At 40.2% G+C, this 60,948-nt stretch overlaps 7 protein-coding genes and 2 pseudogenes across 7 annotated transcripts; 2 read left to right on the forward strand and 7 right to left on the reverse strand.

The window, feature by feature from the left end:
- Positions 1-7,383: 7,383 nt before the first annotated feature.
- Positions 7,384-10,548, reverse strand: LOC131309637 (cytochrome P450 736A117-like; annotated as a pseudogene).
- Positions 10,549-11,647: 1,099 nt separating this feature from the next.
- LOC131310697 (uncharacterized) lies at positions 11,648-13,567 on the forward strand. Its single transcript, XM_058337861.1, has 5 exons — positions 11,648-12,096; positions 12,175-12,278; positions 12,454-12,625; positions 12,710-12,829; positions 12,932-13,567. The coding sequence occupies exons 1-5, from the start codon at positions 11,911-11,913 to the stop codon at positions 13,397-13,399; spliced, it is 1,050 nt and encodes a 349-aa protein (XP_058193844.1). The 5' UTR covers positions 11,648-11,910; the 3' UTR covers positions 13,400-13,567.
- A 2,225-nt stretch (positions 13,568-15,792) lies between these two features.
- Positions 15,793-18,157, reverse strand: LOC131310685 (cytochrome P450 71AP13-like). The gene is made up of 2 exons (XM_058337848.1): positions 17,084-18,157; positions 15,793-16,739 (listed from the first exon to the last, which is right to left on the reverse strand). Exons 1-2 carry the CDS (start codon positions 18,002-18,004, stop codon positions 16,128-16,130), a joined length of 1,533 nt encoding a protein of 510 aa, XP_058193831.1. The 5' UTR covers positions 18,005-18,157; the 3' UTR covers positions 15,793-16,127.
- Positions 17,890-46,898, forward strand: LOC131310699 (uncharacterized). The gene is made up of 6 exons (XM_058337864.1): positions 17,890-18,009; positions 44,935-45,427; positions 45,506-45,609; positions 45,785-45,956; positions 46,041-46,160; positions 46,263-46,898. Exons 2-6 carry the CDS (start codon positions 45,242-45,244, stop codon positions 46,728-46,730), a joined length of 1,050 nt encoding a protein of 349 aa, XP_058193847.1. The 5' UTR covers positions 17,890-18,009; positions 44,935-45,241; the 3' UTR covers positions 46,731-46,898.
- On the reverse strand, positions 22,389-24,520 carry LOC131310695 (cytochrome P450 736A117-like). Its single transcript, XM_058337859.1, has 2 exons — positions 23,566-24,520; positions 22,389-23,047 (listed from the first exon to the last, which is right to left on the reverse strand). The coding sequence occupies exons 1-2, from the start codon at positions 24,472-24,474 to the stop codon at positions 22,595-22,597; spliced, it is 1,362 nt and encodes a 453-aa protein (XP_058193842.1). The 5' UTR covers positions 24,475-24,520; the 3' UTR covers positions 22,389-22,594.
- Positions 31,860-33,864, reverse strand: LOC131310687 (cytochrome P450 736A117-like). Its single transcript, XM_058337851.1, has 2 exons — positions 32,883-33,864; positions 31,860-32,601 (listed from the first exon to the last, which is right to left on the reverse strand). The coding sequence occupies exons 1-2, from the start codon at positions 33,792-33,794 to the stop codon at positions 31,996-31,998; spliced, it is 1,518 nt and encodes a 505-aa protein (XP_058193834.1). The 5' UTR covers positions 33,795-33,864; the 3' UTR covers positions 31,860-31,995.
- LOC131310702 (psoralen synthase-like) lies at positions 43,323-57,591 on the reverse strand. The gene is made up of 2 exons (XM_058337869.1): positions 57,493-57,591; positions 43,323-43,938 (listed from the first exon to the last, which is right to left on the reverse strand). The coding sequence occupies exon 2, from the start codon at positions 43,858-43,860 to the stop codon at positions 43,486-43,488; it is 375 nt and encodes a 124-aa protein (XP_058193852.1). The 5' UTR covers positions 43,861-43,938; positions 57,493-57,591; the 3' UTR covers positions 43,323-43,485.
- LOC131310683 (cytochrome P450 71AP13-like) lies at positions 50,424-52,763 on the reverse strand. Its single transcript, XM_058337846.1, has 2 exons — positions 51,715-52,763; positions 50,424-51,370 (listed from the first exon to the last, which is right to left on the reverse strand). Exons 1-2 carry the CDS (start codon positions 52,633-52,635, stop codon positions 50,759-50,761), a joined length of 1,533 nt encoding a protein of 510 aa, XP_058193829.1. The 5' UTR covers positions 52,636-52,763; the 3' UTR covers positions 50,424-50,758.
- On the reverse strand, positions 56,967-59,152 carry LOC131310694 (cytochrome P450 736A117-like; annotated as a pseudogene).
- Positions 59,153-60,948: the final 1,796 nt, after the last annotated feature.

Consider the following 60,948-nt stretch of genomic DNA (forward strand, 5'->3'; position numbering starts at 1 on the left):
GGGAAGGAGAAGCAATTTCTTTGCCAAAGGAGTTTAAAAAAAAGAAATCAATAATGGAAATTGGCATATAGGTTTGCTGGAAGATATGGACGAAGGAGAAGAAATAAATAAGGCTAGTGGTGGTTATCCCTCTTTCTCTGCCGAGAATAACAAGGAAGTGGGGTGGATGGTTTTGTAGAGATAAAAGTGGGAGTAGTGGGAGCATAAAGGTGGAGGTGGTGGAGGGAAGTGAGAGAGATAATCGGAGAGAGATGAGGAAGAGAGAAATGCTGAAAAGAAAGGAAGCATGAGTCATGTTTTATGGGTTTTCAAATTTAAAATGTATATGGATGCATGTGTATGTAATTGTGGGAGGGTGCCGAATGGAGAGAGAGAGAGAGAGAGAGAGAGAGAGAGAGAGAGAGAGAGAGAGAGAGAGAGAGAGAGAGAGAGAGAGAGAGAGAGAGAGAGAGAGAGAGATTCGGGAGATGAGAGATGGAGCATAATCCCTCATTTTCAGGAAACAAACTATTGCTATAATTACATATACATATATAATTACAAATATTTAGATGGTTAAAGTTAATTTTAACATGTAATCGATTAAATTTTGTTACATAATAATTATTGAACTAACTAGTTAAAAGAAATTAATAAAGTTTGGGATAACAATAAATCTTTTTATTTGAAAAAAAAAAATTTGGTTCAAAAATCCAGATCGTTACAATATGGCCATCCCCCATTGGATTTTTTAATCAAAGGACTAGAAATCTACAAACAAACCACGACTACCTCTACAAATAAACCATTGAATTAGTTTAAACTCCAAAAAAGCCGTTATCAATCTCTTTGTGAATGTTAGCCGATCGACAAAAAAAAAAAAAAAATTCTTTGTGAATGTTTATAAAAATATGGGACCGGTTTCGTGGACAAAATAAATAACACAACATTTGATACAAGGTGTGGGACCCATTGTGAAGTTTTTCGTGCTGTTCAATTTGTTTAAAACAAGTTTTTAATATGTTTGTTCCTATATTTGACAGAATAAAAATTGAACAAATCGATCAAGTTCTAAGTATTAAAAACATGTTTGAAACAAATTAAATGGCTCCGATTATTAGCGTGTGGCTCCAAACAAGATTTGTTGCAAATTTTATGTTAAAAACTGTGTCTGATTATTCATGTAATTTCCAAATAAGTTTGGTTCATTCCCCCAACGAGAGAAATACTCCTATTTCCCGCACTTTAGGCGGTTAAGGTTATGCGAGCATGAAGCACTGAAGCTGTGAGCATATTTCCTGTTAGAATAATACTAGGATATGTTATCAAGTTTTTTAGGTTTTATTATTATGTTAACTATTTAGTCAGATTGTTATTGGGAAAATTAGTCATAAGAACGGTAAAATAGTTTTCATTTAGAGGAAGGACGCTGGCAAAATAATTTTCAGTGGAGATCCTTCAACTTTTTAAGTTTTTTAGTCATAAGACAAAAACATGTTTAGGCATTTTTATAGTATTTTAGAGTGCACTTTCTTATTATAGGATTTTAGTGGTTTATGCACTTTCATAGAGTACCATAGGGTTTAAGGTACTTTCATATATAAAGCATCCTAGGGTTTTAGACACTTTCATAGACATATTTGTCCTTATGTTTGAATGCAAAAGGTCCTTGTCATTGAGCTCAAAAAATGTAAATATAAGGAATTTTTGGCTAAGTTTCCCATTGTTATTTATGTTTCCTAATTAGTCTGGTTTCCTTGTTATGCGTATTTTCTTTATTTGTTATGATTTGTACACAATCAACAATAATTTTTTTTCGCCTTTTTCTTTCACGTACATTTTCAAAAACGACTTACGGAAATTTCGGGAGTAAAACATTTTGCACTAAAAAAATGTTTTACTTCATGTGTATCCATCCAAATACCTGGGCAAAATATTTTTCTTCGAAACAAACAAAGCCGCCTTGTTAATAATCTGCTGTTCTTCAACCCATTTCCTGCTAAATACCCACTCGTTTCGTGCCAACCATATATGCCTACCAATAACAACCAAACAGACCCAGCAGTTCTTTGCGCTTAGCCCCAGAGGCTGATTCCATTTACCCTAATCCACATTTCTCCCAACCGTGCCTCCACCATCGTCTCCAGTCTGTAGCGAAAACGGGGATAGTAACCACACTCTACACGCCTAAACAGCATGTGTGAGGTGGTTTCTGTTGGGATTTGTCCCACATCGGTTAATTATCTCCTCAAAATTAGTATATGAACCTGAACAGTCTCTCCACTATTTGTCAATTTGTTTGAAGTTGAATGCTTTAACAGTTTCAACCTCCAACCCACAAACAAGACCGATCATCTACGCCGGCACCTTAATTTCTCCGCATTGAAATAGCATATGGTTAACCGGAGCGCATATCATTAAAACTGTGCCGCATAAACATCTTCGTCTTCATGGCGGCCTGTTACGGATATGTCGTCCCACATCTTTAGCAGTCAACCAGTCACATAGGCTGATTTCACGAAGAACTTTCTATTGGACGTACGTGCAGTTCCAAATTTTATCGTCGCACTTACCCGTGGTACTAATTGGCAGGCAAAGAATCCTATCAGCATCTCCGTTATTAAAAACTGACCTCACTAGCTAGTGTCTCCCTCCTCCTTCCAAGTCTTCCCTTCATTATCAATAAGCCGTGTTTCCAACAAGGAAAAGCGGAAAAAACGTAGGCGTTTTTTTTTAAGTCATTAACAAATTTCAACATTTTACCATCTCATTCACACTAACAAAAAAGTTGTTAGCAACTTCTTCAATAATTTTTTGCACTTATATACCTATTACCAACTTATTCACTACGAGAAACAACAAACAGCTTTTCAACAACAACAAAAATTCTCCAAATTTTTCCTTAATGAAAACACCCCAAAAGTCACTCACCATTTTACACTGCTCATGTAACGACTCATTCCATCTTTGTACAATATTGTCCGCTTTGGACGCCCAAAGCCCATAGACTTTTCAGTGAGGTCACCCATCTTTGGATTGCTCCAGGATGAGTACTGGAGGCAGATGAAGAGCATCTGCATCCTCCAACTGCTGAGTAACAAGCGAGTCCAATCCTTTCGCGATGTTAGGGAAGAAGAGACGGTGCTTATGATCGAGAAGATTTTGAATTCTGGTTCTGATGTGGTGAACTTGAGCGAATTGATTGCATGTGGAGTTGACGGGGGACGTGGTGTGTAAGGTGACGTTGGGGTGGAAATATGGCGCCGTTCTTTGGTAATGCTATCCATTTACAAACTTAAGGAGCGTTACTCAGGGGTGATACTGGTCCGGTTTCGACCGGTTTGGGTGTATTTTTCGGTCGAAACCAGTTATCCGGTTTGAGATTTTTAGAAACCGGAACCAGTTGAGATAAATCGGTCCGATTTCGACCGGCTCAACCGGTTTCGGTCCGGTTTTCATTCATAGCCATATTTTTGGCCCAACACATCAAAAAATTCACAATTCAACCCATAAAATATCAACAAAAAATCTATAATTCAACCATTTTTTTGGGGCCAACAAAAAAGGATCAATTTTGAGCCCAATACATAAAAAAAAACCCATAAAAACATAATTAAGCCCATAAAAATAGTTTTTATATAATAAATATATTTATTAGACCAATATACACTACAAAATATCAACCAAAAATCCATAATTCAACCCCTCCACTATGTTATATATATATATATATATATATATATATATATATATATATATATATATATATGTATATATTATACATATATATAACCGGTCCGGTTTCAACCGGTTTTTAAAACACATAAACCGGATCGAAATTATTTTTCCGGGTTATAAAATTTTATAAAACGGAACCGGATCGAATTTATTCAACCGGTTCAAAAAATTCGGTCCGGTCCGATTTTTCCGATTTCGATCGATTTTCCGATTTCGAGTAACAGCCTTAAGTGTTAGGAAAAAACTGCCCGAAACACCACAAATATTTTTCTTTTGTGCAAATAGGGAATAGGCTAAATATTGCAAACCACAATAACCAACAACAAACAAATCTAAGAGTCGAAAAGTAAATAGCAACAAGCAAACCGCAAGACACCAGAATTTATACGTGGTTCCTCCTAAATTAGAGGCACGTACACGGGAGTATAATCGTTACCAAATCTTCCACTATAATGATAATGGGGTTACAAGAGTTCCCCAGCAAGCTACTAGAAGCATATAAACATTACCCAAAGATAGATTTCAACAAAACAACTAGATACAAGTTTTGGTCTCACTAAAAGTGAATATCCCAAACTCCTAGATCCCGAGAAAACCTTGCCAATCTGCTCCGATAATCATGTAGAGCTCGTCGAACTATGGAATGTACTGAAAACCCATCAAAATCAGAATAGCAACAATGGTCTGATCTTGGCTTGAACTAAGTAGCAAAACCCTCACTCTTGTTCGTGGTTTCTGGAAGCTCTCTGTATTTCTCAAAAAAGTGACACAGCAATAGCCACTACAGTAAATAGTCTCTCCTGATTTCATTTGTAATTTCATTGAGAAATTACAAGATTCCCCTTTGCAATTTCAAGAATAGCAAAATTACCCCATAACATTTTGGACCCAATTAAATGAGTCCCTTGTGGAATCCACCAACAAGGAGGGTACTATTATTGAATTGTCAAAATTCTTGCTACAGTACTTGACTGGGTTGGCTGTGGCTTTCTTTTCTGAGCTGTTTACCCAAGGACAAAGACTTGTAAGGAATCTTTAGACAACTTATTATGTTACGTATCTAACCTTAGCCATAAATTCCTTCCTGGCTTTGGCTGTCATTACACATTAACTATTAAGCCAATCATAGAGTTACTTTGCCTGACTTGGTTTTGGAATTCTGTGTTTTGCGCGGAATCCTTCGTCCAGAAAATCTCGTCCTCTTGTAATTCCTTTCCTCTCTCATCCACTCCACACAACGAGAGAATTCCGAGGGGATGGGGATGTGACGTGATGTTTTAGGGATGGGGATGTGATGTTTCCCAAATGCAGATTCTAGCTCATCTGATCTGAGCTTGTAGCATAAAAATTAAAACTACGCACACAAGTCTCAAATTTCAGCATGGGTCCTACTAAAGAGCCGGGCCGAGCCTCGTAGTATTCGAGCTTGGCTCGGCTTGTTTACTCAACAAGCCATAAACTCGAACTCGATCTCGACTCGTTTATAACGAGCCGAGCCAGATCAATTTACTTAACAAGTCTCTTTAGACGAGTCGAGCCCATACAAACGAGCTGAGCTTTTAAGTGTTGAACTCAGCTACTTTACTAAACAAACCAAAAACTCGGGCCCGGCTTGATTACTAAATGAGCCGAGCTTTAACGAACTGAGCCATATATGTGCTGCTCGCGAGCAGCTTGGTTCGTTGCAGCCCTAGGTCCGACTCACATGCGCCACCGTTACTCTTGTCATATCCAATTCGACGGTACTAAGAAAACTAAAACAGTCTATGTAATAATGCTGCATGCTGGTCACAAGACTCACAACTTGCCCCAATTTCCACACAAACCATAGCTTGTGGTTGTCATTTCAATTCTACATTATCATCTTCCTTTGAGAAGAATTATCTTATCCAGTTTAGTCAAATATGAGGTGCAGCATTGTTGAGCTTTCTGTTTGTGATGTGCTTTTGTAACCAATTTTGTCCAGCCATTTCACGACTTGGGTTCTTGTCCTCTTCTCTTCCTGCTCATCTCCCCATTTGGCTGGTAGCAAACGACCGTGACGTAAGAACGGCTGGCTTGTGCAGTTGCTTCTTACCCTCCCCTCCATACAAGAGGCGGAGGTTCGAGCCCCAGCGTGGGCAAATTTGGGGTCAAGACTATGGATAATCCCTGCACCTCCGAGTGCTAACCTAACACATCCCGCTAACGGCTAACCCTCGCTAATTATACAATATTAGCAAAAAGAAGAAGAAAGGGACTGTTGACGTAATTGCCCATGATACTTTATAGTTATTGGTTATTACTTCGACTTTTTCTTTGCATTATGTGTTATGTACATATTTTATTTCCAATTATTTCTATTTAGTTTATTAGATATTAGAAATAAAGTAATGGTACGTAGGAGTTAATAGTTGGTGGGATAGATTCCCTGCACCTCCGAGTACTTAGCTGACACATCCCGCTAATCCTCGCTAATTATACAATATTGGCAAAAAGAAGAAAAAAGGGGCTAATCCTCGCTAATTATACAATATTGGCAAAAAGAAGAAAAAAGGGACTGTTGACGTAATTGCCCATGATACTTTATAGTTATTGGTTATTACTTCTATTTTTCTTTGCATTATGTGTTATGTACATATTTTATTTCCAATTATTTCTATTTAGTTTATTAGATATTAGAAATAAAGTAATGGTACGTACGTAGGAGTTAATAGTTGGTGGGATAGGTTAGTTTTTCTATTTGGGTTAGTTGTAAAGGCAACAAAGCAAAAATAGTTTTCCTATTTTTTAGGATAATGAGTTGGTGGAATCATTCCACCGGAATGTCATCTTTTCTTGTCTTGTATGAATATAAGGTCTGTGAATGAATGAAGGCAAGTGGAAAAAAGTCTTCCCACTTGTGAAAGACATAAGTTCACAGGTAATTGGAAGTCTCCCCTCGAAGTCGGACTCTTCTCATTCTATTTTTACTTCTTTTTCTACGATCGAGAAAGTTCGTATTAGGATGCTACTGGTATGTTCGTTTTGGTTACGCCTATGATGTTACTACAACATGAGACAACACGCCAACAATACCATTGCCTTTCGGCGGAGGTGATTACCTTGTGTTCCGATTGCGCTTCAAGCCCAAACCCCCCCAATCATTTACTTGTGTCTTCTTGAGGAAAAGGAAGTTTACAAGAAATGAGACCATTTGGTGATTAATTAACTTGATTTTGCCTAGTTACAAAATTAGAACACAAGGATTCCAAGTCTACCTATGGTGAAGAATTAATCTAGGCTCGAGAAGAAGATCAGAAGCCCTACTCGATCGGACAAAATACATACGAAAGCACACCATTGAGGATTAGATATAACGATCCTCATATCCGTGATCTAAATGAGCGTCGCGCTTTTCTTTGATCACTTTGGTTGTTGCAGGGGATAGTGTTTGCAAATCTTCAGTGCATGGTGATCAACCTTTGTTGTGTCCTGGGTTGTATTGAGGAATCCTTTGTGACAGTATCTAGGCAAAACTCGATCTTAAAGTGTGTTCCTGATTGTTATGAATAGGTACAGGATATACCAAAAACGAAAAGTCTACACTCACCGCTCACTTTTTATTGCTTTCCCCACCGCTCTTATCTCATTGAGTTTTTTAAAAATCCGTACCATTGATTGTCGAGGCGGATGGTGAGACTGAGATAATGGTGAAACCGTGCGGTGGGCATATATAGCTGTTACGAAAAATAGGTACATGATTCATATTGCACCATTACTGAGGTCCTTTTAACCTAGAAAACTAACAAGTAAGGGGAGTCGCAACAAGAAGTAGAGGATACATTTTACGAACAGAAAAACCAGCAGCTTCACTCATATCGAACTCCACCCCATCAGGCACTGCAAAATCAAACTTATGCACAAGATTTGCCCGGGCACCCCCTCCTCCCCGCTCCAAATGGAATCAACTCGAAATCGTGTCCTCGGAAATCTACTGAGCTGTTCAAAAACCTCTCTGGCCTAAACTCTTCGGGCTCGTCCCACGACGACGGGTCTCGCCCGATAGCCCAGGAGTTGGTTATCACCCGTGTCCCAGCCGCGATGTCGTAACCCATTACTCGGACGTCTTTAGTTGATTCCCGGGGTACTAGAATGGGAATCGGAGGGTGGAGGCGTAGAGTCTCCTTGATCACGGCTTTTAGGTAGGGCATTTGGTCTAGATCGTCCTCGGTTATAGGTTGGTTGGGTTGAGCTATAAGTCGAACTTCAGTTTCGAGTTTTTTCCTGACTTGAGGGTTATTTAAGAGCTCTGCCATTGCCCATTCTAGAGATGTGGATGTAGTGTCAGTTCCACCAGCAAAAACATCCTACGAGGCAAAAAGAAGAAAACTGATGAATTATGATCAAATAGGCCAATCTCAATGTTTTGTACTACTAGAAAAAAATTTTAAGTTTTCCGGTCCCATTTTCTGTTTGATTTTTTTTTGGTTGTTCAAATTGGGCTCACTTTGATGACCAAGAATATTCATTTTTTAACTAGTTGAGAACATCAATCACGTTGTGAATCACGTGCAGTTGATATCAATTTGACGCATGATTGCCCACGTTTCTCTTAAGAAAAATGAGTTTCGGTTCGATGTTCCAAATTAAATTTTGAAGTAAACTTGTTCTGAAATCATAGTGATCGATATCCAAAAATAAATGATCAAACTCTAATTATGAAGGCAGATCCCTTTAGTAAAACTCTTTTCTACCACTCTCAATTCTCGCTCTAAGCTTCTACTCTAAATTATCGCTCTCGAAAATTTTGAGAATTGAATTTTTTTTCGAAATACGTTCATGCTTACGCTCGTGCATATGCAAATTAAGTGAATGAAAGCCTTACCAATATGAGAGCTTTGACACTGTCACCGTGAATAGGAATTCCGGCCATGTTCTCTCTCTGTACTTCAAGTAACACATTCACAAAATCGTGCTCTCTCTCTCCTCCCTTTCTCTCTCTTCCCCTGTGCTCTTCCACCACACTCTCCAAAAAATCATCCAATTCCTTTGCAACTCTCTCCACCCTCCCATACACCCCATTCACTCTATTCACCCACTTCAGCCATGGCACAAAGTCACCAACATCAAAAACCCCCAGTAACTCCGCAAACTCCCCCAAAACCTCCTTAAACCCCCTCCTCCCTCCTCCGCCCCCAACGCCGCCGTATTTCCGCCCCAACGCCGCCCTACACACCACGTCCCCCGTCAACTCCACCATCAGCTCGCTCAAGTTCACCACGTCAGAACCAGAACTCCTAATCTTCTCGATCATAACTGCCGTCTCTTCTTCCCTCACGTCGCGGAACGATTGGACTCGTCTGTTGCTCAGTAAGTGGAGGACGCAAATGCTCCTCATCTGCCTCCAATACTCGCCGTAAGGGCTGGAGGCAAGGTCCTTGGATGCGTACAAGAATTTGGTCGTTATCGTCGACTTGGGTCGGTTCGAGAAGATTAGGTCGTGGGTTTTCATGACTTCTCGGGCTGCAGCGGCGGAGGAGACGACGAGGACGGGGGCGGCGGCGAAGTGGAGGAGCATTAAGGGGCCATGGGCTTGAGAGAGGGAGTGGAGGGAGAGGTGAGGGAAGCGGCCGATTTGGTGGAGGTTTCCGATAATCGGGAGCTTGCTGGTAGCAAACGACTGTTGACGTAATTGCCCATGATACTTTATAATTATTGGCTACTTCTACTTTTACTTTGCATTATGTGTCATGTCCATATTTTATTTCCAAATATTTCTATTTAGTTTATTAAATATATATTAGAAATAAAGTAATGTTAGGAATTAATAGTTGGTGTGATAGGTTAGTTTTTCTATTTGGGTTAGTTGGTGGAAGGTCATCTTCTCCTCTTGTATAAATATATATAAGATCTCTGAAAGATGGAAACTCAACGTCAAGTTATTATAACTTTCGTTTTTTTCTCTATCTCTTTACTAGTATGTTTATTTTAGTTACGCCTATGATGTTACTGCACCATGAGACGACATGCCAACATTACCATTGCCTTTATCCCCAATCATTTACAAAAAAATAAGACCATTTGGTGATTAATTATAACTTGATGTTGCCTAGTTACAAAATTATTAAAACACAAGGATCCTAACGCTACCTATGGTGAAGAATCCAGGCACGAGAAGAGAGAAGCCATACTCGGACAAAACGCTTGCGAAAGCACAGCATTGACATTGAGGATAGCTATAACGATCCTCGTATCTTCCGTGATCTACATCGTTGCGGTTTTGTTAATGTATTGCTTTTGTCTCTTGCTCTTTAATCACTTTGGTTTTTTGCGGGGATAGTGCGTGCATATCTCACCGAGTTTTTTTGAACCATTGATTGCTGAGACGGACGGCGAGATTGAGATAGCGGTGAAAGAGAGCAGTGAAACCATGCGGTAGATGTCGCTGTTATGAAAAACAGGTTGTATATGATTCATACTGCACAGTCTGCACCATTACTGGGGTCCTTTTAACCTAGAGAAATTAACAAGGGGAGTCGCAATAACAAGTAGAGGATGCATTTTACGAACAGAAAAACCAGCAGCTTCACTCATATGGAACTCCACCCCATCAGGCACTGCAAAATCAAACTTATGCACAAGATTTGCCAATGCCAGCTCATTAACCACCGCGGAAAATTGAATGCCCGGGCATCCCCTCTCCCCCGCTCCGAACGAAATCAACTCGAAATAGTGTCCTCTGAAATCTACCAAGCTGTTCAAAAACCTCTCTGGCATAAACTCCTCGGGCTCGTCCCACGACGACGGGTCCCGCCCGATAGTCCAGGCGTTGGTTACCACCCGTGTCCCGGCTGCAATGTTGTAGCCCATTACTTAGATGTCTTTAGTTGATTCCCGGGGCGTGAGAATGGGAATTGGAGGGTGGAGGCGTAGGGTCTCTTTGATCACGGCTTTTTGGTAGGGCATTTGGTCTAGATCGTCCTCGGTTATAGATTTGTTGGGTTGGGCTATAAGTCGAACTTCGGTTTCAAGTTTTTTCATGAACCCAGGCTGAAAATAGTGGTCCGGACGGGGGGGGGGGGGGGGGGGGGGGGGCCTGCTTCAAGGTAATCCCTATTGACTATATTGCCGAGCCCCATCTTCTTCCCTCCAGAAGGAAAGACTTTTTAGGACCATAAGTTGGTGATAGAAGCAGTCTAATTCCTAATGGGTTTGTGCAACCAAATAGAGCTATAGCCAAAGCCAAAAGAGCAGCGGTGGAGCAAGAAATGTCATTTTGAGGAAGCACCTTCGCACAATAATCTATTCTCTAGTTATGAAAGAAAGAAAATAAACGTACGGAATTTGTTTGCTTTGATTTTAAACAATAAACGTAAAAAAATACAACAAAAAAAGAAATAAGAAGGAAAATAATGCTTTTCACTCGTTTAGGCCTATTTGTGTGTGTTAGATTTACCCTTTCACATAAAGTAGGATTTCTTTAAACGTAGCTTTTACCATCTGGAATTCACAACGGCTCCAGCCATGTGCAGCAGACGCCCATCAACCCATAAATTTGATGAGTCTCACAATTACTCTGACAGATCCTTCCAAGATAGCTTTTCGGTCACGCGATCCATAAATTTGATCAGTTTCACAATTTGTCGGACAGATCCTTCGAAGATAGCTTTTCGGCTATGCGACCCATAAATTTGATATCCTTCGAAGATAGATCTTCGGCCACGCGACTTATAAATTTGATCAAGTCAATCCTTCGAAGATAGCTTTTCGGCCATGCGGCCCCCCTGCTCCTACTGATATATTATACTATATTGAGTATATTCTACTGGGTGCTTACGTCCAGGGCCCTGTGCAATTCGAGTTTCTTTAAAATACAATATACGAATTCTTCGCGATCTACTAATTCTACTCCTGTCAATTGTCAGTGGGACATCCAATCCTCTGACATAGTCAATCGGCAGCATTATTCGAGCCCATGACACAGTCAACCAGCCTCTTGCCTTCAGTGTTGGCTGACTCGTGAATAACCCAAGATTGTTTAAATGGTCACAATACAGGACCACGCCTGGAGAAAACGTCAAATCTTTTCTGGATTTTCTTTCTTCTATATATAAAGATCGAAGGCCGACATAATTTGATCAACCTCGTGGGCCAATTCCAGCACACAACCTCTCTCTCTCTCTCACTTCCTCTTTCAAGAGCCGCCACCCAGCAGACAGAAAAGAGGAAAACATGGGCAAGAGACTCTATGCTCTGCTCGGAAGAAACCCGAAGGCTCCCAAGCTGAAGACCCTGGCCAGCCTCGCCATTGCCCGGATCCCCATACTGAAGAACCTGCACAGTGTCCGGTGTTCCCACGCCCGGTCTGACGTAGTCCAGCTACTCAACCTCGGACACCTAGACCGCGCTCTCCTTCGCGTAAGTTCATGCCTCGAATCCTCTCCCAGTTAAACATACGTATGCGTGCGTCTAAACTTGGTTGGATCTTCTTGACAGGTTGAGCTTGTGATCAGGGAGCAGAACATGCTGGATGTGCTTGTTATGGTAGAAAAGTACTGCCATCTCCTGATAGAGGGATTGCTGCTCGTTGAAAACAACAGGTTGGTTCCTTAGTGTTTGTTCGTAGTTCTCATTTTCTAACCGACTCGCGTCATAACGAAGAAATTACACCTAAAGAATGGAACCCAATACTAGTTCTATGTTGAATTTCAGAACACAGTTTATTCTGGTATCTTACGTGTATCGAGTTTTGAATGTGTGAATGTTTTTGTGCAGGGAATGCCCTGAGGAGCTCAATGAGGCCATATCTAGCTTGATCTTTGCAGCTTCGAGATGCAGAGAACTCCCAGAGCTCCAAGAGATTCGAATGATCTTCAGCTCGAGATATGGGAATGAATTCGTTGCTCGTGCTATTGAACTGAGAAACAATTTCAGAGTGAATCTTGAGGTAAGGACAGATTAATGTTCATGGATCACAATAGCGCGCGGAAGGTTTTGTACTCGAAATAATTATCCTGTGTTTTATCTCTAGATGATACAGAAGCTTTCAAAGAGACAAGCAAGCTTGGAAACAAGGAAAAAATTGCTGAAGCAAATTGCTTGTAACGGGATCAATCTCCATCTTGACGACAATGATTATACGACTGCAGTGGTAAGGGAACTATATCCCTGACAATAACGGTGATTGACAACATGCAACAACGATTTGTCAACCGAAAAATGAATATCTAATTCTGTCTTTTTATGATTGCAGGAGAAACAAGACATGAATAAAAATGATGAGCAGCTTAAGCCTAGTGAATCTGCTAAGTTGAATGATACCAAGGCAGGCGTATACGAGAAAGGAGGACTAGAGAGAAGTTTCTCTAGTTCAAGTTCGAACACAGATGCTGAGGATCTGTTTGATGTAACCTGGACTGCATATGATCTAGATCGGACTGCATCTCCGAGCGATGAGGAAATAGATCTTAACCAAAGTGACGAGGAGACTGGGAAGAATCAAAACAGCATGCCATGGTTGGAGCACCATGGCCCGGGTTCAGATAAGAAGTATAATGAAGTTGCAGATGACAGCTTCTCAGATACGAAGGGATATAAACCCCATAGCGAAGCTGATCGCACGACATATTCTGTGGAAGGAAGATCTGGTTTAGGAAATACACATTACTTGAAAGGTGAAAAGCGCGTATATACACGGACCACAGCATTCAAACGCAGATAGGAGGCCAACTTCAATTACTTACAGAATAGAACACAGCTGGGACTAGGACATACGTGAAGCTTGAGACTTCTTCAAAGCTCACAACTTCTTCTCACTTTCCTTCTTTCATTCATTTGTTCAGACATCGAGTGATTGCAGCAGTGCATTTTCTTGTACTTTTGCGGTTTTCTTTCTTTTTTAGTTACAGAAAAGGTGAGTATGAAAATACGACGAGTTAAAAACTGTTTTGGACCCCTCTCGATCTTATTCGTGACCTCTCAATTATCACCGCCCAGCCCCTCTAGCTACTACTGTGCATAGCCCCATTAAAACAACATAGCAAAATCAAAATGGACCTAGTCCTGGCAATTAGAATTGATGTTGGAGTTTTTCAAAATAAATTGAATTTTAGTTTGGAATTTTTGGAAAGGTGCTGAGTGAGATTTTTGTGAAAGGTTGCTACACCTTTTTCACATGAGTTGTGACTTTATGTAATTGGTTATTACACCCATTAAATTTGGGTGTGTTCGTTTGAGAAAGGATGTGAAACATGGGGTGTCACCAAGAGGCACGGCCCTTATAATTAAATGTTTCATGAAAGGGTGCCTACCAAGAGGCATGTTTCCTTCTAATTAAATGTCTTCAATAGACATGACCTTTCCTAACTAGTGTCTTTAAAAGACATGACTATTCTAATGTGTGTTTCTTCTAAAGACACAACCTTTCACATTAGGGTGCCTATAAGTCTATAAATATGCCATTTGTAAAGTCATTCGAAGGATTGAAAAAATTCTATATTGAATTGCTCTCTATCTTTCTACACATTCTCTTCCTAGAAATGACAAACTGATATTCTGTTATATCTCAAAATAGAGGATCAGTTCTTGGTTCTTTTACATTTACTTAGCGGATATTCTGTCTGTCTTCGTTTGTGCAAGCGCAAACAGAAAGAACTTAGAGTTCGGATTCGATTTATCTTGAAGGTGGATTTGCTGTAACCCAGTGCATAACTTATGGTGGGGGCAAATACCGTCTTTAGGAAAGCGTTTTCCTAACATGACTCGAATGCTTTTACTGTTCCAAATTTGAAGAGACAACGCCATCACTTTCATCATTTTGAAGACAGGATTTCCAACAATTGACATTAGCAAAATGTGGCCATAAGGAACCCCTTAGAACTAGAAACGCAGAAAAAAAATAACTGGAGAAAGGCCCTAGAACCTGCAGGAAATGACACAATGATGTTAGCGCCCGATATGAATACCGTCAAGGCTCCTGTTTGGTTGAAAACGTGCTTCTCTGTTTAGTTAAAAGTTGAAACTAGGCTCCCTATGCTGTTAAAATTTTAAAACTGAAAAAGGAAGGACTTGAGCTCCACATACTGGAACATTCACAAGTTTCGTTGTTTGGTTGGATACAGGAATAGGGAAGTTTTCAAATATTCAAGCTTTTGTGGAAACAAATTTTGATCCTATCAATTCTATGCCAAAAATGTGATACTAGGGAGCACTTAAAACCAGAGGTACGATCCTGCAAAATGAAAATGTAACTGCATGATGTGAACTGAAAATAACACAGGCTAATACTCTGATAAGGATATCGCCCGTTCCGCTAAGGTTCTTATTTTTTAAGTACCTATTTCCTGTTTTACGAGACAGGTTATTCTTTCACAATACATCACATTTAATTCAAAAAATAAGTACTTATTTGCACATGGATACAAGGCAACAACAAAAGAGTTTAGAGCTGAAAATTACAAAGCACGTTCTGAAAATATCTTGGATGCAAAGTTAAGCACAATGCATGCATCTACTCCAAGAAGCACGGACATGTCTATGGCCTTGTGTATCTATGTCCGACACACAACACGCTCTGGATGTTTTGTTCACTATTTGCCCAGATTCTTTCATTGATCAAGAACAAGTCCTTTTTCCCTTTCCCTATGAAGAACACGACACGCACTGTATGTTTTCTATTTTCGTAAAATGAATTTCACTTCAATCATCTTCGATTACATATCAATCATTACTCGATTGATATGATCTTTAACATTATTAATCCTCTTGAGTCCTTGACAAGCTCTGCAACTTGAACAGTTCCCATCGTAGAATGAACATCGCGCGAGTTTAAAATTGAGCAGTTAAAACGTTGCAGTTCCCAAAATGGGAGCCTTGAACTGTTGCGACGTCGTTTTGAAAGACCTTGCAAGTTCAACATGCAAAGTCTGAATGAGGCGAGTTTCCCAATGCAACCCCGCTTGATGTTGTTTTGCTGAACCCCGCGTCTGTTAAATGCGGGAGGCCTCACGATATGCTCCATGAGTAGGAAACTTCCTCCTAGTTTAGTAATCTCCAGATGATTACTACTTCGAGAGGCTGTTGTCTTGAGAAATACTTTATTAGCACAGCATACCATTGTTGAAAGTACAAATCTCAAATGCCATGCTCAACATTTAATGGAAACAAAAGGATGTTAAATCCTGTTACTGTGACTTGGGACTACACGTAAGTATTTGGCTGTGTGCCAAGCATAAGGATCACATTTAGTCATTTGTTTGCTATAAGGTTTGACTCAATACTCTATAAGCACATGATTCATACTAATTTTCTCTTTGCCAGAACAGGGTTCTCATTGTTTCTCATCTTTTTGTCGATACGATGAAGTGGTACTTCTTCATGATATTGGATTGAGGATCATTTTGGAGTCGATTCCTCAAGTGTTATTTAATTTCTACCTATGAAGTTCTGGCTCAAACAAAGCGTGGTTTAGCCACCACGACGAGATGAGATACCCTATGCATTGTGATGCCGAAAACTTCAGTCATGTCCAAATCACTGGTCTGAATTCCAGGGGGAAGCTCCCAATCAAAGCTGTGGAGAAGTTGAGCCAGAGCCAACTCAACGGTCGCTGTCCCAAACGTAATCGCGGGGCAGCTTCTTCTGCCAGCACCAAAAGGTATCAACTCAAAATCCTGCCCTTTGAAATCGATAGCGCTACCCATGAATCGATCTGGTTCAAATACTTCTGGATTTTCCCAACTCTCTGGGTCCCTCCCTATAGCCCATGCATTGACAAAGAACCTTGTTTTGGCAGGAATGTTGTACCCATCAATGGTTACTTCTTCCATAGACTCTCTTGGGACTAGCACCGGTGCAGGGGGATGTAACCGAAAGATCTCTTTGACAACGGCTTTCAGGTAGTGCAGCTGCGGCAGGTCGGTTTCTAACAAGGTTTTTCTCTCTCCAACAACACTTCTTACTTCAGCTTGTGCTGTTTTCATGACCTTGGGGTTCATAATTAGCTCTGTCATTCCCCAGTCTAAAGTTATGAAGGTTGTGTCGGTTCCTGCTGCAAACATGTCCTGCAATGGGCAACAGTAAATCCTGTCACTAGCTACTACTAGAGTGACATTGTAAACCTACTTGAAGACACAACTTCAACACAAGTTTAATGAACATGACTTTGTGAAACCATGTGGGTTTGGTCCTTTGGAAAGTTCCTTAGGGACCGATTCACTCTGCGTAGATTGACTGAATGCAGAAAACCTTCCACTGGCAGGTGATCGTGTTTTTCACAGAATTTCTCGTTACTCATGTCAGCATTCGTCGTATGTGGGCTTCTCAAAGCGTTTTATTGTTACTTGAAAACCGTTGTACTTGGAAGTATAAATCTTTAACCATACATGGATTTGGTGAAAAAACTTACCAGAATGATGGCCTTGACGTTGTCCATGGTGAGAGTCATTTCAGAATCCCCTTTTTCCTGAATCTCAAGCAAGACATCCACAAGGTCCTTGTGCTCTTCCTTTTCTCTCTCGGGATTGAGATGCTCCTCTATCACCTCGTCGAAAAACCGGTCGAAACGTCGAAAAGTGTTCTGGAGTCTCGATTTCATGCCAGTCAGAGTATGTATGAACTCCATGGACGGGAAGAAATCTCCCACGCTGAATCCTCCGAGCAGCACCTGGTACTCCTCGAGCATCTTTTGGAACCCGTGGCGATCGTAGTCCCCGCCCTCTGTGAAATCCCTCCCCAACGCAACTCTGCAAAGGACGTCGTTTGCGTACAGTCCGAGGAGCTTGGTTAAGTCCGCGGCGTCGGGACAGGATTCGGCAATCCTATGAACCAAACGAGCAACCTCTTCTTCTCTCACAAACCTGTACGATTGGACCCGCTTCGCGCTTAGCAGCTCAAGTATGCAAATCTTACGTATGTGCCGCCAGTAAGCGCCGTACGGCGAGAATACGACATCGGTGCAGTCGTAGAAAAGGTGTTTGGCCGAGAAGATCTGGGGGCGGCTCGAGAGGGCGAGGTCGTGAGTTTTCATCACTTCCTTGGCCAGTTTAGCCGATGAAACCACGACCGTCGGAATCTCACCCAGTTGCAAGTAAACGATGGGACCGAATTTGTCCGTGAGGCCGCGGAGAGAGAGGTGGGGCATGCCCCCTAGCTGGTGGAGATTCCCAATTATGGGTAGCTTTGGAGGGCTTGGTGGGAGGTTGAGATTTCTTGTCCTTGATTTTTCCTTTGAGAGAAGCTTCAGAATCTGAATCACCACTACTAGCAAAGTTGATGCAAAAATAAAGGAGGGCAGGAGACTATCTCTCAGCCATTGAAGGATGGCCATTGGAGGTGAGTAGTTGGTATGGAAAACTCAAGAAATGAACAAATGAATTACAAGAAGAAGAGAGAGAGAGAAAAGAGAACAAATCTGAAAACTCAATTGTAATCTGTTGTTCGTTGTGTTACAATGCTGAGATGAGTGCTTATGTATTTGCACGACACGATCTCATCAGAATTAGTTACAAGTATAGCTGTCCTGACAGCTGGCCCAACTAAGTACCCACTAAACCATCTTAACCATACTAACAACTCGACTAATTACATTTTAACAAACACCTAACTAATGTGTTCTCTTTACAGTTGGCACCAGTTTCTTTGGTAATGCCATCCATTTACAAACTTAAGGAGTGTTACTCAGGGTGATACCGGTCCGGTTTCGATCGGTTTGGGTGTATTTTTCGGTCGAAACCGGTTATTCGGTTTGAGATTTTTAGAAACCGGAACCGGTTGAGATAAACCGGTCCGGTTTCGACCGGCTCAACCGGTTTCCGTCCGGTTTTCATTCATAGGCAATATTTTTGGCCCAACACATCAAAAAATTCACAATTCAACCCATAAAATATCAACACAAAATCTATAATTCAACCTTTTTTTTTGGGCCCAACAAAAAAAGATCAATTTTGAGCCCAATACATAAAAAAACCCCATAAAAACATAATTAAGCCCATAAAAATAGTTTTTATATAATAAATATATTTATTAGACCAATATACACTACAAAATATCAACCAAAAACCCATAATTCAACCCCTTCATTATGTTTATATATATATATATATATATATATATATATGTATATATATTATACATATATATAACCGGTCCGGTTTCAACCGGTTTTTAAAACACATAAACCGGATTGAAATTATTTTTCCGGTTTATAAAATTTTATAAACCGGAACCGGATCGAAATTATTTAACCGGTTTAAAAAATTCGGTCAGATCCGATTTTTCCAATTTTGATCGATATTTCGGTTTCGAGTAACAGCCCTAAGTGTTAGGAAAAAACTGCCCGAAACACCACAAATATTTTTCCTTTGTGCAAATAGGAAATAGGCTAAATATTGCAAACCACAATAACCAACAACAAACAAATCTAAGAGTCGAAGAGTAAATAACAACAAGCAAACCGCAAGACACCAGAATTTATACATGATTCCTCCTAAATTAGAGGCACGTCCACGGGAGCATAATCACTACCAAATCTTTCACTATAATGATAATGGGGTTACAAGAGTTCCCCAGCAAGCTACTAGAGGCATATAAACATTACCCAAAGATAGATTTCAACAAAACAACTAGATACAAGTTTTGGTCTCACTGAAAGTGAATATCCCAAACTCCTAGATCTCGAGAGAACCTTGCCAATCCGCTCCGATAATCATGTAGAGCTCGTTGAACTATGAAATATACTGAAAACCCATCAAAATCAGAGTAGCAACAATGGTCTGATCTTGGCTTGAACTAAGGAGCAAAACCCTCACTCTTGTTCGTGGTTTCTAGAAGCTCTCTATCTCTCTCGAAAAAGTGACACAGCAATAGCCACTACAGTAAAAAGTCTCTCCTGATTTCATTTGTAATTAGAAAATACAAGATTCCCCTTTGCAATTTCAAGAATAGCAAAATTACCCCCATAACATTTTGGACCCAATTAAATGAGTCCCTTGTGGAATCCACCAACAAGGAGGGTACTATTATTGAATTGTCAAAATTCTTGCTACAGTACTTGACTGGGTTGGCTGTGGCTTTCTTTTCTGAGCTGTTTACCCAAGGACAAAGACTTGTAAGGAATCTTTAGACAGCTTATTATGTTACGTATCTAACCTTAGCCATAAATTCCTTCCTGGCTTTGGCTGTCATTACACATTAACTATTAAGCCAATCATAGAGTTACTTTGCCTGACTTGGTTTTGGAATTCTGTGTTTTGCGCGGAATCCTTCGTCCAGAAAATCTCGTCCTCTTGTAATTCCTTTCCTCTCTCATCCACTCCACACAACGAGAGAATTCCGAGGGGATGGGGATGTGACGTGATGTTTTAGGGATGGGGATGTGATGTTTCCCAAATGCAGATTCTAGCTCATCTGATCTGAGCTTGTAGCATAAAAATTAAAACTACGCACACAAGTCTCAAATTTCAGCATGGGTCCTACTAAAGAGCCGGGCCGAGCCTCATAGTATTCGAGCTTGGCTCGGCTTGTTTACTCAACAAACCATAAATTCGAACTCGATCTCGACTCGTTTATAACGAGCCGAGCCAGATCAATTTACTTAACAAGTCTCTTTAGACGAGTCGAGCCCATACAAACGAGCTGAGCTTTTAAGTGTTGAACTCAGCTAGTTTACTAAACAAACCAAAAACTCGGGCCCGGCTTAATTACTAAACGAGCCGAGCTTTAACGAACTGAGCCATGTGCTGCTCGCGAGCAGCTTGGTTCGTTGCTGTAGAAACTTTATGTCCATCTCAAAACCAATTGGCAATGAGTGGAGAGGTCCCAGATGTTATTAAGTGATCACCCATTCCACTCCCAAGCAATGTGGGATTCTATTTCCTTAACATCCCCCCTCACGTGCAGCCGCATTTGAGGTCTGTCACGTGTGGCCACTTTTTGGGTCCTATCATCGTGCAGCCTTTGTGCTGGTCTGCCATCATCGTAGGGTGTGGATTATTAATTTTTAAAATGTGAGGTGGAACGGGCCCCGCTCTGATAGCCCTAGGTCTGACTCACATGCGCCACCGTTACTCTTGTCATATCCAATTCGGAGACGGTACTAAGAAAACTAAAACAGTCTATGTAATAATGCTGCATGCTTGTCACAAGACTCACAACTTGCCCAATTTCCACACAAACCATAGCTTGTGGTTGTCATTTCAATTCTACATTATCATCTTCCTTTGAGAAGACTTATCTTATCCAGTTTAGTCAAATATGAGGTGCAGCATTGTTGAACTTTCTGTTTGTGATGTGCTTTTGTAACCAATTTTGTCCAGCCATTTCACGACTTGGGTTCTTGTCCTCTTCTCTTCCTGCTCATCTCCCCATTTGGCTGGTAGCAAACGACCGTGACGTAAGAACGGCTGGCTTGTGCAGTTGCTTCTTACCCTCCCCTCCATACAAGAGGCGGAGGTTCGAGCCCCGGCGTGGGCAAATTTGGGGTCAAGACTATGGATAATCCCTGCACCTCCGAGTGCTAACCTAACACATCCCGCTAACCCTCGCTAATTATACAATATTGGCAAAAAAAAGAAGAAAGGAACTGTTGACGTAATTGCCCATGATACTTTATAGTTATTGGTTATTACTTCGACTTTTTCTTTGCATTATATGTTATGTACATATTTTATTTCCAATTATTTCTATTTAGTTTATTAGATATTAGAAATAAAGTAATGGTACGTACGTAGGAGTTAATAGTTGGTGGGATATGTTAGTTTTTCTATTTGGGTTAGTTGTAAAGGCAACAAAGCAAAAATAGTTTTCCTATTTTTTAGGATAATGAGTTGGTGGAATCATTCCACCGGAATGTCATCTTTTCTTGTGTTGTATGAATATAAGGTCTGTGAATGAATGAAGGCAAGTGGAAAAAAGTCTTCCCACTTGTGAAAGACATAAGTTCACAGGTAATTGGAAGTCTCCCCTCGAAGTCGGACTCTTCTCATTCTATTTTTACTTCTTTTTCTACGATCGATAAAGTTCGTATTAGGATGCTACTGGTATGTTTGTTTTGATTACGCCTATGATGTTACTACAGCATGAGGCAACACGCCAACAATACCATTGCCTTTCGGCGGAGGTGATTACCTTGTGTTCCGATTGCGCTTCAAGCCCAAACCCCCCCAATCATTTACTTGTGTCTTCTTGAGGAAAAGGAAGTTTACAAGAAATGAGACCATTTGGTGATTAATTAACTTGATTTTGCCTAGTTACAAAATTAGAACACAAGGATTCCAAGTCTACCTATGGTGAAGAATTAATCTAGGCTCGAGAAGAAGATCAGAAGCCCTACTCGGACAAAACACATACGAAAGCACACCATTGAGGATTAGATATAACGATCCTCATATCCGTGATCTAAATGAGCGTCGCGCTTTTCTTTGATCACTTTGGTTGTTGCAGGGGATAGTGTTTGCAAATCTTCAGTGCAACTGCATGGTGATCAACCTTTGTTGTGTCCTGGGTTGTATTGAGGATCCTTTGTGACAGTATCTAGGCAAAACTCGATTTTAAAGTGTGTTCCTGATTGTTATGAATAGGTACAGGATATACCAAAAACGAAAAGTCTACACTCACCGCTCACTTTTTATTGCTTTCCCCACCGCTCTTATCTCATTGAGTTTTTTAAAAATCCGTACCATTGATTGTCGAGGCGGATGGTGAGACTGAGATAATGGTGAAACCGTGCGGTGGGCATATATAGCTGTTACGAAAAATAGGTACATGATTCATATTGCACCATTACTGAGGTCCTTCTAACCTAGAAAACTAACAAGTAAGGGGAGTCGCAACAAGAAGTAGAGGATACATTTTACGAACAGAAAAACCAGCAGCTTCACTCATATCGAACTCCACCCCATCAGGCACTGCAAAATCAAACTTATGCACAAGATTTGCCCGGGCACCCCCTCCTCCCCGCTCCAAATGGAATCAACTCGAAATCGTGTCCTCGGAAATCTACTGAGCTGTTCAAAAACCTCTCTGGCCTAAACTCTTCGGGCTCGTCCCACGACGACGGGTCTCGTCCGATAGCCCAGGAGTTGGTTATCACCCGTGTCCCAGCCGCGATGTCGTAACCCATTACTCGGACGTCTTTAGTTGACTCCCGGGGTACTAGAATGGGAATCGGAGGGTGGAGGCGTAGAGTCTCCTTGATCACGGCTTTTAGGTAGGGCATTTGGTCTAGATCGTCCTCGGTTATAGGTTGGTTGGGTTGAGCTATAAGTCGAACTTCAGTTTCGAGTTTTTTCCTGACTTGAGGGTTATTTAAGAGCTCTGCCATTGCCCATTCTAGAGATGTGGATGTAGTGTCAGTTCCACCAGCAAAAACATCCTACGAGGCAAAAAGAAGAAAACTGATGAATTATGATCAAATAGGCCAATCTCAATGTTTTGTACTACTAGAAAAAAATTTTAAGTTTTCCGGTCCCATTTTCTGTTTGATTTTTTTTTGGTTGTTCAAATTGGGCTCACTTTGATGACCAAGAATATTCATTTTTTAACTAGTTGAGAACATCAATCACGTTGTGAATCACGTGCAGTTGATATCAATTTGACGCATGATTGCCCACGTTTCTCTTAAGAAAAATGAGTTTCGGTTCGATGTTCCAAATTAAATTTTGAAGTAAACTTGTTCTGAAATCATAGTGATCGATATCCAAAAATAAATGATCAAACTCTAATTATGAAGGCAGATCCCTTTAGTAAAACTCTTTTCTACCACTCTCAATTCTCGCTCTAAGCTTCTACTCTAAATTATCGCTCTCGAAAATTTTGAGAATTGAATTTTTTTTCGAAATACGTTCATGCTTACGCTCGTGCATATGCAAATTAAGTGAATGAAAGCCTTACCAATATGAGAGCTTTGACACTGTCACCGTGAATAGGAATTCCGGCCATGTTCTCTCTCTGTACTTCAAGTAACACATTCACAAAATCGTGCTCTCTCTCTCCTCCCTTTCTCTCTCTTCCCCTGTGCTCTTCCACCACACTCTCCAAAAAATCATCCAATTCCTTTGCAACTCTCTCCACCCTCCCATACACCCCATTCACTCTATTCACCCACTTCAGCCATGGCACAAAGTCACCAACATCAAAAACCCCCAGTAACTCCGCAAACTCCCCCAAAACCTCCTTAAACCCCCTCCTCCCTCCTCCGCCCCCAATGCCGCCGTATTTCCGCCCCAACGCCGCCCTACACACCACGTCCCCCGTCAACTCCACCATCAGCTCGCTCAAGTTCACCACGTCAGAACCAGAACTCCTAATCTTCTCGATCATAACTGCCGTCTCTTCTTCCCTCACGTCGCGGAACGATTGGACTCGTCTGTTGCTCAGTAAGTGGAGGACGCAAATGCTCCTCATCTGCCTCCAATACTCGCCGTAAGGGCTGGAGGCAAGGTCCTTGGATGCGTACAAGAATTTGGTCGTTATCGTCGACTTGGGTCGGTTCGAGAAGATTAGGTCGTGGGTTTTCATGACTTCTCGGGCTGCAGCGGCGGAGGAGACGACGAGGACGGGGGCGGCGGCGAAGTGGAGGAGCATTAAGGGGCCATGGGCTTGAGAGAGGGAGTGGAGGGAGAGGTGAGGGAAGCGGCCGATTTGGTGGAGGTTTCCGATAATCGGGAGCTTGCTGGGAGACGGCGGCGGTCGGGTGGCGGTGGCGGTGGCGGTGGAGAAGAGCCATTTGAGAAGGAAAACTAGAGTGAGAAACAAGGGGAGGAGAGAGAGGAGGAAGGGGTGGAGTGAGAGCTGCATCATTGCTTTCTATTGGAAAAGATCCAATAGAAATTGAGATGCATGGAATGTGGGCAAAGTCTTATTGGAATAATTTATAGTATTATAGTATCATCTCCAAATGCTATGCGTCTTTTTCTAATCGAAAATAATTTATTTATGGAGGAGTAATGAATGAGTTATTCACAGAAAATATTTTGAACGGTTGAGATTGAGCGCTTTTGAGAACAACTTATTCACTGCTCTTTCGTGAATAAGTTTTTCTGTTTCAATATGTCAAATATATAAGTGTTTTTTACCCTTTCTTATTTTATATTTCACATAATTTTTAGTTTTGCTAATGCAAATTTATATTATTTTCTTTTTATTTATAAGGATTTCATACGTTACTAAAAAGTACAGGCGAAAATCAATTCTCAAATATTCTATTGGAAAGCCTAATGTCTGGGTTGAGCCACTTCATTCGATTATTATAATTTCAATTTGTCTGGAGCTTAGTTATATAATTTTTCAAAATGCCCCACGTTTCCGCCATCAATCTTTGCACTGTGCTCGCGCTTTCAATCTTCGGTCTCGTAAATTTTAATAGGTTAGGACGTGTTTCAAAAACTCTTTTACACTCGCGTTGGAGCGCATGTTTATTGAATACGTGACTTAGGTCTCGAGTGTGATATTTACACGCCTATATTTATCTACACTCTCTTTTTTGTGTTCATTCTTAGGACCCATTTTACTTGTTTAAATTTTCATATATGAAAGCGTAGTTGTATTGAATTCCCATTTTTCTGTGAATTTGTCATCTCTCTAGACTAACACTAACGTGATCGCATTTACAGTCCATTTATAATTTTGCTATTGTCTGATTCTCCGAAGGTCTCTCGTTTGAACCTTTTCTGGTACTATATTAAATCTTAAGGGCCCATCTATATAAGCAGCCATGCTCGAAGTTTAAATGGGTCCCTGCTAGTGAGCGTTTAAATGAGCTCCGTTAGTAGGCGGTTGGATTGAAATTAGTAAAAGTTCTCTATATGTGTTGAAATGTAAATAGATTTAGCTTTAGGCCGTTTAATTTACATTTGTTACGTCCTTTATTGTTCTTATATTGAATGTCTTTTGTTATATGTGGTCGTAGGGTCACAAATTATTTATATCAAACTTATCCTTAAATTGGAAGCAAAAAAATCCGTAGTACATGAATTATTTGAACAAGAGAATAACTTCTTCGCAAAGGAGCCGTGAATAAATTATTTACGAAGGTGCGTAATCCCATCCGTCCGTCTCGACAATCAATGATTGAGATCGATATGTTAAATTTTGACTGGTAATAAATATCTTTGACCAGTAATTGTTTGTTTTTAATCCGAATCATCCAAAAAACTTTTGGATGCGCGAGATTGAGTGCTATAAACACTTATTTACGGAGCCTTCATAAATATGTTTTTCTCTTTGATGGTAGCCTGGATGGCTCAACTCACCCCCTAGCGGAGACTCGGGCTCGAGTCTCACCGATGATGGGGGTGGAGTCTAAGCAATCTTGTACTTAGGTGGTGCCGTGAAGACGGTCTGTCGTCACGGACAATAGCTATGGCTCGAATTGGAGATTTCACTGGCAGGTAGGGAGCTCCTATAGTCACGCCCAAAGGGAATTTCTACGTTGTTCGCTCCACCCACCCTTTCAATGATTAAAAAAAAAATAAAATTGTATCGATCCTATTCCTCTCTCTCTCTCCCCTGTTTCTTTTTTTTTGCTTCTTTCTTTATTCTTTCTTTTAAGTGACAGGAACCTAACCGTCTATTTGCTCTGAATTTCAAGCTTCATAAGCATCATCACCTTCACCCAAAATCTCCTTATCTAGCACCTTCTATAGCATATATTTTACATCAAAATGTACCACTTGCTTGGGCATTTTAAGTAACGATAATCGTTTTTCTAGATTTTAGGATGTGTTACATTAATTAAAAAACAAGTACTTATTTGAACCTTAGCATAACGGTTTTCCTTAGTGGAATGGAGCCTAGGGGTGTTTAAGAAAACCGTCCGAACTGTAAAACCGGTCCGATCTAGACCGAATCGTCATATTTGGTCTGGTTCTGTGGTTCTGTGGTCTGGTTATGGTTCAAAAAAAATAAAAACCGTTAATTTTGGTTCGGTTACTGGTTCTCAATTAAAGAACCGTGGTTGGAACCGGACCGAACCGTTTAAAACTAATATATATAATTATATAAAATAAATATATGTGTGTAATTTGGTAAGTTAATCTCTTTCTTGCTAAACTTACTTTATTTAGAGATGAAATCTCATTCGTTAGGAAATTTTTTATTTTCTTTCTTCTTTTACTATTCTAATAGATTACCTTCCTATTCTTTTAATTCTTTGCAATCTTATTTAACGGATTAGTCTTTATAATTTCAATCTCACGTCTCTCTTTCTCACACATCGGTGATAGGTTTGGATGCTAATTGGATAAAACTGGAACCGGAACCGAACCAAAATCGGACCGGTTTTGCGGTTTGGTTCTGATTCGGTTCCACTCATATATTAGTTAGGTTTTGGTTCTCAATTTCCTAAAACCGTTTGAAATGATCCGGTTACTGATTTTCTAGAGAACCGGACCAATCCGGACCGTGTACACCCCTTATTGGAGCCTAAATGGTCTATAGGTAACTAGCAATAGTCTAGTTGTTTCTGCTAAGTAATACTATGTAGTAATAATATTTTAGTTGATGTAGATGAGAAGAATGACTTGTCTAAAAGTTCGTAAAAACATGAATTTTATTTAACTTATTTGATCAGACCCCATTACTGTTTTGTTCTTTCTTTATTCTCTCCGCCACCCTCTATTTTTATATGTTATGGAGTAGTGTATATATCTACACATAAAAATGGACCACTTGCATGGATATTTAAAGAGGGAGTCAGAGTAGGGACTGGGAGATTATTATTATTATTTTTTCCACTTAATAGATGTCTAGCCTACTCGTAAGAGGATGTGAAAGGGATACCGCTAAGTGGCATTACGGGTGGGACAATTTCAAAAGACATCAACCATAACACCAAACACTCGCGTTCTTGACGAGAATCGAATCCTTACCTTCTATGTGGAAGAAGTGAAGTGTCATCGGGCAATAAGCCCATCGAGCCCGCCACACGCGCATTTTTACAATCGAAGTTCCATATTTTGCAAGTTTGAATTGAAGGTGCTTAAATCACCTCGTTGAACCCCTCTTTGGTCAAAATCACGACCGTTTATCTCCTCAAGACAAATATGATCCGTTCAGAACTACTTTTTCTTAGAACTAAAGAACAAATCACGCATATATACAAAAGAGAATATACCAATAAACATACGTATGTATCTGTCTGATCGTGAAATAGGAAGAGCTAGAAAAATGGCATCTAGTTGATATAGGATTCAAACTTTGACCAAATGCTCAAAACGGAAATCTCGACGGAGGTATTGTTTACACCCATTTTTGGCCAAAATTCAGAAAATCAATTTGTGGTTAAAAGAAGGCCTTGAATGAAGGTCTCAAGCGCTAAAAAGCCTCATGATCGGTCATCCACGAAATCGGGCCGATTTGAACACCACTGATCGAGTTGAGTTTTCAAAGGCCTAAGCCAAATTATGCCTAAGATTTCGTTATCACAAGCCCAAGCCCAAGATTGGCCGAAGACTTAGGTTGAACCACTAGATCTGAGTGTTTTATTTAGGCCTAGGCCAGTTCTTAAAAATAATAGAGCCTTCTAAATGGGCCTAAATCATTTAAAGCCTAAGTTTTCTTTTCAAACTTGGGCACGCATGGCTTACAAAGAGAAGAGGCCTATGATGCTTCTCAAATTCAGGTTCAAGTAATAGATGGGCCTACTTCTTAAAGAAAATGTCACCTATGACCTTCAGTTGGCAGGGAAAAGGTCTCAAGCTGCTCACAAGCAGCTCAAAGGCCTAGAATGTTCTTGCTGGGCAGATCTAGGTAAGCTGCTTTGCTTGACCGATTCCTAGACCTAAATTAATGGGTTGCCCCAAGCGTAGGGCAGAGACCGACGTAGCACAATATCCGGTAAGACCGGAGTCGAATCCACTAAGGACGGTGAAGTGTGTGCTGTGGAACCTCGGGTTGTAGTATAAAAATTAGCTCTTAGGTAGTCACCCTTTGTTGTTTTGATTGAGATTAGTTAATACTAACAGATAATTAACTTGCTCAAATAATTAAAAAGAGAGGTACGGTCGTAGGGAATCCGGCGCTCGCTACCCAATCAGAATCCGCTCGCTTTTCAAGGTTCTAAAAAAATGGTTAAATTTAGGGAGAATTGGAAACTCCGAAGGATGCGAATCCTAAGGTTGCCGGCCCCGTACACAGCGGCGAACAGGTTTTGGTCCCCCGTTCCCGCTCACATAAGTCCCGACAATGCCTCGGATCGTCCAACGGACGTAGTTTTCACCAACTAAATTTATTAAATTAAATTAATGCACAAAAAAAGTTGCGAGACGAATCCTAATTGGGTCGCGGTGCGTTTTACCCAGCGACCAAACCTCAGAAAAACTACTCACTCATTACTAAAAATAAAAAGAATAAAACTCTAGAATTTATCATGCTTCTATTGCTTGGGATATAAAATAAACACAAGATCTAAGTTAAACAAGAACCAACGAACAACTTTGATAAAAAGCGAAAATCAATACGAGTTATGGAAGTACGAACAATTAAACAAAACTTCAAATAACATAAAAGAAAGAAACCTGAAAGAAAATTATATAATCTATACTGTAAAATAAGATTTGGAACAAATAATCAAGCAAGAATAAAACTCCATTGAAACAACAGACTAAAAGCTTGGAAAGAATAAAAGGAGTAAACCCCGAAGCCTTTTGTCGTTTCCGATTTCAGCCGTGAGCGCCGTGTTCTCTCTTCGTGCGAAGAAAAGAATCCTGAATGGCAGCCTCCGTCCTTTTTTCCTGTTTCGTCCGCGTCCCAAAAAAATCCCCTTTTTACAAAAGCTGCTGCTGTCCTTTTATATGCCACAACTGCCGTGGCATTCAAAACCCTTATCCTATTGTTTTCTTTTGTTTTCCAGCCGTGGCACTTTCTTTCTTCCTTGGCCCATCATTTAATCAGAGTGATTGTAAGCCATTGGGCCCACCAATTGAAACTATTTTGATAATGGACTTTGCCTGGACATCAAATAAAGCTTAACTTTGAACTCTTTTTGTACTGAATCTTTCGTATACCTACAATACACAAATTAAATATTAAGCTCCAAATAAAAATATAAATGAGACTTAATAAAGATAAATTAGGGGCGCTAATGTAAACATTTACGCGCCTATCATGCTTACAAGCAGCTCAAGGTCTGAGTCTTTTCTATCCCTTAGCATGAAGCAAGGCTTGGGACACGTAGCAACCATGCATGGAGACATCCCAAGCAGCTTAGGCCTGGACAAGCAGCTCAAAGGCCTCTATCTAACATCACATAAGCTGCTCACAAGCAACTCAACCAGGCCTGCGTTTTTGGCCTTGGTGGGCCCAAATATCCCTTTTTTTTTTATTTATAGACATCCATGCTCAGAAGCAGCTCAAAGGCCTAGAATGTTCTTGTTCGGCAAATCTAGGTAAGTTGCTTACAAGCAGCTCCAGGTCTGAACTGGTGGGACCCCATTCTTCAGCAGGATGCAAGGCCAGGGACAGGTGGCGTACATGCAGCCCTTGGAGCTGTTGGTGAATGACTCATGCAGACCTAAGCAAGTTGCACACAAGTAGCTCACTTAGGTCTGGTTAATCTTTTGTTTCCCAATTCTTCTTTCATAAGGAATCAAGATTAGAGGATTTAAGGGCCCACAAGAGATAGATGACCAATAAAATGGTAGGAAGGCCTGGAGAAGTATTGGTTTTCAGCAGTGGTGGCCCCAGAGGATGTCCAATCAAGCAGTAGCTTGAGTGTTGAAGCAGCTCAAAGGCTTGGGTGCTGAAATTCCTTTTGCTCTTTTACAAAGTTTTATGCAGAAAATGAGGATTTTTCAGGCTTTGGCCATTTTCTTGGATTGAAGAGCACGTTTTGGTCAAAGAACAACCCCTCATTGGAGCATTTCGAAGCTGCTCAAACCTAAGCCTCTGCTAGAAGGCCACATGGCAGTCATGCATGAAAGCCTATGGAAGCAGCTCAAGGCCTTGAAGCATTGTTTATAAATACCAAAATTGAAGGCCTTGGTAATGGTCCACGACCATCAAGCCCACGGCTTACCCAATTTATCTTTTCATTGTCTTTACTTTCTCGTTCAATCTAGCACGGACTAGATTTTATTTCCTTTCACTTCCTTGTACCCAAACTTTGTTAAACCGATTAATAAAGTTTGTTTTCATTCCGTATTTACCTTTCAATCCTTTTCTTTTCTTTTATCCATTTTCTAACAATGGTTAGAAAATATTTAAGTCCTTATCCAGCAAAAGCGAACAACGAACCATCACGAGGCCTAACCCTTTGGGCCAAGCACAATCCCTTGGAAGAAGTTAGGTTTTGAGGCTTCCAGGCCTTAAAAACAACTTGGACAGCGGACCTGTCCTGGCACGCCCGCAACACCCAAGTCGATTTGGTTTTTGCACTTTTTGTGAAGAAATAGGTACGTATCTGCATTTGTCAGAAACCTCAAAGGAGGTTTGTGTAATCTACCCGATAGTTATTCCACACAATTGTGCATTACAAGGTTTTGAAATTAGCCCAAGTCGATATAATCGTGCTCCGAAAAGCACGCTGCTTTGCCATCCATGATAACATCGAAGGGGCTTTACGGAACGAGTTTTTTTTTTTTTCAATCGACAAAAGGAATTTTATTAATTTTCGAAAACACAAAGATTAAAAGAACAAAGGCAACCAAAAGCCCTTATTACGAAGATCAAGGCTACCCGACTTCATGGAATGATCAAGTTGGCTCGATGCCACTCCACATGTCACCTAATACGATACTTCGACATGGAAGAGTGCTCAGTTGAATTTAAATTTAACGTTACTATTTTCTGACCGAACACATCAGGTTTGGGACCCGCCTATATGGCAACACCTAATAACACCTATCGAGGGGCGAAAAATTCTTTCTAGGCAGATGCTTATGCATCTAGTGTATCCGAAATTTTAAAGGGTTCAGATTTTAAAGGTAGCATTCCGAAGGTCTGCGATTTGAGCAATGTTATGGCAATTTAATGGCTATTTCGGGTGGAGGCGAGAAGTGTACAGGTTAAAAGAAAAGGTGTATGCAGTAATATACAAGAAAAACAAACAAACATGGGATGTGATTAGTAATTCTTTGGGGCCGCCAAATCCTGCGTTTGGTTTTGCATTTGTTGATCGGATTATGAAACCCATGGGACTATCAATCCGGCAAAATAGGTGCATTAGGAATCCCACCATGGACCAGGTATTAGCAATTGAGTCCCTCTTGCTTAATTAGTTACCAAAATACCCATGTTGTGAAAATAACTAATTTCCAAACAGACTTATGTTTCATGCATACTATCATAATAGGAGATTGAAGTACTTTTACATGGTACTCTAGATTAGCAAGGCCAAGGAGTTGCGACAAGAAGCAGAGGCAACTTTTTATGAACATTGATACCAACATCTTCACTCACATCCAGCTCCACCCCATTAGGTAGTGCAAAATCAAACTTGTGCACCAGATTTGCAATGGCGAGCTCATCCATCGCCACCGCGAACTGAATCCCCGGGCACCCCCTCCTCCCTGCTCCAAACGGAATCAACTCGAAATCCTGCCCTCTAAAATCGATCGAACGGCCGTTCAAAAACCTCTCGGGCCTAAACTCCTCGGGCTCATCCCACGACGCCGGATCCCGCCCAATTGCCCAAGCGTTGACGACCACGCGTGTCCCGGCCGCAATGTCGTAGCCCATTACTTGGACATCTTTGGTTGACTCCCGGGGCACGATAAGGGGACTCGGAGGGTGGAGGCGTAGAGTCTCTTTGATCACAGCTTTTAGGTAGGGCATCTGGTCTAGATTGTCCTCGATTACAGGCTGGTTGGGTTGGGCTATAAGTCGAACTTCGGCTTGGAGTTTTTTCATGGCTTGAGGATGTTTTAAGAGCTCTGTCATTACCCATTCTAGGGCTGTGGATGTAGTATCAGTTCCAGCAGCAAATACATCCTTCAAGACCAAAAAAAAAAAAAAACAATTTAGTGAACATTTTTAATTGTTTATTTGATAAGGAGACAAATAAATGATAGAAAAGAAGAATCTCTTTGACACCAAGTTAATCCTTACCCTTGTTCAGAAATCATAGAAAGTAATTGAAGTAGGATATAAAATAACAAGGCTACTAAACAATTGCTCAATACAAAATAAGAGATTCGTGCTCAATATTACCCCAAGAGCATTGAAAAATTTCACGACTAGACAGTCGTAAAGAACAGAGATTCATGCCTTACCAAAATAAGAGCTTTGATGCTATCTCTTTGAAGAGGAATCCCAACCAAATTTTCTCTCTGAATCTCAAGCAAAACATCGACAAAATCCTGCCCTCCCTCTCCTCCCTTTCTCTCTCTACCCTCATGCTCTTCCACCACACCCTCCAAAAACTCATCCAACTCCTTAGCAAGTCTCTCCGCTCTCCCATACACCCCATTTACTCTATTCACCCACTTCAGCCATGGTACAAAATCTCCAATATCAAAAACCCCCAATAACTCCGCAACCTCCCCCAAAACCTCCTTAAACCCTCTCCTTGCCCCTCCTCGTCCGCCCCCAATGCCGTCGTATTTCGCCCCCAATGCTGCCCTACACACCACGTTCCCTGTCAACTCCACAATCAATTCGCTCAAATTCAACACATCAGAACCAGAATTCGAAATCTTCTCGATCATAATCGCCGTCTCTTCTTCCCTAACGTCGTGAAAGGATTGGACTCGCTTGTTGCTCAGCACTTGGAGGACGCAGATGCTCTTCATCTGCCTCCAGTACTCGCCGTAAGGGCTGAAAGCCACGTCCTTCATTGCATACATGAGTTTCTCGCAAATGGTCGATTTGGGTCGGTTGGAGAAGATAAGGTCATGGGTTTTCATGATGTCACGGGCGGCGGCGGCGGAGGAGGCGATTAGGACTGGGGTGGCGGCAAAGTGGAGGAGCATTAAGGGTCCGTGGGCATGGGAGAGGGAGTGGAGGGAGCGGTGGGGGAAGGGGCCCATTTGGTGGAGGTTTCCGATCAAAGGGAGCTTTTGGGGAGACGGCGGTGGATTTTTGTTCAGTTGTCGGGCAGTGATGGAGAGCCATTTGAGAAGGAAAACTAGGAAGAGAAACAAGGGAAGGAGAGAAAAGGTGAAGGGGTATAGTGAGAAATGCATGGCTCTGGTTGCAACAAATTTTGAAAATACGCGGTATGCATTTGTGGTGTGGGTTGCATGAATATTGGGACAGATTTTTATAGGAAATATATAATTTCTCTCCCTTTGTCCTTATGCAAGAAAAGTCAAGCACAAGCAAAATTTGTCAAAAGTTAGGCAAAGGAAATACTAGTAAGGTTCTGCATAAGACAGAACCTAGAGAAAATATTGTTTGCGGAGGAGGTTTTGTTTACGGCACTCAATTGTGACTGTCTAAACGTGTTTTGAATGGTCGGGATGTTAAATAAATTTTTTCGGGTAAGAGTTGAACTTTTCTTCGGAAATTTTTTATTAAAATTCGGACCGTCCATAATACTTTTGATTGATTTTGATTAGTTGGTGTTGTAAACCACCTCCGTAAATAAGACCGTGCCAAGACGACTGATCGAGCTAGAGGGAAAAAGCCTTTGTAATACTACTCTTTTATTTATTGAGACCTTTTTTTTGCGCTCTTATTCACACGAAATTATCAAATTGCTTTTTATAAAGAAAAAAAAAAAACTCAAGTGGTAATGACAATTTTGTAAATATACATGAATAAGAGAAAAAAAAAGTATCATCTACATAAATAATAAATAAACGAAGGGGTGTGAAAATCATTTTCTGCTAGCAAAATCTGACCGTGGTATAAAAAAGGCCATTGATAATATCTTTTTTTTTGGACAAAAGTGAGAGGTACTGCATTGATAAAGCCTAACGGCATTTACACAACAAAATTCATTATAGATAACTTGGATGAAACCAAACTACTCATCTAACTGATACATAACGAGAAAGAACGAGGAGATTGATGTCATTCATCCCCAGCCCAGACATAGCCTAACGCATCTTCTGCTGAGCGAAAAATTTATATATTCTATAACAGTTTCAAAAAAAGATACATTGCTAGCCAAGAAAAAAAGACAACAAGAACCTAAATTAACGAACAGATGAATTTCGACCAAAAATGAATATACTAATAAATTTCTAGCAAACTACCAATAGATGCATGCTAATCTTCAATTCTCAAGCCCGAACAGCAAACAAATCGCCAAAATGCGAACTTTATTACTCTCACAAGGAGAGACAAAATTCCCCCAAATCATGCTCGATCTAAATTCAGCCGCCCAAAAATCGCCGAACGGATCACAGCCTTCACTGCCACTGCCACTGCCACAAGGGCTCCGGTGATGGATTATATGCAGACAAACGACTCCGGTGACGGTGGAGCCCGCTGAACAGAGAGGGTTAGATCTGAGGGAGGAGAAAACGTAAAGAAAAAACCTATAGAGAAGAGGGGGAAGAAAGAGGAGAGAGCGAAGAAGGGAGAACAGATGGAGGAGAAGGAGCCCGAGGGGAGGAGGGAGAGGGGCGCCATTGATAATGTCATTCTCAAATTTATAATGTCACTCTCAAATGGGAGACATGTCAGTACCTTAATTTATCCTTGATGTGTACGAGATTCTTTTTCTTTTTGTCCTATTCCGAGCCTATCATAATAATTCAATCCGTCCATTTAGTGGATACAGTGTGATCGAAAGACACACATGCAAAAAAAATCAATCAGTCTGATTGTATATGAATATCTACTTTGTGAATATCCTGGAGATACAACTTTTGAATCATTCTAGTGAACCCGAAATAGAGCCCACGGAAAAAGTTTTGAAGAGTATATATGGAGAATAGAGTAATGGTGAGGAAGTTAACCCCACAAACAAAAGGTGGGTCGTTTCAATTCTGATCATCACCCACACACGCACTCAAAAAAAATAAAAATAAATGATAGTTTCCGGTGGGAGGCCTATGTCCTGATTTTTAGCTAATGGTACTCTACTTTTAATTTAGTTTTCAAAAATATCCAAAAAAAAAAAAAATGATGCTCAAACGACACCATTTAGAAGACGGAACCCAAACGGCTAGAAATTCTCTGTCTTCTCCTTTGTTTTCAATAGGCGTTTCAGCCCAAAACCTATTCTCAACTAGGACAGCTGTGTCCATCTACCAAAAATATCTCAGTCATTTTCAATTTTCACTTTTGATTTTGTTAGATGATTTGAAAATTTTAATTCGTAGATTGAAAAGTGAAGAAGAAAAAGAGTAACAACAACAACCCTAATTTTAATTTGGCAAGAATTAAAAGAAAAATTGAGGGTGTTGATTGGATGAAAATCATAACCTAGGTGGAAAAAGAGAGGAAGATAATTAAACAAACATTGCAGAGAAGAATCATTAATTTGTAGATGAGGAAAGTTGGTTTCCAACTACGCATTTAAATACAGGAAAATAATTTTCACTCTTTTTTTTTTACAAACGATATCATTTTCTTGTCTTTTAGTAAAAAAAAATACACAAAAACTCCACTAAAAGACAAAAAACTGGAGTTCCGTTATCAAAAAAGAGATTGTGAAATTCATTTTCCTAAATATATAGGAGGGGTTTCTAGGAGAGATTAAATTCTTTACACCGCCGGTGTAAACATTTATTTTTCCTCCAAATCAATTATATTGCGCGACGTTACCATGTTCAAATAATTAGGACCACTGTTTTGACGACGTGACGCATTATAATTGATTTGCATGAAACAAATATTTACACCGGCGATGTAAAGAATTTAATCTCTTTTTAGAGTTTGGAATGACGGTGATGGAGATCAGATTGAGACATGCAGCTACTTATTTCGAGTATTATATTTAGGCTCCGTTTTATGCTAATCCATTTTTTTAAACTACAACTTTTTTCTTTATTTAAATTTTTTTTTGCATTTATTAGTTTTCCTCCAAATTTTTATATATTATTAGTTCGTCTCAACGAAAGAAATCGAAAAAGTAAAAAATCTTGATTTCTACCCATTTTTTTGGAAAATGTACAAGAAAAGGCCCAAATGTTTACTATTTGGACTTTTTTTGGGATATTTCCAAAAATACTCTTGTCAAAGACTTTTTTTTTTACATTTTCGATTCTCTTGTCGATACGCATAGAAATTTGGTGCAAAAACTAACAAACAAAAAATAATAATAAAAACAAAACAAAAAGGTTGTAGTCCACAACTTTTAGGTTTTTGGAAATTAACACCCCCATTGGACAACGTAAGTTTCAATATTAGAAATACTGGAAGGAGGATTCTGTTTTGGAAAGATGCTTGGTGTGGGGGAAATAATCCCAGTGAATTGTTATTTCTATGGTTTTAAGAGCTTGTCAAGAACATCAGTCACTCTAAAAATCATGTTGAATGGATATATCGAACACATCTACCTTTCAATGAAGTGCTAAAATTTAGGCAAAGGAAATAGTAAGGTTTCTGCATAAGTCATGGACCAAGATGGGGTGTGAAAATCTTTTTCCACTAGCAAAACCTGACCGTTGTATAAAAAAGGCCATTGATAATGTCACTTCCTAAATTTATAATGTCACTCCCAAAGGGAGACAATTGCATGTTCGTTATACCTTTATCCTTAATATGAATGAGATTCTTTTCTTTAGTCCTGTTCCGAGACTATCACAATAATTCAATCCGTCCATTTAGTGGATACAGTGTGAAAGACATACATGCAAAAAAAATTAATCAGTCTGATTATATGAATATCTTCATTGTGAATATCCAGGAGATAAAACTTTTGAAATAATTTGAATCATTCTCGTGAACCCGAAATAGAGCCCACGACAAAAGTTTTGTAGATTACTTACTATATATGGAGAATAGAGTAATGGTGAGGAGGTTAACCCCACAAATAAAAGGTGGGTCCTTTCAATTCTTATCATCACCCACACACGCACACCTATTCAAAAAAAATTAAAAAAATGATGGTTCCCAGTGGGTGGCCCATCTCCTGATTTTTTAGCCAATGACACTCCAGTTTTAGTTTTGTTTTAAAAAATATCAAAAAAAAAAAAAAATGATGCTCAAATGACGCCATTTAGAAGACAAAATCCAAACGGCCAGAAATTCTCCGTCTTCTCCTTTGTTTTCAGTTTTAGCCCAAAACCTATTCTCAATCAGGACAGCTACGTTCATCTACCAAAAATTCCAAAAAGATCTCAGTATTATACCAACAACCATCCATATTAAGTTTGACATCACCTGCACATGGAAATTCCCTAGCATAGAGTGTAATTAACAGCCATGTAGCTCTCAAAACTCTTCCTATTCCGATCCTTTCAAATTTGCCAGAGAATGATTCAAAATAGGATTTTTCCACGGCACATTACAATCTATACCAGAAATTTAGACGAGAAATCCGCATTAATTCCAAAGAACAGAATGTGATTTATCGTTCACATTCTCTAAAAAAAATCCTAGCCGCGTCTCTTCCTTCCCCTCTCTCCTCTTAGGGTTTTTTCACTACTTTTATGCGGCAACAGAAGGGGAAGGCTTTGTCCTTGATGGGTGTTTTCTTTCTCCATAATGATGATTTTTTTTTCATTTTCAATAATAACCCCTCCTTTTTAGTCATGAGATTTTTTTCCCCGATCTCAAATTTTAGAGTTTTTTGTTTTGTTATTTGTTCTTTTCCTTTCTTCTGACTTCTTCTTCATCGTTGAAATGGCGATCAGATCCTAACAATTGTGGTGGTGCTGGTTATCTGACGAAAGAAGACGATGGTGGCGGCAGTCCAATGACGAATCAGATCGATTGGCTTGTCAGCCTCGTTACAACGGTTGTTTGAGTTTCTAATCAGTGTGAGTTTTCTTTTGTGTGTAGGAGTGCGAATGGAGTGGCTCATTCTCTCATTAGGAAAGGTAGTCGTGATTTGTTTGTAACTTTCTATTCCTTTGATTCAGGACGAATGCTACTTCTAAGAGCAAGGATCCAATGGGGGGATGGATAGTCATTTTCCATCCTCACATGCAAAAATCAAGCTTCCAATGGAGATGGAAAATGCATTTGATGGATATGGAGATGGATATATCCATCCCCAAATGACTAGAGTTATAATTGCCACATCAACCCAACTGTTTTACCAGAAAACCAGTCAACCCAACTGATTATTTTGTATATCTCTGTTTCCTATTAATGAAGCTATTACCATTTCATTTTGGTGGAAAAAAAAAGAAGAGCATTCCAAGCTATTTCTCAACCATCTGCAACTTTTTGAAACAAGCCCCTAGCTCCCTGACTTTGGCACATCCCCTGAACAGGTGGTCGATGTATTTCTCTCTCCAAATTCGAGCCGTTCAAAAATATAATGGACGGTCCGGATGCACCGAGTGGGCACCATGTGGTACCCACTCAGCACTAAAAAATTTTCTCTTCCAAAGAGGCATTACCCAAGGATTAACAAAAGTATTTTGGTAAGAGCCCCCACTGCAGAAGTGATGCCCCTGGCCTTGGACCTGGAGGCCCTGAATTCAGTGGCGGCTCCACATAAAGAGCACCATGGTCACATGACCACCCAAAAATAATAATTTGATATAATATATGTAAAAATTTTAGGATTGCTTATGCTTTGAAGTAGTTTGAACACCCAGCCCATACATCAATAAACACCCAATTCACAAACTTTTGAACACCCAAATGACGCCATTTAGAAGACGGAACCCAAACGGCCAGATATTCTCCTTCATCTACTTTGTTTTCAGTTGCCGTTTCAACCCACAAACTCTTCTCAAGACTCAACGAGGACAGCTATGGCCATCTACCAAAAATTCCAAAAATATTCTCAGTCTTCCCTTCATTTTCAGTTTCTACTTCTGATTTGGTCAGACGATTTGAAATTTTTGATTCGTAGATTGAAAAGTGAACAAGAAAATGAGTAACAACAACAACCCTAATTTTAATTTGGCAAGAACTGAAAGAAAAATGAAGGATGTTGATTGGATGAAAATCATAACCTAGGTGGAAAAAGAGAGAAAGATGATTAAACAAACATTACGGAGAAGAATCATTAATTTGTAGATGAGGAAAGTTGGTTTCCAACTACGCATTTAAATATAGGAAAATAATTTTCGCACTCTTTTTTTTTTTGATAAACAAACTCATTTTCTTGTCTTTTAGTAAAAAAAAATACGCACAAAAACTCCACTAAAAGATAAAAAATTGGAGTGCCATTATCAAAATAGAGATTGTGAAAATAATTTTCCTAAATATATAGGAGGGGTTTCTAGAGTTTGGAATGACAGTGATGGCCAGAGATCAAATTGAGACACGTAGCGACTTATTTATTATTATATTTAGGCTCCGTTTTCTACTAATCCATTTTTTTAAACTACAACTTTTTTCTTTATTTAATTTTTTTTGCGTTTATTAGTTTTCCTCCAAACTTTTATGTATTATTGGTTCGTTTTGACGAAATAAATCGAAAAGGTAAAAAATCTTGATTTCTACCCAATTTTTTGGAAAATATGCAAGAAAAGGCCCAAATGTTGTCTATTTGGACTTTTTCTGGGATATTTCCAAAAATACTATTGTCAAAGACATAATTTTTTACTTTTTCGATTCCTCTTGTCGATACGAAATACATAAAAGTTTGATGCAAAAACTAACAAACAAAAAAAAATTAATAAGAACAAAACAAAAAAGTTGTAGTCTACAACTTTTAGGTTATTGGAAATTAACACCCCTTCTGGACAACGTAAGTTTCAATATTAGAAATATTGGAAGGAGGATTCTGTTTTGGAAAGATGCTTGGTGTGGGGGAACCAATCCCAGTTAATTGTTATTTTCAAGGAAAAGTTTAACTTTTATAGGAAAGAGTTTGAGCGAATCCTGGCCATTTATTACAGTAATGAACGGCAAGAGATTGGTTGTGTGTTGTGTTTTACATAACCGTTGTGTGTGTAGCACTTTTGTTGTCAAAAACATTAGTCATGAAAAACAAATCAAGCAATAATACAATACGTATTGCTATTTTTTTCTACGTGGGCAATGTCCTTGTCGTGATAAATCAATTAACGGTATGCGACTACTGTTCCCATGAAAGATCCATGAAGAAGTCAAAAGAACCTTCAATCTCTTGAAGAGAAGGAAGAGGATTCCATTCCTATGCAAAAAACATCGGAACCTAATTAAGACAATATAACGAACATAGACGTACGCAACAAATATTGAAATTTCTTTTGTTGATAACAAACGAAAGTTGAGTTGATTTTAGTATAAGTTTCGTGTGAGAAGTTCTTGCAGAATTGGTTAGGGATCCAGACATGAAGAACACAATGATGAGATTTTTCAATCTTAAGTAGCCTCTGTTTGTAATCTTTTTGTTTGGTACTGTGCAGTGTTCCTCGTGAAAATGTTTGTTCTTATTGTTCCGCTAATCCTTCTTAAAAAATAATAAGTACTTATTTGAAATTTTAATTTAAAAATAATAGACTTACTAAAATAATTTTTTATGCAATATGGATTTTTTTTGATAGATATCAAAAAGATCTTTTGAACGATGCAAAAAAAATTGAAAAATTATTTTCGTAAATACATTATTTTTAAGTTTAAAATTATAAATAAGTGCTTATTTTTTAGGTAGGCTTACAGAATGGGTTAGTTAATTCTTTCAACGAAGAGGCTCAACCTCTCGTAGATATCTACCAGAAGCACACAAATCAAAACAAAAAAAGTTTTGTAACAATAATTTACATAATTTGTTATGGGAAGTGATTTTCACACTCCCGTTTTTTATACAATCCACACTCCATATCTTGCCTTTATCCACATAAATTTACTATATTACCCTTTTCTCAATACACTTTTGTACCTATGCAAAGTCTCAAGTTCAAATAGATGGATTTACAATCCGCCTGCGTTGTAGTTTAACTACTGGTCTATTAACATCTAATGCTGCCTATGCTGGAAAATGTGTTTCGGGTCAGCCCAGTATCACTATTATTAATATCCAACACGTACTCATGAAAATACAGACATAAGTTTTATGCATACTACCATAATAGGAGCTTGATTGAAGTACTTTCACATGGTACTCCAATTAGCAAGACAAAGGAATTGGACAAAACGGGTTAGTTAATTCTTTCAACGAAGAGGCTCAACCATTGAAGGATGGCCATTGGAGGTGAGTAGTTGGCACCACTTTCTTTGTTCATGCCATCCATTTATCAACTTAGGAGGGTACTGTCTGAAAAACCGTAGCGTCAATGAAATTTACAACACAAAAGAGTTCGGCTTCTTGTAATGAATTCTTTCCTGACTTGACTTGGTTTAAGTGCACACAAAAATTTCTGGAAGAAAATATTGTCCTCCTGCTCGGGCCTCTCTTTTTGCTAGGGGATGGGGATGCGATGTTTTCCAAATGCAGATTCTAGCTAATCTGAGCTTGTAGCATAAGTAAAAAATTAAAAGTTCACACACAAGTCTCGAATTTCGGCATGGGTCCGACTCTAGGGGTGCAAACGAGCCGGGCCTAGCCGAGCTTTATAGTGTTCGAGCTCGGCTTGTTTCCACAACGAGCCATAAACTCGAGCTCGACTCGTTTAAACGAGCCGAGCTAGGTTAATTTACTTAACGAGTCTCTTTAGACGAGCCAAGCCCATTCAAACGAGCTGAGCTTTTGAGTGTTGAACTCAGCTCGTTCACAAAACGAGCTGAGCTTTTGAGTGTTGAACTCGGTTCGTTTACTAAACGAGCCTAAAACAAAAAGCTCGAGCTCGGCTCGATTACTAAATGAGCTGAACCTTAACAAGCTGAGCCACGAGCTGCTCGGTTCGTTGCAGCCCTAGGTCCGACTCGCATGCGCCACCGTTACATCACTGTTGAGCTTTTTGTTTATGATGTGCTTTTGTAACCAATTTTGTCGTGCCATTTCACGACTTGGGTTCTTGTCCTCTTCTCTTCCTGCTCATCTCCCCATTTGGCTGGTAGCAAACGACTGTTGACGTAATTGCCCATGATACTTTATAATTATTGGCTACTTCTACTTTTACTTTGCATTATGTGTCATGTCCATATTTTATTTCCAAATATTTCTATTTAGTTTATTAGATATATATTAGAAATAAAGTAATGTTAGGAATTAATAGTTGGTGTGATAGGTTAGTTTTTCTATTTGGGTTAGTTGGTGCAAGGTCATCTTCTCCTCTTGTATAAATATATATAAGATCTCTGAAAGATGGAAACTCAACATCAAGTTATTATAGCTTTCATTTCTTTCCCTATCTCTCTACTGGTATGTTTATTTTAGTCACGCTTATGATGTTACTGCACCATGAGACAACATGCCAACATTACCATTGCCTTTTTTGGCGAGGGTGATGACCTTATGTTCCGATTGCGCTCCAAACCCAAACCCCCAATCATTTACAAAAAAATGAGACCATTTGGTGATTAATTATAACTTGATGTTGCCTAGTTACAAAATTATTAAAACACAAGGATCCTAACGCTACCTATGGTGAAGAATCCAGGCACGAGAAGAGAGAAGCCATACTCGGACAAAACGCTTGCGAAAGCACAGCATTGACATTGAGGATAGCTATAACGATTCTCGTATCTTCCGTGATCTACATCGTCGCGGTTTTGTTAATGTATTGCCTTTGTCTCTTGCTCTTTAATCTCTTTGGTTTTTTGCGGGGGATAGTGCGTGCATATCTCACCGAGTTTTTTTAAACCATTGATTGCTGAGACGGACAGCGAGATTGAGATAGCGGTGACAGAGAGCGGTGAAACCATGCGGTAGATGTCGCTGTTATGAAAAACAGGTTGTATATGATTCATACTGCACAGTCTGCACCATTACTGAGGTCCTTTTAACCTAGAGAAATTAACAAGGGGAGTCGCAATAACAAGTAGAGGATGCATTTTACGAACAGAAAAACCAGCAGCTTCACTCATATGGAACTCCACCCCATCAGGCACTGCAAAATCAAACTTATGCACAAGATTTGCCAATGCCAGCTCATTAACCACCGCGGAAAATTGAATGCCCGGGCATCCCCTCTCCCCCGCTCCGAGTGAAATCAACTCGAAATCGTGTCCTCTGAAATCTACCAAGCTGTTCAAAAACCTCTCTGGCATAAACTCCTCGGGCTCGTTCCATGACGACGGGTCCCGCCCAATAGTCCAGGCGTTGGTTACCACCCGTGTCCCGGCTGCAATGTTGTAGCCCATTACTTAGATGTCTTTAGTTGATTCCCGGGGCGTGAGAATGGGAATTGGAGGGTGGAGGCGTAGGGTCTCTTTGCACGGCTTTTTGGTAGGGCATTTGGTCTAGATCGTCCTCGGTTTTAGATTTGTTGGGTTGGGCTATAAGTCGAACTTCAGTTTCGAGTTTTTTCATGAACTCAGGCTGAAAATAGTGGTCTGGACTCCGGAGGGCCCTGCTTCAAGGTAATCCCTATTGACTATATTGCCGAGCCCCATCTTCTTCCCTCCAGAAGGAAAGACTTTTTAGGACCATAAGTTGGTGATAGAAGCAGTCTAGCTAATTCCTAATGGGTTTGTGCAACCAAATAGAGCTATAGCCAAGGCCAAAAGAGCAGCGGTGGAGCAAGAAATGTCAGTTTGAGGAAGCACCTTCGCACAATAATCTATTCTCTAGTTACGAAGGAAAGAAAATAAACATACGGAATTTGTTTGCTTTGATTTTAAACAATAAACGTAAAAAAATACAACAAAAAAAAGAAATGAGAAGGAAAATAATGCTTTTCACTCGTTTAGGCCTTTTTGTGTGTGTTAGATTTACCCTTTCACATAAAGTAGGATCATTTCCTGCTCCTTTTTCTAAGACCTCTGCATCTTTAAACGTAGCTTTTACCATCTGGAATTCACAACGGCTCCAACCATGTGCAGCGGACACCCATAAACCCATAAATTTAATCAGTCTCACAATTACTCTGACAGATCCTTCCAAGATAGCTTTTCGGCCACGCGATCCATAAATTTGATCAGTCTCACAATTTGTCGGACAGATCCTTCGAAGATAGCTTTTCGGCTATGCGACCCATAAATTTGATATCCTTCGAAGATAGATCTTCGGCCACGCGACTCATAAATTTGATCAAGTCAATCCTTCGAAGATAGCTTTTTGGCCAAGCTGCCCCCCTGCCCCTACTGATATATTATACTATATTGAGTATATTCTACTGCGTGCTAACGGCCAGGCCCCTGTGCAATTCGAGTTTCTTTAAAATACAATATACCAATTCTTCGCGATCTACTAATTCTACTCCTGTCAATTGTCAGTGGGACATCCAATCCTCTGACATAGTCAATCGGCAACATTATTCGAGCCCATGACACAGTCAACCAGCCTCTTGCCTTCAGTATTGGCTGACTCGTGAATAACCCAAGATTGTTTAAATGGTCACAATACAGGACCACGCCTGGAGAAAACGTCAAATCTTTTCTGGGTTTTCTTTCGTCCATATATAAAGATCGAAGGCCGACATAATTTGATCAACCTCGTGGGCCAATTCCAGCACACAACTTCTCTCTCTCTCTCACTTCCTCTTTCGAGAGCCGCCACCCAGCAGACAGGAAAGAGGAAAACATGGGCAAGAGACTCTATGCTCTGCTCGGAAGAAACCCGAAGGCTCCCAAGCTGAAGACCCTGGCCAGCCTCGCCATCGCCCGGATCCCCATACGGAAGAACCTGCACAGTGTCCGGTGTTCCCACGCCCGGTCTGACGTAGTCCAGCTACTCAACCTCGGACACCTAGACAGCGCTCTCCTTCGCGTAAGTTCATGCCTCGAATCCTCTCCCAGTTAAACATACGTACGCGCACATCTAAACTTGGTTGGATCTTCTTGACAGGTTGAGCTTGTGATCAGGGAGCAGAACATGCTGGATGTTCTTGTTATGGTAGAAAAGTACTGCCATCTCCTGATAGAGGGATTGCTGCTCGTTGAAAACAACAGGTTGGTTCCTTAGTGTTTGCTCGTAGTTCTCATTTTCTAACCGACTCGCGTCATAACGAAGAAATTACCCCTAAAGAATGGAACCCAATACTAGTTCTATGTTGAATTTCAGAACACAGTTTATTCTGGTATCTTACGTGTATTGAGTTTTGAATGTGTGAATGTTTTTATGCAGGGAATGCCCTGAGGAGCTCAATGAGGCCATATCTAGCTTGATCTTTGCAGCTTCGAGATGCAGAGAACTCCCAGAGCTCCAAGAGATTCGAATGATCTTCAGCTCGAGATATGGGAATGAATTTGTTGCTCGTGCTATTGAACTGAGAAACAATTTCAGAGTGAATCTTGAGGTAAGGACAGATTAATGTTCATGGATCACAATAGCGCGCGGAAGGTTTTGTACTCGAAATAATTATCCTGTGTTTTATCTCTAGATGATACAGAAGCTTTCAAAGAGACAAGCAAGCTTGGAAACAAGGAAAAAATTGCTGAAGCAAATTGCTTATAACGGGATCAATCTCCATCTTGACGACAATGATTATACGACTGCAGTGGTAAGGGAACTATATCCCTGACAATAACGGTGATTGAAAACATGCAACAACGATTTGTCAACCTAAAAATGAATATCTAATTCGGTCTTTTTGTGATTGCAGGAGAAACAAGACATGAATGAAAATGATGAGCAGCTTAAGCCTAGTGAAGCTGCTAAGTTGAATGATACCAAGGCAGGCGTATACGAGAAAGGAGGACTAGAGAGAAGTTTCTCCAGTTCAAGTTTGAACACAGATGCTGAGGATCTGTATGATGTAACCTGGACAGCATATGATCTAGATCGGACTGCATCTCCGAGCGATGAGGAAATAGATCTTGACCAAAGTGACGAGGAGACTGGGAAGAATCAAAACAGCATGCCATGGTTGGAGAACCATGGCCCGGGTTCAGAAAAGAAGTATAATGAAGTTGCAGATTACAGCTTCTCAGATACGAAGGGATATAAACCCCATAGCGAAGCTGATCTCTCGACATATTCTGTGGAAGGAAGATCTGGTTTAGGAAATACGCATTACTTGAAAGGTGAAAAGCGCGTATATACACGGACCACAGCATTCAAACGCAGATAGGAGGCCAACTTCAATTACTTACAGAATAGAACACAGCTGGGACTAGGACATATGTGAAGCAGCTGAAGCTTGAGACTTCTTCAAAGCTCACAACTTCTTCTCACTTTCCTTCTTTCATTCATTTGTTCAGACATCGAGTGATTGCAGCAGTGCATTTTCTTGTACTTCACAGATTTCCTTGCTCTTTCACAAGAGTGTTTTGAAGGGCTCTTCTGGCTAAAAGTCTTGGAAGCAGTATACTCCAACCATAAACCTCACTAGAATCTGTTGCGCTTTTCTTTCTGTTTTAGTAACAGAGAAAAGGTGAGTATGAAAATACGAGTTAAAAACCATTTTGGACCCCTCTCGATTTATTCGTGACCTCTCAATTATCATCGCCCGGCCCCTCTAGCTACTACCGTGCATAGCCCCATTAAATCAACATGGCAAAATCAAAATGGACCTAGTCCTGGCAATTAGAAATGACATTAGCAAAATGTGGCCTTAAGGAACCCCTTAGAACTAGAAACGCAGAAAAAAAATAACTGGAAAGGCTCCTGTTTGGTTGTAAACGTGCTTCTCTGTTTAGTTAAAAGTTGAAACTAGGCTCCCTATGCTGTTAAAATTTTAAAACTGAAAAAGGAAGGACTTGAGCTCCACATACCGGAACATTCACAAGTTTCGTTGTTTGGTTGATACAGGAATAGGGAAGTTTTCAAATATTCAAGCTTTTGTGGAAACAAATTTTGATCCTATCAATTCTGTGCCAAAAATGTGATTCTTGGGAGCACTTAAAACTAGGGCTGCTCGCGGTCCGGTTTGGTTCGGATTTCTAGGAATCCGAAGACCGAACCGCTAGTCACGGTTTTTACAAAATGAAATTCATGTCCGGACCAAAAGTTCTACGGCCGGTTTCAATCCAATCCGTGACTCACGGATCGGTTACGGTTTTGTCCACGAATTTTAGCAAAAGTAAAGCTCAAGCAAATATCCCACACTAAAATGATAGAAGGTTATACTCAGAATTAAGTTTAATACCACCATAAAGTATTTGTTACATAAACTACCAAAGACCTGCTTCATAAATCAGATTCAAAAGAATCTAAAAACTAGTAGAATGTATCATTATAGTACATAACATAAAACCAAAAAAAAAAACATCAAAGGGAGACAACTATAACACCAAAGAGGTGGAATTGTATCTTCCATCCAAATGCAATGCACAACAAACGACAATAGTTTAACATTAAAATACTAAAATTGGTGGAAAAAAGTTTTAACATTCCTCACTATTAATTATATAAATACACATATATATATTATTTATATAAAATAAATATTTCACGGTCCGATTCGGTTAATCCACGGTTTCGTAATGAAAATCCGTGTCCGGACCATTAATCCACGGACAAAATTCAAAAGGTACAGATCGGTTCGGTTCGGTCCGGACCGGTTTCGCTGTTCACCGGATTTTTTGAGCAGCCTGGTCTGTCGTTTTCGTACCAAAAATATAATTTATAAAACCAAGGAATTAACTAGTATTCTGAAGAATAGTGGTTAAGTCCAGGATCGTCCGCAGGGAGTAAAAAGCTGAGTTACGGTACTTTCAATTAATTTCTAATTTAATTCTGAAACTAAAAGAAGTTGGATTTTGATTTGGATTTACTTAAACTAAAATTAAACTAGAAAGCAATTAAAGGATTTTGAAACAAATGAGAGAAAGGACTAGGGTTTCTGATTCAGTCTCCCCTTGTAACGCATTTATTTCAAAACTTAGGGTTCACATTCAACATTCAACCAGATTACCGTAGGGTAGCAATTCCTATCGATAATCCCCAAAAAATATAATCAAGATTCGTACTCCGTATAGGCACGGATCGTCTCATTGGATTTAACCACGGCACGATCCGTCTCACGTCGTATAATCTATCTCAAAGCCTATCTCGAAACATTCAAAATCATTGTATGACAGTGCTTGAAACCATGAATATAAACACATTCGAATATCAGAAAAAATATAAACTCTCATAAAAAGTTATGAATTGACCAAGTCATACAATCCAGTCGAATATAAAACCCTAGAAATCTAACAACTACGCTATTTGAAGAGACCTCCTCATCACCCTAATCAAGGGATTTAGCCACTCATGGAGTTAGAACAAATAATCATGCATGTGTAAGACTCCATTGAAATAACAGTAAGAGATTAAACCCCAAAGCCTTTCGTCCTTTCCTGTTTCAGCCGTGAGCACCGTGGTGTCGTCGAATTGCCGTGCTCTTTGTTCGTGCGTGGTCCGCGTGGAAAAGAAGCTTGACGGCAGCCCCATTCTGTTTCTGTCGTGGGAAATCAGAGGTCCCCACAAAACCCTTTTTCTCTTCTTTAATAATGTTGCCGCTGCACCGAGAATTGTCTTTTTTCCAGCCCAAGTCCTTCTACAAATCATAATTAATGGGCCCACATTTTCCAAAACTCCCCCGTTTTGTCACAAATCATGGCAAATATATGGCCCAATTCCCAGCCACAAAACCACGTGCAAGACTATGCTGCCAATTTCCATTGTTGCTAAGAGTTTAATCCACTGCTTCCGTCTTTCGTTAATCTAGTCTACACTCAATCCCATATCTTCATTAATTTTAGCGGCACCGGTTTTGCTTTAAATATGATTTTTTTGCTTTTAGCTCCAAATGTTAACCATCGGCTCCGAGAATCCTAAAACGCAATTAACAAGTAAGAAATCTCAAGTAGCGTGCTAAATGGACATAACAAGCTTAAATTATGGGGTGTAAATAGGCATATTTACGCACCTATCACAGCCCTACTTAAAACCCAGAGGTACGATCCTTCAAAATGAAAATGTAACTCCATGATGTGAACTGAAAATAACACAGGCTACTACTCTGATAAGGATATCGCCTGTTCTGCTAAGGTTCTTATTTTTTAAAGTATTTATTTCTTGTTTTATGAGACAAGTTATTCTATCACAATACATCATATTTAATTCAAAAAATAAGCACTTATTTGCACATGGATACAAGGCAATAACAAAAGAGTTTAGAGCTGAAAATTACAAAGCACGTTCTGAAAAAATATCTTGGATGCAAAATTAAGCACAACGCATGCATCTACTCCAAGAAGCACGGACATGTCTATGGCCTTGTGTATCTATGTCCGACACACTCTGGATGTTTTGTTCACTATTTGCCCAGATTCTTTCATTGATCAAGAACAAGTCCTTTTTCCCTTTCCCTACGAAGAACACGACACGCTTTGGATGTTTTCTATTTTCATAAAATGAATTTCACTTCAATCATCTTCGATTACATATCAATCATTACTCGATACTCGATTGATATGATCTTTAACATTATTAATCCTCTTGAGTCCTTGACAAGCTCTGCGACTTGAACAGTTCCCATCGTAGAATGAAAATCGCGCGAGTTTACAATTGAGCAGTTAAAACGTTGCAGTTCCCAAAATGGGAGCCTTGAACTGTTGCGACGTCGTTTTGAAAGACATGCGAAGTCTGAATGAGGCGAGTTTCCCAATGCAACCCCGCTTGACGTTGTTTTGCTGAACCGCGCGTCTGTTAAATGCGGGAGGCCTCACGATATGCTCCATGAGTAGGAAACTTCCTCCTAGTTTAGTAATCTCCAGATGATTACTACTTCGAGAGGCTGTTGTCTTGAGAAATACTTTATTAGCACAGCATACCATTGTTGAAAGTACAAATCTCAAATGCCATGCTCAACATTTAATGGAAACAAAAGGATGTTAAATCCTGTTACTGTGACTTGGGACTACACGTAAGTATTTGGCTGTGTGCCAAGCATAAGGATCACATTTAGTCATTTGTTTGCTATAAGGTTTGACTCAATACTCTATAAGCACATGATTCATAATAATTTTCTCTTTGCCAGAACAGGGTTCTCATTGTTTCTCATCTTTTTGTTGATACGATGAAGTGGTACTTCTTCATGATATTGGATTGAGGATCATTTTGGAGTCGATTCCTCAAGTGTTATTTAATTTCTACCTATGAAGTTCTGGCTCAAACAAAGCGTGGTTTAGCCACCACGACGAGATGAGATACCCTATGCATTGTGATGCCGAAAACTTCAGTCATGTCCAAATCACTGGTCTGAATTCCAGGGGGAAGCTCCCAATCAAAGCTGTGGAGAAGTTGAGCCAGAGCCAACTCAACGGTCGCTGTCCCAAACGTAATCGCGGGGCAGCTTCTTCTGCCAGCACCAAAAGGTATCAACTCAAAATCCTGCCCTTTGAAATCGATAGCGCTACCCATGAATCGATCTGGTTCAAATACTTCTGGATTTTCCCAACTCTCTGGGTCCCTCCCTATAGCCCATGCATTGACAAAGAACCTTGTTTTAGCAGGAATGTTGTACCCATCAATGGTTACTTCTTCCATAGACTCTCTTGGGACTAGCACCGGTGCAGGGGGATGTAACCGAAAGATCTCTTTGACAACGGCTTTCAGGTAGTGCAGCTGCGGCAGGTCGGTTTCTAACAAGGTTTTTCTCTCTCCAACAACACTTCTTACTTCAGCTTGTGCTGTTTTCATGACCTTGGGGTTCATAATTAGCTCCGTCATTCCCCAGTCTAAAGTTATGAAGGTTGTGTCGGTTCCTGCTGCAAACATGTCCTGCAATGGGCAACAGTAAATCCTGTCACTAGCTACTACCAGAGTGACATTGTAAACCTACTTGAAGACACAACTTCAACACAAGTTTAATGAACATGACTTTGTGAAACCATGTGGGTTTGGTCTTTTGGAAAGTTCCTTAGGGACCGATTCACTCTGCGTAGATTGACTGAATGCAGAAAACCTTTCACTGGCAGGTGATCGTGTTTTTCACAGAATTTCTCGTTACTCATGTTAGCATTTGTCGTATGTGGGCTTCTCAAAGCGTTTTATTGTTACTTGAAAACCGTTGTACTCGGAAGTATAAATCTTTAACCATACATGGATTTGGTGAAAAAACTTACCAGAATGATGGCCTTGACGTTGTCCATGGTGAGAGTCATTTCAGAATCCCCTTTTTCCTGAATCTCAAGCAAGACATCCACAAGGTCCTTGTGCTCTTCCTTTTCTCTCTCGGGATTGAGATGCTCCTCTATCACCTCGTCGAAAAACCGGTCAAAACGTCGAAAAGTGTTCTGGAGTCTCGATTTCATGCCAGTCAGAGTATGTATGAACTCCATGGACGGGAAGAAATCTCCCACGCTGAATCCTCCGAGCAGCACCTGGTACTCCTCGAGCATCTTTTGGAACCCGTGGCGATCGTAGTCCCCGCCCTCTGTGAAATCCCTCCCCAACGCAACTCTGCAAAGGACGTCGTTTGCGTACAGTCCGAGGAGCTTGGTTAAGTCCGCGGCGTCGGGACAGGATTCGGCAATCCTATGAACCAAACGAGCAACCTCTTCTTCTCTCACAAAGCTGTACGATTGGACCCGCTTCGCGCTTAGCAGCTCAAGTATGCAAATCTTACGTATGTGCCGCCAGTAAGCGCCGTACGGCGAGAATACGACATCGGTGCAGTCGTAGAAAAGGTGTTTGGCCGAGAAGATCTGGGGGCGGCTCGAGAGGGCGAGGTCGTGAGTTTTCATCACTTCCTTGGCCAGTTTAGCCGATGAAACCACGACCGTCGGAATCTCACCCAGTTGCAAGTGAACGATGGGACCGAATTTGTCCGTGAGGCGGCGGAGAGAGAGGTGGGGCATGCCCCCTAGCTGGTGGAGATTCCCAATTATGGGTAGCTTTGGAGGGCTTGGTGGGAGGTTGAGATTTCTTGTCCTTGATTTCTCCTTTGAGAGAAGCTTCAGAATCAGAATCACCACTACTAGCAAAGTTGATGCAAAAATAAAGGAGGGCAGGAGACTATCTCTCAGCCATTGAAGGATGGCCATTGGAGGTGAGTAGTTGGTATGGAAAACTCAAGAAATGAACAAATGAATTACAAGAAGAAGAGAGAGAGAGAGAAAAGAGAACAAATCTGAAAACTCAATTGTAATCTGTTGTTCGTTGTGTTACAATGCTGAGATGAGTGCTTATGTATTTGCACGACACGATCTCATCAGAATTAGTTACAAGTATAGCTGTCCTGACAGCTGGCCCAACTAAGTACCCACTAAACCATCTTAACCAAACTAACAACTCGACTAATTACATTTTAACAAACACCTAACTAATGTGTTCTCTTTACAGTTGGCACCAGTTTCTTTGGTAATGCCATCCATTTACAAACTCAAGGAGTGTTACTCAGGGGTGATACCGGTGCGGTTTCGACCGGTTTGGGTGTATTTTTCGGTCGAAACCGGTTATTCGGTTTGAGACTTTTAGAAACCGGAACCGGTTGAGATAAACCGGTCCGGTTTCGACCGGCTCAACCGGTTTCGACCGGCTCAACCGGTTTCGGTTCGGTTTTCATTCATAGGCCATATTTTTGGCCCAACACATCAAAAAATTCACAATTCAACCCATAAAATATCAACAAAAAATCTATAGTTCAACCTTTTTTTTTGGGCCCAACAAAAAAAGATTAATTTTGAGCCCAATACATAAAAAAAAACCCATAAAAACATAATTAAGCCCATAAAAATAGTTTTTATATAATAAATATATTTATTAGACCAATATACACTACAAAATATCAACCAAAAACCCATAATTCAACCCCTCCACTATGTTTATATATATGTATATATTATACATATATATAACCGGTCCGGTTTCAACCGGTTTTTAAAACACATAAATCGGATTGAAATTATTTTTTCGGTTTATAAAATTTTATAAACCGGAACCGGATCGAAATTATTCAACCGGTATAAAAAATTCGGTCCGATCCGATTTTTCCGATTTTGATCGATTTTTCGGTTTCGAGTAACAGCCCTAAATGTTAGGAAAAAACTGCCCGAAACACCACAAATATTTTTCCTTTGTGCAAATAGGAAATAGGCTAAATATTGCAAACCACAATAACCAACAACAAACAAATCTAAGAGTCGAAAAGTAAATAGCAACAAGCAAACCGCAAGACACCAGAATTTATACGTGATTCCTCCTAAATTAGAGGCACGTCCACGGGAGCATAATCGCTACCAAATCTTCCACTATAATAATAATGGGGTTACAAGAGTTCCCAGCAAGCTATTAGAGGCATATAAACATTACCCAAAGATAGATTTCAACAAAACAACTAGATACAAGTTTTGGTCTCACTAAAAGTGAATATCCCAAACTCCTAGATCCTGAGAGAACCTTGCCAATCCGCTCCGATAATCATGTAGAGCTCGTCGAACTATGGATTGTACTAAAAAACCCATCAAAATCAGAGTAGCAACAATGGTCTGATCTTGGCTTGAACTAAGGAGCAAAACCCTCACTCTTGTTCGTGATTTTTAGAAGCTCTCTATATCTCTCGAAAAAGTGACACGGCAATAGCCACTACAGTAAAAAGTCTCTCCTGATTTCATTTGTAATTTCATTGAGAAATTACAAGATTCTCCTTTGCAATTTCAAGAATAGCAAAATTACCCCATAACATTTTGGACCCAATTAAATGAGTCCCTTGCCAACAAGGAGGGTACTATTATTGAATTGTCAAAATTCTTGCTACAGTACTTGACTGGGTTGGCTGTGGCTTTCTTTTCTGAGCTGTTTACCCAAGGACAAAGACTTCTAAGGAATCTTTAGACAGCTTATTATGTTACGTATCTAACCTTAGCCATAAATTCCTTCCTGGCTTTGGCTGTCATTACACATTAAGCCAATCATAGAGTTACTTTGCCTGACTTGGTTTTGGAATTCGGTGTTTTGCGCGGAATCCTTCGTCCAGAAAATCTTGTTCTCTTGTAATTCCTTCCTCTCTCATCCACTCCACACAACGAGAGAAGTCCGAGGGGATGGGGATGTGACGTGATGTTTTAGGAATGGGGATGTGATGTTTCCCAAATGCAGATTCTAGCTCATCTGATCTGAGCTTGTAGCATAAAAATTAAAACTACGCACACAAGTCTCAAATTTCAGCATGGGTCCTACTAAAGAGCCGGGCCGAGCCTCATAGTATTCGAGCTTGGCTCTGCTTGTTGAGGCTTGTTTACTCAACAAGCCATAAATTCGAACTCGATCTCGACTCGTTTATAATGAGCCAAGCCAGATCAATTTACTTAACAAGTCTCTTTAGACGAGTCTAGCCCATACAAACGAGCTGAGCTTTTAAGTATTGAACTCAGCTAGTTTACTAAATAAACCAAAAACTCGGGCCCGGCTTGATTACTAAACGAGCCGAGCTTTAACGAACTGAGCCATGTGCTGCTCGCGAGCAGCTTGATTCGTTGCAGCCCTAGGTCCGACTCACATGCGCCACCGTTACTCTTGTCATATCCAATTCGGAGACGGTACTAAGAAAACTAAAACAGTCTATGTAATAATGTTGCATGCTTGTCACAAGACTCACAACTTGCCCCAATTTCCACACAAACCATAGCTTGTGGTTGTCATTTCAATTCTACATTATCATCTTCCTTTGAGAAGACTTATCTTATCCAGTTTAGTCAAATATGAGGTGCAGCATTGTTGAACTTTCTGTTTGTGATGTGCTTTTGTAACCAATTTTGTCCAGCCATTTCACGACTTGGGTTCTTGTCCTCTTCTCTTCCTGCTCATCTCCCCATTTGGCTGGTAGCAAACGACCGTGACGTAAGAACGGCTGGCTTGTGCAGTTGCTTCTTACCCTCCCCTCCACACAAGAGGCGGAGGTTCGAGCCCCGGCGTGGGCAAATTTGGGGTCAGGACTATGGATAATCCCTGTACCTCCGAGTGCTAACCTAACACATCCCGCTAACCCTCGCTAATTATACAATATTGGCAAAAAGAAGAAGAAAGTGACTGTTGACGTAATTGCCCAAGATACTTTATAGTTATTGCTTATTACTTCGACTTTTTCTTTGCATTATCTGTTATGTACATATTTTATTTCCAATTATTTCTATTTAGTTTATTAGATATTAGAAATAAAGTAATGGTACGTAGGAGTTAATAGTTGGTGGGATAGGTTCCCTGCACCTCCGAGTGCTAACCTGACACATCCCGCTAATCCTCGCTAATTATACAATATTGGCAAAAAGAAGAAGAAAGGGACTGTTGACGTAATTGCCCATGATACTTTATAGTTATTAATTGGTTATTACTTCTACTTTTTCTTTGCATTATGTGTTATGTACATATTTTATTTCCAATTATTTCTATTTAGTTTATTAGATATTAGAAATAAAGTAATGGTACGTACGTAGGAGTTAATAGTTGGTGGGATAGGTTAGTTTTTCTATTTGGGTTAGTTGTAAAGGCAACAAAGAAAAAATAGTTTTCCTATTTTTTAGGATAATGAGTTGGTGGAATCATTCCACCGGAATGTCATCTTTTCTCGTCTTGTATGAATATAAGGTCTGTGAATGAATGAAGGCAAGTGGAAAAAAGTCTTCCCACTTGTGAAAGACATAAGTTCACAGGTAATTGGAAGTCTCCCCTCGAAGTCGGACTCTTCTCATTCTATTTTTACTTCTTTTTCTACGATCGATAAAGTTGGTATTAGGATGCTACTGGCATGTTTGTTTTGGTTACGCCTATGATGTTACTACAGCATGAGACAACACGCCAACAATACCATTGCCTTTCGGCGGAGGTGATTACCTTGTGTTCCGATTGCGCTTCAAGCCCAAACCCCCCCAATCATTTACTTGTGTCTTCTCGGGGAAAAGGAAGTTTACAAGAAATGAGACCATTTGGTGATTAATTAACTTGATTTTGCCTAGTTACAAAATTAGAACACAAGGATTCCAAGATGATCAGAAGCCCTACTCGGACAAAACACATACGAAAGCACACCATTGAGGATTAGATATAACGATCCTCATATCCATGATCTAAATTAGCGCCGCGCTTTTCTTTAATCACTTTGGTTGTTGCAGGGGATAGTGTTTGCAAATCTTCAGTGCAACTGCATGGTGATCAACCTTTGTTGTGCCCTGGGTTGTATTGAGGATCCTTTGTGACAGTATCTAGGCAAAACTCGATCTTAAAGTGTGTTCCTGATTGTTATGAATAGGTACAGGATATACCAAAAACGAAAAGTCTACACTCACCGCTCACTTTTTATTGCTTTCCCCACCGCTCTTATCTCATTGAGTTTTTTAAAAATCCGTACCATTAATTGTCGAGGCAGATGGTGAGACTGAGATAGTGGCGAAACCGTGCGGTGGGCATATATAGCTGTTACGAAAAATAGGTACATGATTCATACTGCACCATTACTGAGGTCGTTTTAACCTAGAAAACTAACAAGTATGGGGAGTCGCAACAACAAGTAGAGGATACAATTTACGAACAGAAAAACCAGCAGCTTCACTCATATCGAACTCCACCCCATCAGGTACTGCAAAATCAAACTTATGCACAAGATTTGCCAATGCCAGCTCGTTAACCACTGCGGCGAATTGAATGCCCGGGCACCCCCTCCTCCCCGCTCCAAATGGAATCAACTCGAAATCGTGTCCTCGGAAATCTACTGAGCTGTTCAAAAACCTCTCTGGCCTAAACTCTTCGGGCTCGTCCCACGACGAAGGGTCTCGCCCGATAGCCCAGGAGTTGGTTATCACCCGTGTCCCAGCCGCGATGTCGTAACCCATTACTCGGACGTCTTTAGTTGACTCCCGGGGTACTAGAATGGGAATCGGAGGGTGGAGGCGTAGAGTCTCCTTGATCACGGCTTTTAGGTAGGGCATTTGGTCTAGATCGTCCTCGGTTATAGGTTGGTTGGGTTGAGCTATAAGTCGAACTTCAGTTTCGAGTTTTTTCCTAACTTGAGGGTTATTTAAGAGCTCTGCCATTGCCCATTCTAGAGATGTGGATGTAGTGTCAGTTCCACCAGCAAAAACATCCTACAAGGCAAAAAGAAGAAAACTGATGAATTATGATCAAATAGGCCAATCTCAATGTTTTGTACTACTAGAAAAAAAATTTAAGTTTTCCGGTCCCATTTTCTGTTTGATTTTTTTTTGGTTGTTCAAATTGGGCTCACTTTGATGACCAAGAATATTCATTTTTTAACTAGTTGGGAACATCAATCACGTTGTGAATCACGTGCAGTTGATATCAATTTGACGCATGATTGCCCACGTTTCTCTTAAGAAAAATGAGTTTCGGTTCGATGTTCCAAATTAAATTTTGAAGTAAACTTGTTCTGAAATCATAGTGATCGATATCCAAAAATAAATGATCAAACTCTAATTATGAAGGCGATCCCTTTAGTAAAACTCTTTTCTACTACTCTCAATTCTCGCTCTAAGCTTCTACTCTAAATTATCGCTCTCGAAAATTTTGAGAATTGAATTTTTTTTCGAAATACGTTCATGCTTACGCTCGTGCATATGCAAATTAAGTGAATGAAAGCCTTACCAATATGAGAGCTTTGACACTGTCACCGTGAATAGGAATTCCGGCCATGTTCTCTCTCTGTACTTCAAGTAACACATTCACAAAATCGTGCTCTCTCTCTCTCCTCCCTTTCTCTCTCTTCCCCTGTGCTCTTCCACCACACTCTCCAAAAAATCATCCAATTCCTTTGCAACTCTCTCCACCCTCCCATACACCCCATTCACTCTATTCACCCACTTCAGCCATGGCACAAAGTCACCAACATCAAAAACCCCCAGTAACTCCGCAAACTCCCCCAAAACCTCCTTAAACCCCCTCCTCCCTCCTCCGCCCCCAACGCCGCCGTATTTCCGCCCCAACGCCGCCCTACACACCACGTCCCCCGTCAACTCCACCATCAGCTCGCTCAAGTTCACCACGTCAGAACCAGAACTCCTAATCTTCTCGATCATAACTGCCGTCTCTTCTTCCCTCACGTCGCGGAACGATTGGACTCGTCTGTTACTCAGTAAGTGGAGGACGCAAATGCTCCTCATCTGCCTCCAATACTCGCCGTAAGGGCTGGAGGCAAGGTCCTTGGATGCGTACAAGAATTTGGTCGTTATCGTCGACTTGGGTCGGTTCGAGAAGATTAGGTCGTGGGTTTTCATGACTTCTCAGGCTGCAGCGGCGGAGGAGACGACGAGGACGGGGGCGGCGGCGAAGTGGAGGAGCATTAAGGGGCCATGGGCTTGAGAGAGGGAGTGGAGGGAGAGGTGAGGGAAGCGGCCGATTTGGTGGAGGTTTCCGATAATCGGGAGCTTGCTGGGAGACGGCGGCGGTCGGGTGGCGGTGGCGGTGGAGAAGAGCCATTTGAGAAGGAAAACTAGAGTGAGAAACAAGGGGAGGAGAGAGAGGAGGAAGGGGTGGAGTGAGAGCTGCATCATTGCTTTCTATTGGAAAAGATCCAATAGAAATTGAGATGCATGGAATGTGGGCAAAGTCTTATTGGAATAATTTATAGTATTATAGTATCATCTCCAAATGCTATGCGTCTTTTTCTAATCGAAAATAATTTATTTATGGAGGAGTAATGAATGAGTTATTCACAGAAAATATTTTGAACGGTTGAGATTGAGCGCTTTTGAGAACAACTTATTCACTGCTCCTTCGTGAATAAGTTTTTCTGTTTCAATATGTCAAATATATAAGTGTTTTTTACCCTTTCTTATTTTATATTTCACATAATTTTTAGTTTTGCTAATGCAAATTTATATTATTTTCTTTTTATTTATAAGGATTTCATACGTTACTAAAAAGTACAGGCGAAAATCAATTCTCAAATATTCTATTGGAAAGCCTAATGTCTGGGTTGAGCCACTTCATTCGATTATTATAATTTCAATTTGTCTGGAGCTTAGTTATATAATTTTTCAAAATGCCCCACGTTTCCACCATCAATCTTTGCACTGTGCTCGCGCTTTCAATCTTCGGTCTCGTAGATTTTAATAGGTTAGGATGTGTTTCAAAAACTCTTTTACACTCGCGTTGGAGCGCATGTTTATTGAATACGTGACTTAGGTCTCGAGTGTGATATTTACACGCCTATATTTATCTACACTCTCTTTTTTGTGTTCATTCTTAGGACCCATTTTACTTGTTTAAATTTTCATATATGAAAGCGTAGTTGTATTGAATTCCCATTTTTCTGTGAATTTATCATCTCTCTAGACTAACACTAACGTGATCGCATTTACAGTCCATTTATAATTTTGCTATTGTCTGATTCTCCGAAGGTCTCTCGTTTGAAACTTTTCTGGTACTATTAAATCTTAAGGGCCTGTCTATATAAAGCAGCCATGCTCGAAGTTTAAATGGATCCCTGCTAGTGAGCGTTTAAATGAGGATTGAAATTAGTAAAAGTTCTCTATATGTGTTGAAATGTAAATAGATTTAGCTTTAGGCCGTTTAATTTAGATTTGTTACGTCCTTTATTGTTCTTATATTGAATGTCTTTTGTTATATGTGGTCGTAGGGTCACAAATTATTTATATCAAACTTATCCTTAAATTGGAAGCTAAAAAATCCGTAGTACATGAATTATTTGAACAAGAGAATAACTTCTTCACAAAGGAGCCGTGAATAAATTATTTACAGAGGCGCGGAATTCTATCCGTCCGTCTTGGCAATTAATGATTGAGATCGATATGTTAAATTTTGACTGGGAATAAATATCTCTGACCAGTAATTGTTTGTTTTTAATCCGAATCATCCAAAAAACTTTTGGACGCGCGAGATTGAGCACTATAAACACTTATTTACGGAGCCTTCGTAAATATGTTTTTCTCTTTGATGGTAGTCTGGATGGCTCAGCTCACCCCCTAGCGGAGACTCGGGTTCGAGTCTCACCGATGATGGGGGTGGAGTCTAAGCAATCTTGTACTTAGGTGGTGCCGTGGTGACGGTCTGTCTTCACGGACAATAGTTATGGCTCAAATTAGATATTTCACTGACAGATAGGGAGCTCATATGGTTACGCTCAAGGGGAATTTCTACGTTGTTCACTCCTCCCACCCTTTCAATGATTACAACAAAAAAAAAATGCATCGATCCTATGCCTCTCTCTCTCTCCCCTGTTTCGTATTTTTTTCTTTTTTTTTTTTTTTTGCTCGGCAAAACGAAAACTTTATTGGCTCGAAAAGGGAACATCGAGAGAGTACTCAATAAGCAACAAAACGCTTAATGAGCATCAGATACAACATAAAACAAAAGAAAGATGGGAATGACCATCCAACAGAAGATTGGAT

Source organism: Rhododendron vialii, chromosome 12a (genome assembly GCF_030253575.1).
Source record: "Rhododendron vialii isolate Sample 1 chromosome 12a, ASM3025357v1".
In the NCBI taxonomy this organism is placed as follows: domain Eukaryota; kingdom Viridiplantae; phylum Streptophyta; class Magnoliopsida; order Ericales; family Ericaceae; genus Rhododendron; species Rhododendron vialii.

Excerpts from the sequence above, each read along its gene's own strand:
- LOC131310697 (XM_058337861.1), top strand. The coding sequence starts at position 11,911 with ATGGGCAAGAGACTCTATGCTCTGCTCGGAAGAAACCCGAAGGCTCCC. Across the intron at positions 12,626-12,709 it reads ATTTCAGAGTGAATCTTGAG|ATGATACAGAAGCTTTCAAA; the intron begins GTAAGGACAGAT and ends TTTTATCTCTAG. Across the intron at positions 12,830-12,931 it reads ATGATTATACGACTGCAGTG|GAGAAACAAGACATGAATAA; the intron begins GTAAGGGAACTA and ends TTATGATTGCAG.
- LOC131310685 (XM_058337848.1), bottom strand. The coding sequence starts at position 18,004 with ATGGCCATCCTTCAATGGCTGAGAGATAGTCTCCTGCCCTCCTTTATT. Across the intron at positions 16,740-17,083 it reads ACGTCAAGGCCATCATTCTG|GACATGTTTGCAGCAGGAAC; the intron begins GTAAGTTTTTTC and ends TGCCCATTGCAG.
- LOC131310695 (XM_058337859.1), bottom strand. The coding sequence starts at position 24,474 with ATGATGCAGCTCTCACTCCACCCCTTCCTCCTCTCTCTCCTCCCCTTG. Across the intron at positions 23,048-23,565 it reads GTGTCAAAGCTCTCATATTG|GATGTTTTTGCTGGTGGAAC; the intron begins GTAAGGCTTTCA and ends TTTGCCTCGTAG.
- LOC131310687 (XM_058337851.1), bottom strand. The coding sequence starts at position 33,794 with ATGCATTTCTCACTATACCCCTTCACCTTTTCTCTCCTTCCCTTGTTT. Across the intron at positions 32,602-32,882 it reads GCATCAAAGCTCTTATTTTG|GATGTATTTGCTGCTGGAAC; the intron begins GTAAGGCATGAA and ends TTGGTCTTGAAG.
- LOC131310702 (XM_058337869.1), bottom strand. The coding sequence starts at position 43,860 with ATGGGCTACAACATTGCAGCCGGGACACGGGTGGTAACCAACGCCTGG.
- LOC131310699 (XM_058337864.1), top strand. The coding sequence starts at position 45,242 with ATGGGCAAGAGACTCTATGCTCTGCTCGGAAGAAACCCGAAGGCTCCC. Across the intron at positions 45,957-46,040 it reads ATTTCAGAGTGAATCTTGAG|ATGATACAGAAGCTTTCAAA; the intron begins GTAAGGACAGAT and ends TTTTATCTCTAG. Across the intron at positions 46,161-46,262 it reads ATGATTATACGACTGCAGTG|GAGAAACAAGACATGAATGA; the intron begins GTAAGGGAACTA and ends TTGTGATTGCAG.
- LOC131310683 (XM_058337846.1), bottom strand. The coding sequence starts at position 52,635 with ATGGCCATCCTTCAATGGCTGAGAGATAGTCTCCTGCCCTCCTTTATT. Across the intron at positions 51,371-51,714 it reads ACGTCAAGGCCATCATTCTG|GACATGTTTGCAGCAGGAAC; the intron begins GTAAGTTTTTTC and ends TGCCCATTGCAG.